This window comes from Thunnus maccoyii, chromosome 10 (assembly GCF_910596095.1).
Source record: "Thunnus maccoyii chromosome 10, fThuMac1.1, whole genome shotgun sequence".
Taxonomy (NCBI): Eukaryota; Metazoa; Chordata; class Actinopteri; order Scombriformes; family Scombridae; genus Thunnus; species Thunnus maccoyii.
The window spans coordinates 33,761,128-33,833,216 of NC_056542.1; the positions used below are offsets into that span (position 1 = coordinate 33,761,128).

The 72,089-nt window shown below is 38.6% G+C and overlaps 2 protein-coding genes and 2 long non-coding RNA genes across 6 annotated transcripts in view; 2 read left to right on the forward strand and 2 right to left on the reverse strand.

The window, feature by feature from the left end:
- Positions 1–19,094: 19,094 nt before the first annotated feature.
- LOC121906303 lies at positions 19,095–20,166 on the reverse strand. The gene is made up of 4 exons (XR_006098587.1): positions 19,910–20,166; positions 19,360–19,421; positions 19,216–19,285; positions 19,095–19,114 (listed from the first exon to the last, which is right to left on the reverse strand). It is a non-coding gene; the product is annotated as an uncharacterized LOC121906303 (long non-coding RNA).
- Positions 20,167–34,607: 14,441 nt separating this feature from the next.
- On the forward strand, positions 34,608–37,098 carry LOC121906129. Its single transcript, XR_006098544.1, has 3 exons — positions 34,608–34,768; positions 34,897–34,976; positions 36,089–37,098. It is a non-coding gene; the product is annotated as an uncharacterized LOC121906129 (long non-coding RNA).
- A 9,825-nt stretch (positions 37,099–46,923) lies between these two features.
- On the reverse strand, positions 46,924–57,271 carry LOC121904866 (alpha-N-acetylgalactosaminidase-like). 2 transcript variants are annotated; one of them, XM_042422637.1, is made up of 9 exons: positions 57,129–57,271; positions 56,093–56,252; positions 54,545–54,685; positions 53,229–53,440; positions 52,999–53,093; positions 50,837–50,998; positions 50,096–50,293; positions 49,825–49,965; positions 46,924–47,218 (listed from the first exon to the last, which is right to left on the reverse strand). In XM_042422637.1, exons 2-9 carry the CDS (start codon positions 56,248–56,250, stop codon positions 47,015–47,017), a joined length of 1,311 nt encoding a protein of 436 aa, XP_042278571.1. In that variant the 5' UTR covers positions 56,251–56,252; positions 57,129–57,271; the 3' UTR covers positions 46,924–47,014. The 2 variants fall into 2 exon arrangements, with proteins under 2 accessions (XP_042278571.1, XP_042278572.1); XM_042422638.1 differs by having other exon boundaries at positions 56,093–56,265.
- An 11,045-nt stretch (positions 57,272–68,316) lies between these two features.
- rrp15 (ribosomal RNA processing 15 homolog) overlaps positions 68,317–72,089 on the forward strand; it is a 6,801-nt gene continuing 3,028 nt past the window's right edge. Inside the window, exons 1-4 of one of the 2 annotated variants that reach the window (XM_042422677.1) lie at positions 68,317–68,423; positions 68,923–69,233; positions 70,954–71,051; positions 71,140–71,329. In XM_042422677.1, the coding sequence (XP_042278611.1) occupies positions 68,378–68,423; positions 68,923–69,233; positions 70,954–71,051; positions 71,140–71,329 (645 nt within the window). In that variant the 5' untranslated portion in view covers positions 68,317–68,377. Of the gene's footprint in view, positions 68,424–68,628; positions 68,736–68,922; positions 69,234–70,953; positions 71,052–71,139; positions 71,330–72,089 lie in introns of those variants that run through there. The other variant, XM_042422678.1, reaches the window with a different exon arrangement.

Genomic DNA, 72,089 nt, shown 5'->3' on the forward strand with positions numbered 1-72,089 from the left:
TGGCTGCTGCCCTTTATGCCAAAGACAAGAGAAGTGCAGATTACATTTCAACATTTGTCACTATCTTGTGGCAAAGCAAATGACTGAAAAACACCCGGAGCATCTGAGTGGCTCATTTGGCTGAAGCCATACTCTGTCATGGCTGAATATTTTGCTGATTTAGACAACAAATTGGAGAGGGGAATGCCAGCTGGAGTTTGTTGTGTTGGAGTACAGAAAGCGTAGCTTAGTGTTACCTAAAAGATTTCAAAGTCATGGCTGAATATTGAGCTTATTTTGACAACTCAACTCTTGCAAGATTGAGACTTCTCTTTGAACGAGACTTGGTGAGACACAATAACAAACAGATCGGATCAATCGAAAGGTAAAGAAAAACGTTTTATTTCTCTGTATGGTCCTTTCCATAATGTTGTCAGACACTTATAATAACAATCTGAGCCTGTCAGTGACAAAACCAAGCACTTTTGGTGGATATACTTTGATGGGGTGCAATTTTCCCCGTCAGATTACATTGCAGCCAGTTTAGTGGCTGCCAGCTGCAGCACTCTCGCCCAATACTGGATCAATTTCAAAAATTGTCATCCCCATTTGTCACTTAGTCAGAAAATGATGGGGGTCCAGGTTGAAAAATACCTAAGTTTCCCTTTAATACTACAGTAGGCTGAGTGCAATAAAGCAGTTTTGCATTGAGTATTACTTTTCAGCTTTGTTAACCAAGAGACTCACAACCTTGGTGACTGGCTCTGTACACCATTGTTGTTGTTCATCAATGCAACCTACCTAGACTAAACAGTTCATGTCAGACAGGAGGTTTGGGGTGTATCCTCGGTGTGTCATATTATGAAAACACTTTACAAAACATCTAAAAAAAAATATTGATAAAGACATTATAAAAGCTCATAAGCTCACAAGCTCATAAATGAGGGGTTTGAAAATATTTGAGAACTTTTAAAACAACACTATAAAAACTTGATAGGTGAAAAGTCCTCATTCATGCCTCCTAGAAATAAACTTTTAAGGTAAAAAAAATCAAAATGCTTTCTTTTTCAAAGAATTGACACCTCTGTGGCTGCACTCTCCCTTCTCAGTGCACAGAGAGTAACATTTTGTCAGAAACCTTCACTGTACTAAAATCAGTTCAAAGTAGTTTTCAAAACTACAGAAAAGATAGTTTGGAGATCACTTTACTGTTTATATTCTGAGGACTGTTTTAGTCTCAGGAATATTTTTCCTTTCATCCAGATTTGGTGATTTTACAGCTGTTCATGGGTGTAGAGTTGGGTATGGATTGTAGGGACATGTCTAACTGCAGCCCAACAACGGCAACAGTAATAAGGTCGGTGATGAATGAGCAATGGTGAATCTAATGCGGTTAGAATTTATAGTTTAAATGTTTTAAACATAACAGAATAGACAACTTCTTCAATGAACAAAACTAACATTGTATTTAAATTTCAGGTGTGAGGTGTTAGCTAATTTGCTCAGGTATGTTGTTTAATTAAAGAACTTAATTACTGTAGAGGACATTGTCTCCCAAAGTGAATTAAGACATCACATCCTTTTTAAAGAAGCACGTGTTTGTCAGTAGCAGCTGAGCTTAGATAATAAGAATGTTCTGTAATTAATGTTAACATTAATTGTCTTTCAAATTTAGTGGGAGAAATGTTTAGTATTTAACCCCATCCCTCCCCTTTTCCATCAGTGCATCAAGAGCAGTTATTATTGCATTTGTGTCAATGAAAATGATTTATAAGCTAAGTTAGCCACAGCCTGTCCAACTGATCTGTCTTTGAATGTCATGAAAATCCTGTCAGCAGCATCCTGAGCAGCACAGAGACACACAGACAGGTGAGCTGAATTCAGGAGTTGATATAAATCAACAAACTGAAAGAAGCATAAAAAGTCATATCAGAAAATACATATTCAATGAAGCCAACTTTTTGTAGTCAGGCTATTAATGTGTGTGTGTGTGTGTGTGTGTGTGTGTGTGTGTGTGTGTGTGTGTGTGTATACGTGTGCATATGTATGCATATGAAAGAGAAAAGAGAGGAAGGCCCTGTTTACACCTGGTATTAACATCAGTCTCGGATGATCCGATCACAAGTGGACAACTCTAAAACAGGTGCGAACGCACCCAAGATGCATTCAGGACAGATTGATTTCCGATCACTCAGACCACATTTGGAGATGGTCTGGGCCACATGTGACCACATTCATTTAGCAGTGTGAATGCTATGTGTCCTGAGCCACACTGACGTCATCTCACGTCCTCTGTTTTCCGGCAGACTAGGCATCAACTTGTTTGATAACAGGATAAACAAATGCTTTATTTTGTTTTACATGCGAATTAAAAATGTAATCCACCTCCCGTTTTTCCCGTTCCCCTAACCAGTTTTCCTCTTCAAATTCACAATTGTAATTAGAAATTAAACCAAAACCAGCAAATAACTTGTTTTTCGCTTGTCCGTCCAAAACAATATTTCAGAAGCTAAATGTTGCTGGATAGCTTCCTCTGTCCTGTCTAGCTGATAACTACAGTTTTTAGTTTTGCTGTGCTGCTCGATATAATGAGCTCAGGATTTATCAGGAGGATGGCTGCTTTACTCCAAACAGTTTCAGTGTATGAACCGGAATGTGTGTGTAATGGCTGATCTATATTCCGATGCGGCGCTAGAATAAATTAATAGGACGGGCATTTGATTTTCGTGAGGGGGCACAATGCATTGTATATTTGTGTATCCTGTTATCAAATAAGACCCCTGGTTCTCCTGCTGGTTAATAACGAACGAATTTGGTCTTTGCAAACGAACGAATTTGGTCTTTGCAAACGGTAATGATGTACATGCTTATTTGCATATAGAGCGCGGAAGTGAGATCCGGAAGTGAGCGAAAACAGGAAGCTGTGCATCAGGAGGGTGTCAGCAGATGGAAAACCTCACTTCTAAACAAAATGTCTGCACACAACTGCACATACTCACACAAAAGCATACACATATACAAGCATTCTTGAGAATAATTTAGTGTTTATTGTATCCATATCCAATTTTTATTTTCAATGGAATATATATAAATTGGGCAATCCAATGAATAAAACATATTCCTTAAGGTTGTATTAGATTATTGTTTTTTGTAAATTTGTTCCCATCTTCTCAGTCAATCAATCAATCAATCAATCAATTTTTATTTACATAGCACCAAATCACAACAAAAGTCACCTCGGGGCACTTTTCACATAGAGCAAGTCAAGACCGTACTCTTTAATTTACAATTCCCCCATGAGCAAGCATTTGGTGACAGCGGTAAGGAAAAACTCCTTCTTAACAGGAAGAAACCTTAAGCAGAACCTGGCTCTTGGTGGGCAGCCATCTGCTTTGACCGGTTGGGTTAAGAGAGAGAAAGAAAGAGGGAAAGGGGGAGGGGGGCAGAATAACAACAATCATAACAATAACAATAACAGCAGCAATAGCAGTAGCAATAGCCAGGGAAGGATGCCAACAGGACTGCGAAGGACCGCGAAGGCTAGGCCTGCAACCCAGGGTTTCCTGCGAGATGAGAAAGCACAAAAAACCCCAGGGAAGAAGCAAAGTTAGTGAAAGTCAAAACCATCCATACCAACTAAGTGACACATTACATTCTATTTAAAGTGCATGTTGGGGGTTACATTCTGAAGAAGTCAACAAAACCACGTTATCTGCAAAGAGCAGAGAAGTCATTCTGAGGCCCCCAAACGAGACAATCTCCTCTCCCTGGCTACATCTTAAGATTCTGTCCATGAAGATCACAAACAGAATCTCTGACAAGGGACAACCCTACACTGACTGAAAATGTGCTTGACTTACTGCTGAGAATACAGCTCTCACTCCAGTTATATAAGGACCAAATGTCCCGGTGTCCTATACTCCTGCTGCCGTCCCACAAACATCAAATGGAAGGGCAACGTCAGAGCTGCAGAACCTCACCCAGAACAATGAATGACCTCAACAATTCCCATGTCAATCTTTCAGCTTGATCTCATAGAAGAATGTGAAATGACCACAACCTCTTAACAACGCATTATGTGGTGGCAGCACGTAATGTGCTAAAGTTACGTGTCGGTACCATGGAAACAATGCCAATGGAAAGTCAATTAGGATCCTTTGTCATGATAGACACACGAATATGACCCAGAGAGGTGACTCAGTTCAAATAAGGCCTACATATGGTGACAAATTCCCATATTTTGAGGAGGTGTGTTGGGTGGATGGCTAGGTGGTTAGATGGCAAAAAGTGGACTTAGCTGCAGGAGGCTGCTGTCAACTTCCTCTTTCCAACCATGAGTGTCACGTTTCCATCCACAAATTAGGACAGTTTTTTTACAAGCTGTAACTACGATTGTTGTGGTGTTTACTGTTGCCATGACGAGAAAGGTTGCCTTACTTAAAGGAAGTAGTAACTTTAACCCACACCACGTTTCAAGTGATCATTTAAACCCAAACATTGATCTTTCCCCTAACCCTAACCAAGTGGTTTTTGTGCCTAAACCTAACCAGACCTTAAGCACAGCATTGTCACATCATAAAATATCATTATTTCTTCACAATGATTTATAACAGTTTTGGAAAGTAGACAAATGCAGCCTGATCTCATAGAAATACATGAAATGACCATGACCTCTTGACATATGTAATCTTAACACCATAACGTAATGTGGTGGTAAAAGGTCATGGTCATTTCACGTATTTTTGTAAGATCAGGTTGCAGTCTTTCCAGTATTTGTTGACATATGTTGTTCTAGCTCAGACATATTTTTCAAAAATCATCCCTAAGACACACCACTAGAGAGGCAAAAATCTGAACAGATTATATTACTAACTACTTACAATGGTATGTGTTTAAAGAGTTAAAATCTACATAAATTATCAGCACCAAAACTTTCAGCAGCCTCCTTCCAGGGCAGTGCCCTTGAAAAACCCTGATCACTGAGCTAAGTGCATGAGGCTTTGTGGGTTCTGTTTTAACAACAGGGTGATGTGGTTCACCTAACATACTCTACAGTTTGCCCTATGCTGGATAGAGGCAGATGGCTCTGACTTTGACCTACTCTCTGCTGCCAGCAGGCAGCTGACAACTTGGCCCAGTGCCACCCACAGACGGCTGCTGCTGCAACGTGCAACTGTTCATGTAGAAGCCTGACCCAAGTCAAAGAAAGACAGATAGAAGGCTGCACTGGGTGGTGGTGGTCAGAGGCCACCTATAGCTGGTCTGGTTTACGATGAGTGAGCTCTTGCTTTAAAGCCCCTAGATGTTTTTGTGTAATTTTTCATGTGATTTTAGTGTCTTTCAACTATTCTGATAACATACATTTTTGTTATGGTTAGTTTACTCTTCAGTCCTTATATAATGGAAAACTAATGCCCTACAAGGGTTGTAGTGGGGTCTGATCACTGGAAGTAGACTTGAGAGTAGGAAAAAAGTGTTGCACGCTCTGGCTCCATATGCATTTCTCTTTTATTCAGATGAATAAAGTTTCAGCCCTCAGGCCTTCTTCAAGATCAACAATCATAGCAGGACACAGGCACTGGTGTGTTATATAGGCCGCAACCTAGTAAGACATCTGATGGTGATTAGACAATCATGTTCCACCATTAGGGTGAGAAAAAAACAATCAAGAGGCCTTCAATGAATCAAAATCTTAAACAGTGACAGGAACTACAGTCAAACAATTCTCTTCTAATAACGTGACAAAAACCACTATGTTTAAATACCACATATAGAGATTTAAATTTTACATTCAAATATTTTTGGTTAAGAAAATTCAAATATGTTAAAAATACATTTATTTTGAATAGATTTCTAATAGATATGCAGAAAAAGTTCAATCTCAGCTCTGGATGAAAATATCTAATAAATAGAGATACATTACAGAAAACTCTTCAAGTCATAATTTATATTTAATCCATGAGGTGACAGGATGCAAGAATTGATCTCTGCCAGAGATCAATTCTGCCAGAGATCAATTCTGGCGAGATGGCGAGAATTAATCTCTGTCTGATATCGATAAGATGTCACAATTACATTTTCTTTCCATTGTCCTTGTCATTAGTGTTTGGCAGGAGTACAGTGTCCATTATGGGTCTCAAGAAAGTTTTGCATGCTCCTCCAGAGGCAACCTTGACTTCTACTTTCCTCACCTTCCTATCATGACTTGGGAAGGTTTTGACCACCATGCCCATGGGCCAGTGGTTCTGCTTGACATGACTGTCCTTCAAGAGCACAAGGTCCCCTTCTTGCAGATTAGGTCTCTCTGAATGCCATTTCCCGTGGCCTTGTAGGGTAGAGAGGTACTGGTTCTTCCAATGTTGCCAGAGGACATTGGAGAGATGTTGCACCTGCCTCCATTGACATTTGCACAGGTCACTTTCATTGAAATTGCCAGGAGGCATGGATAGAACTCCAACTTTCTGGGTATGGAGGGTAGTTCATGTCAGGATGAGAGGGAAGCTTGAGTCGATGGATACCAGGATGAGAGGTCACAAGTTGACAATTGCTGTTACCTCAGCCAAGAAAGTGATTAACACTTCATGAGTCAGCTGCCAGGGTGTAATGCTCATAAGCACTGACTCAAGTATACGTCTTGTCAAGCCAATCATGCGTTCCCAGCTACCTCCCATGTGTGAGGGATGAGGTGGGTTAAACACCCATGTGCATCCGTTGTAACTTAAGAACTGCTATATTGCCTGGTTGTTTCAGTGTCTTGAGTAAATACCTCTTTGCACATGCCCAAGATGTTGGTCCCACAGTCAGACCTCAACTGTACTTTTACTTTCACTGTACTTTACTTTACTGGGCTGCAGATGGAGATGAATCACCACAGAGCATTGATGAAACTTGAAGACTCCATCGATTCCATCACCTCAATGTGTATGGCCCTGGCACTCATAAGGCTAAAAATGACTGCCCACTGTTTACTGCTGATGCAGCCTCTCCGAGTTCAATGAGAAGTGACTGTCCAAGGCCTGAACACATCCACTCCAATGTAAGAGAATGGAGAGTTGGTGCTTAGATGGTCCACGGGTAGGTCAGCCATCTTCATCATGTTTCTGTTCCCCATCGGAGCTTGCAGCAGGTCACACAGCTGTGAAAGATGGCACTGATGCACTGTTTTCCACCAATGACCCATAGGCCAGCTGACCCCACCATATCCTCTGTGAAGTGGCACCCTTGATGCTGGACTTGCTGGTGGTAGTGTCGTATTAGTAGGGTCATTAGATGGCCACGGCGAGGAATAATGAGTGGATTTCTTTCATCACTTTCAAGATAAGCTTACGACAAACAACTTCCAACTCTGAGGCAACCTGCATTGTCTAAGGAGACAACCTTGTGAGCTGGTTCTGTTTAGGGATCTCTTTCCCTGTCTGGATGCATGCAGAGACTTTGGGGAGACTTTTGCCATATGTGCCAGCTTTGACAATTGCTCTTTCTCATTTGAAGGAGCTAGCTATGTAGATCAATCTTGATATAGTTCTTACAAGCGATCTCCAGGACAAGAATGACTCAAAACCTCTCGGATTCAAGGGAGTCTCTACAACATGAATGGCACAAGATGTCAGTGAAAGGCGGATCTCAGGGTCAGACTCAGAGTTAACTAGATCAAAGAATGCTTCATTATAAGCCTCATTATTTGCTGGCTTCAGTAGGAAGCCTGGTCCTTTGAACCAAACTGAAGAACTGAGAATGGAGGGAATGACAACAAATGTTCTTGTTCGTGCTTAGTTCCATGCATCATCTATTTCTCCTGCAGGCTAAATGGAAGTTTGACCACTATGGGATGAATTACACATGTCGTGTCAAGGTACAGTAGTCCTGGTATGTAGCCTTTGCTCTTGGCAGAGTCTGTCTCTAAAAGTAGGCCCCTAAGGTCACGTAGTAGATGAGGGTCCTTGTTTGAGATTCTGGGGAAATGTTCTAGCCTATCAAACATCTGGCCTATATCTAAAGTCGCAGGAGAGCCATATACTTTTGCAGCCTCTCCCACACTTTGCTCAGTCTGAAGGAAGGATTGTTGACGTGCACACTCGGAGGCGTATGGCATGTTGCAAGGATTCATCGTCTAATCCTTGCAAGGATTCATGCAAGGATTAGACTTGTTGACTAACCACTTAGTCAACAAGTCAAGCTCTTCACTAGCTGTTAAGAGTAGACCTTCAGTGGAGTTTTCAAATGAGGATTTCCATGCCCAGTAGTCGCCTGGCTTGTCACTAAACATTGTAAGTCCTCCAGTGAGCAACTCACATCTGTCTAGAAATCTGGTGAGGTCAGACATATTTGAGTTTTCTTGTGAGGGAATCTGAGGTCTAGAGCATGGTGGTGGTTCACACACCATGGAGCACTGGGATGGCTGGGGGATACCATTGTTTTTATTGTTCTTGTTAGACAGTGAGATGTAGGGTCTAATAGTAAGATCAGGCACGTCAACATCTCGCTTGAGTTGAAAAATGTGAATGTATATGGATCTCTTTACCTTTTACAATGGTAAGTATCATTACACTGACTACAACAACCACAGCGGCGGTTGCTCCCAGGGATAGGTGTTAAAGTAGCTTGGGCTGGCAATTATTGAGGAGGAGGTAAATATGAATGTACCAGATGGTCTCTCAGGTTTTTACCTCTTTTATATACCATGAGAAGCTGTTCTTTGAATATACCATTGAGTTGACCGTCAAGTATATGCCAATGTTTTGTTATTATTCCCGTTATCTGCTCTGCAGTCTTAGAATACTCTGTTGTAAATATTATACAGTCATTTGATATCATTGTAGGTTTATTTTTTAAAAGATCAGACCTAGAGCTGTCTTTTATTTTAATAATAACTCATCAACAAACACAAACTGAGAGCTCGGATCAGTGTGCAATTTTTTTCAGTCTAGTCCTCTTGTAGATGCGAGACAGCCAGAGTCAGCAAACCATCTTGAGTCACAACAGTTTTGTAAACTGCAGCAGGTCCAGAGATTGTAATGATGTCACAGTTTATGGGACTGTCATGACTCAAGGTGGCTAATATAGCCAGTTATCATCTACATTAGTGGTTCCCAAATGCTGGGTTGGGTTTTATTCTGAGTGGCACACAGACCAATTTCATTAAAAAAAAACCCAAAACAAAACCAAAAAAACCCTTTGAAATGTAGCAAGTTTCTGGAACAGTGCTTTTATTTGGAAGTTCCATTTGCCACTTCCTAGTTAGTAGCAGCTCTAAAACATGCAGCTTTATAGTACAAAAATGCCGGCTTTGTGGGTGTTGCCAGAGACAGCAAGTTTGCTCCACAACAGCTTGAACAAAACTGACATAGAATATATACAGCTGCTTTTACTTATGCTGGACACAAAAAAGGATAAAAATGAATGTTTCATACAGGGAAGTACTGGCAAGTCTTCTTTTTTATCATTTCCAGCACTGCAGCTGCAGCTTTATTACCTTGTTCTTTGTAATAGGCATGTTTACATGCTCTGCTGTAAAAACAGAGTAGTAGTAGTAGTGTAAAATTTACTACTACTAGTAGTAGTGTAAAATTTGTTTTAAATAAGACTGAATTAGTTGTTACTGCTGCTACACTGCCCTAACTGCACTCTCTTGCTGCAACTTACTTTTTATTGAGCTTTAAACCTCAGTTGTAGTTATTTTAGTTTTCATTTTGTGAAGGGGCAGCAGTGGTTAGCATTGTCCCCTGTCTATAGGGAGGTTGTGCGTTTGAATCCTGTGACAGGTGGAATGGACCGTAGAAATATACTGAACAGGTGCAAGGGAAAATCTGGACCCTGTGGTCCAAGCCGCTGGGAACCACTGATGTTACTTTTTAACTTAAAATAACCTTTCTGTGTACATTGTAGTGACTAGATTCCCATGAAGTAGACATTTTATACATCATGCAGTCCTAACTGAACCACTTAAAAGTAACCACAGCATACACATAACATTCAGCGCAGATGTACACATTTACTAAGAAAAGGTGAAAATGCAAAGATCGATCTAAGGATTTTAAGAATCCATATAGGATCATTCAAATAAAAATCACAATTAGTTGGAAAAGAAATACAGGCTAAATGGCTTAAGATAAAGTCCACACAACTCAATGACACAGCTGCATCATTGTATTGTTTCATCACTCAGATTGTCCTTACATGGATTTTATATCACTGGAACACTAATGCTCTTCTCTACCTATTCATATACAGATATTTGAGATGTGTTGATAATCTGTGGGCAAACAATTTCAGTTTATTTTTCATATCATAAAAAACTGTCCCACAACATGTATAATATTACTGACATGATACATGACAAGACAAGAGGTGAATGTGCCAAAATCCAGTAAATAAAGTGAGTGAAAACTGAGCAATAAACAGCATAGGGTTTAGTGTATCATAATTAAAAGGGCTGGATATAATGCCAACAAAATACAAAAGAGATGGAACAGTTTGGTCTTACATGAGGATTATCAGAGACCTTGATGTATTATCAAATGTAATATATAAATGATGTATTAGAGCAAGTGTGAAGAAGCTAAAGTCATTAGTCTAATAAATAAAAAATAGATTAATTAAAAAGCAAAGTATACGTAATTCTGCTGACAGTGGATGTGCAGGGAATCCTCATTTTGCTTATAAGGAGATACAGAATGACGTTACTGGCCTTTTACTGTGGGGTGCCTGTGCTTGAGTTATGTCTAGTTAAGCGTGAAACTGGGTTGTGCAACCTAATTACTTATATAATGGTTTCAAATCATTTAAAATGGTTAATTGGTCATACGTGCTGACAGTCAGGTCCTGTGTGTTAGTGTCGGTGGGTTGCCAGGTTGAGCTGCTGAGAGAGCGGAGGTCCACCAACTCAAAACATCTTTCCTCATCCAAGTATGGATTATGGGATATCAACATTATTTAAGAATTATGTCAAGAAACAAAGACCCCATCTGCATCTAATATCAATATCATGATTAATTGTCACATTTACCTCGGTAACAATTAATGAAACAGTATCTAATTAAATACACATACACAAGACTATCTGTCCTTGCAGTTGAGTCCTTATTAATGAGTAATTAACTGAGTAATATTTATTTATCATATGCAATAGTTAAGAACACTTTTAGGTAATTCTTTGCTAAAAACAGGAAATTGAAAGTAAAATATGGTTCTGTCCACAACTATCAAAGTATGTAATAATATAAATAGAACTGATAACACTTTTATGACACTTTGGCTCCCGGAGGAAAAGAAAGCTAATTTGTGCTCTTGAATTAATCATATGTGCTCTCAATTTAATATTTTGTGCACACAGATGACTTAATTAGTGCTCTCAATTTATCTTTTTTGCCTGTTCCCCTCTTGTAGAGAGCACCAAACGCATTTAGTCAGCCAGAGACGACAAAGAAGACATTCCCTGTAACGTCAGTTACATTTTCTTTGCGTTGAAACATTTTGAATGAAAAGCGGGTAAAACTTGTTTGATTAACTTCAGGTTTGTGAGCAATCCTGAGTTTTTGTGAACTGGCACACAGCAGCAAATTACAACCAATTAGTTATTTTTTTCTCCATGGCCTCCAGGCTCGGGCTGATAATGTGGCAATTCTGGCAAATGCCAGATCAGCTGGTCCACCAAGGCCAGCTGAGCAAGGCCACCAGCAATATAAGCTACCTATACTGTGAGGCAAGTGCAGGAAGTGCTGCCGTCATCCTCCCCTCACTCCATCAAGTGGATGCGTCCATCCATGCAATGTCAGAGGTCAAGTGGGAAATAATCAAATCAAGACAGAAAGAGTGGAATGTGAATCAAAAATAAAGCTAGTCTATACACATGATTAAAGGTCCCCAGAAAGTCAAAAGATGGAGTGGAAAAGGTGAGAGAGAAAAAGAAAAGAAAATCTCTTGGCTGAAATTAAAACACATTTATTCAAAATATCAATGCCACTGCCACACAAAATCCTGTTAGCGTTAGCATGCCTAGCTGCAGTGATAACATTAGTAGTCCACCACCAAATGAAGAGGAGGAGGAAAGAGTCTGGGCAGATGAGCAGGCTAATTCCAGTGGAGAGCAGGGGCAAGGAGGGGAGGTCACTGCTGGGGATGAGCGAAAGGTGTGTGACAACCTCCTGCAGGTGATACTGCTAATGTTAGCTCATGCAGTGATAGTGTTAACAGCAGAGCACCAGATCTGAAAGCATAGCTTTTCAACTTTAAAATTCATCAAGAATAGATTACCGAGCACTACATCTTGAAGCATTCATGCTCATGGCTACAGAAAAAGACATTCTTATGGCTTTGGACACTGATGGAATAATCAACAGGATGGCAGAGACGAGTGCACTGATGAGATTTCTTCTCACTGCCTAAAGCAGGGCATGCTATTCTATTCTATTCGCTGCTTAAGGCGGCTGTACTATGCTGTTTTTTTTGTTTTTTTTAAATGATATCAGCTAATTAGTTATTCTGGGTCCAGCACTCTGGGTGCAGGCATGCTGCGTGTCACACCCTGACAGTAGCAGTGAATGAACATTTAAATAGTGTTATAGCATGAAATACTGACTGTTAAGCCTGATGTGTTAATTGCATAAGATCAGCTGCAAACACAGTGTCAGATGATTAACGATAAATAGTTCTCACATTTCCAGATCATCATAGGAAGCTTTTGTCCATTGTGAAAATTAAGTTTATTATTAGTTAGTCTATTTTATTTCATGATGACAGCATTGCATTTTGTAATAAACTACATTCATGACATATGATTTTGTCATATTTGTTTTATTTGTGAAGTTAGGAATTGTAGCATAAGTGCAGTGAGAGCTGGGTTGCACATATCAACTGGCAAATGAATAAAAGTGCGCCTCTTGGGTTGCTGACTTTTCCTCTAGGCTATTTCTTGGCTATTTATGTATTACATTATAGGGGTGTGCCTGGATACAAATACATTATTCGGCAAAGCACAAATAGTAAGTTTTATATGATAATTTGTTTCATACAAATATTTTAAAAATTATTTGTTTTCAGGAAGAAAAAAAAAACATGTCAAATACCAGCACACAGGTCAGTTACATCGCTATCTCAGTCTCTCAGCTCCGCTGTTACATCTCAGCAGTTCTCAACGAGGAGAGCCACATCCACCTGCTACATGATGCACATTTCCTAATTTGGACATCACTCCCGGAGTTGGGGGTGTTCCCCAGAGATAAAGCTGAGCTACTGACACAAACGAAGTGCTCCCAAGGGACTCTCCATAACCTGTTGTTCCCCTTCTCCTTTCCACAAAGTTAGGTTGTAAAAAATAGGCAATAAATGAAAAGTGCAAAGCAATAATCACTTTTGAATTTCTTCCCTACACATTACACAGTGTGGTGTCTCTGTGTTATGGATGTATAAATATGTAGAGGTCTGTCTGCTATGAGGCGATGAGTAAAGTTTTAGCTCAGTAGTCAGTGCAGTCGTCTATGATCTGGGAGACTCCAGGTTGAGACCCAGTGTGGGGACCTCCTTCATAAGGTAGTTTATTCATGAACACTTATTGTAACACTTTAATTTTCTTAAGCTTTTAAATTAAAAGCGTAACAAAAACAAAAACAAGATTTTTAAGCCTCTCTTCACTTTTATTCAAATAAAAATAATTTTGCTACCTCAACAAATACAGATACAAATACAAATACTGGGCCCTCTGCACATCTCTATTACATTATTTTATGAAACGCTGTAAGTAGCTACACCTGTTGTTAGGGTGCCAATTTGATATCTATTGCTTAGCGTATATGTTATAAATGAGTTGATATTGCTTTATGCAACTCATAAGTATGTATGTTGGGGAAAAATGGGGCCGAAAATTGCGTTTCACATCACAAAAGTTTCAAGGGTTGCATTCTTCAGTTTTACTTAAATTCATTCATAAATTGCCCAGCCCTATTCCAGTGACCAATTACTGCAACAGATGAAAAGCATTAAGCGTTCCTACATCATGAAAGAGGGAAACTGACTCATCAATGTTATTTCAAAGATGTTGATGTTGTAGAGGTCTTGTATTTCACCAACATCTCCTACACCTCCAGCAGCCACTCCACTCCCATCTCACCCTTCACCTTGTCATGTCGGGTAACCAGTCTCCAGCTACTATCCTGACAGTCAGTCAGCCTTACACGGAACATCATGTCATGTCCACAAATTGTAGGTCCTTGGAAAAACAGCATGAGACCCTTTCATCTTGATGGTGCAGTCTCTTATGGTGAATTTGACCCCTGGCCCCAGCCCCTCCTTCCCCACGCTGTGCCTTCAGACAGAAGGTCAGCAGGATTGAAGGGGTCACAGGGTGGGGGGAGCTGCTGTATTAGTGCCAGTAAGTCAAAATAACGGGCTGGATTAGCTGCGGATGGCAAGGTCATCCTGGTTAATCTCCTGCAGGGAAGTTTTGGATCAAAAGTCAGTGATCTGGTCATCAACATTCAGTTGAGGGTAGAGCAGACAGAGGGAGAGAGCATTAGAGAGCCACACAATGCATGAGCACAAAAACAAATAGCTGCTGTGCAGCCACAGAAATGTCTGTGTCATATAAAAACCTGGGACAAGCCTCTCCATCAATCTAAGCCCTATTCAGAGGTCATCAGCCTGGACAACTGCGGCATACGGCAATACTGCACCCTGTGGGGAGGTCAAAGTGCTGTTGATGGAAAGCACATTGTTGCTGCTGCTGCACTGGTGTTGTGACAAACACAACTATAAGCTGTAAAACACAAGGGAAGAGATTTCTATCATGCCGGCATAGCTGGATTACTAACCAGGTAACTAGGCCTGACTTTTAAAGGAAACTTTACTGTCACAATCTGCTTTCAATACTTTCAATACTACTTCACTTGCAATGCAACTTGATGGCATCTCTCATTTAGACACTCCATGCCTGGTAAGCATCCACATCTTCTATTTTGAGATAACCCTGATTACATCACAAATATTTTCTCAGACTTAACAAAGTTCCTCCAGAGCCACAGAAGACATTAAGCTGTGTTCAGAGGCTGGATAATGCTCCCTGTAACTAGTAAAGTGAAAACTAGTATGAGTTTTACACATAAAGTCGGTGGACTGCCCTTTTTAAGTAGCAGGATGTATACACAGAGCACAAAGGTGGGATGCATGGGGGGGTCAAAAAGTTCATTTTTGCCCTGGGTTCCCCTTGTAGGTTAACACGGCCATGTATGAAAGATGGGCAAGTGTTTTTATCATCTTAATTTATTAAATGGGGACATATGTTATTTTGTGATTTTCTGTCATTTTTATACTGTTATTATGTTGGATGTTTATGTTAAATATGGTTAAAGTTTCAAAACTTGAGGTGAATGTATGTAGAAATTCTTCCTGAAAGTCAAAAGCCAGTGCTTCAACCTGCCCTGAACACTTATTTGGCAAAGTCACCTCTATTTCCCCATCAAACTCCATAATCTTTGTTGCTAAGATTGTTGCTAAGGTTTCTGATGAATTGAGAAGTTTCCATTTTAAGTAAAGAGTCTGAGAAAAAGGAAGTGAAATCCTACAACTATAGTTTGTTTATGTGGCCTCCTGCATTGCTAGAAGTCTGCCGAGGGGCAGCTTCTTGAAGCTGGCCAATCAGAACAGAGTGGGCTCATCAGGAGGGAGGAGCCAAAACAGCCTGTTTCACACAGAGGCTGAACTGAAGGGCTGCATGGAGGACAAGTATAAGATAAATTAGTTTTTAACTGTAAATCATGCAAAGATATTCCAGTATAGCCCCAGAAAAAAGAACTGGAAATGTGCATGATATCTCCCCTTTAAATGTGATACCTGGAAAATTCATCTTCTGTATTTGCTTCATTTTAAGGCTATCTGGTCCTCTCTCAACAATACTATGTTTCTCAAAACTATGTTCAAACAGCAAATGTGCATCAGCAAATGCAGTCCCAGATGAGTTTGCCTAACCTTAACTAGAGTGCTTTAGTAGCCTAAACTCTGTAATGCCATGGAAAATATGAACCCCCTTTAGAAACTCATAATATAATAACCTGCCAATAATGTAATAAAAATGGTGAGCGGACAATGTAATAACTTTTTTGCACATAATGTGATAAGTTATTACATTTTGTGCAAGTTGTTACATTATGAGTTTAGTGGCAACTTTGTTAAAAGTAATAACTATATATTGCAAACATACATTGTAATAACAAATAAAAATGAAATGCTGTCAGATCAAATACATACAGTATTTCATACAGAGCACCTTTTCCATCCCAACCATCACATCATGGCCAGTATGATCCACATTTCAATTGTGCCTCATGTGTTTTCAAGTATAGGGTTGTTATTAAAATGTGAACCAAATTCAATTGTTCATTTATAGGCATTTTAGGTGTTTTATGTACTGAAATAATGCACACTGTCTCAGAATCCACCTCAGAAAAAGACCAAAGCCAACCATACACATATTTATAAATACATACACATACACACACACACACACATATATATGTACAAATGTTAGAAGTTAGAATATAATTTGTATTACATTTTGATAAGGGTGTTTATATATATATATAAATACTGTCTACATTTAATGAAGTATGTTTTTGTGTCAGTTTTGTCAGTATTTGTTTATTAAAAACTGTTCAAAAGCCTTCACATTGTATGACATTTGCTTGTGTTAAGTGCATTGCTGTATATGTTGAGGTTTCTGCTAGTAATTCAACAGGGCTTTCTCATAATCACCTTGTTTTTGTAATAATAGGTTAACATGCATACATTTAGATGTTACAAAAGGAAAGAAGCCTGTTGTGAAACCTCTGCTACTATTCATCCAACAATATTTATAGATGGAATAACAGGTTGAAGATTTTGATTTCTGACAAGCATTTCGCAACATCCTGTATACATTACGTATACCTTTATAATATCTATGAATTGAAAGGCTGAACTAGATTTGCCAATATCTTGTTTATGTGTTTGGCTTTGGTCTTTTTCTGAGGTAGATTCTGAGACAGTGTGCATTATTTCAGTACATAAAAAACACCTAAAATGCACATAAAGGAACAATTTTTTGTGGTTTACATTTGAATGGCAAACCTATACTTGAAAGCACAATTCAATGTGGATCATACAGTCCATGATGTGATGTTGGGATGGAAAAGGTGCTCTGCATGAAATACTGTACATATTTGATCTGAAAGCATTTCATTCTTATTTGTTATTACAATGTATGTTGAGTTATTATTTTTAACAAAAAAGTTGCCCCTAAACTCAAAATGTAATAACTTGCACAGAATGTAATAACTTATTACATTATGCACAGAAAGTTATTATGTGTGCTCACCATTTTTATGACATTATTGGAAGATTATTACATTATCAGTTTTTATTACATATTTTATTACATTATGCACAGGTATTACATTATGAGTTTCTACAACCATCAAAGTCATGTGCACCCAACCACCTGCCTTGACCACATCTCTTTGACCTCTGTGCTGCATATGGATATATGGACTCTCTCGGCTGGAAAAAAAACATTGCCAGTGAACATAATCCAGGCAGTAATCATGTTTATTCTAAAATGCATTTGGCAAAGCAAATTAGTAGCATATGAATGTATTTCTTAGGAGTCAGCGTTGCTCTTTAGGGAGTCACTCAGTGTACACAAACACTTCCATGTATGCAATACCAGCTCTACCATCCGCTGAGTCCAGCTAAAATAACAGTAGGTTTACCTAGAGGCTACAAGAATTCCAGTAAAACAGCAGAAAGTCTTCGAAACAGCCAGATCCTATTTGTGGAAAAGCCCCCTGGTTTATTTGAACAGATGATTTTCCTTCAGGGGCTCTGAATAAACTAAGTGCAGTGTAGAGCTTTATCCTGAGTTTCGCCTGACAGTAGTTGTTGGGCAGCTGATTCTTTCACACTGGTTTAGCAATGCTCTCCTCTACCTGGCTTTATGAACAGCTGCCTAAGTTTGTTTAACTCAAAAGTAATGATGATATATATCCGATTTACTTCTGTTACTATATTCTTTGGACTATACTAGTACTAGTACTACTACTACTACTACTACTACTACTACTACTACTGTACTACTACCATACTATTGCTACTACTTTTTTGTTTTTTTGTTTTTTGTCCATCTGAGGTTTGACAGTCGTGATCAAAGGCATACGTTGAATAAAAACATATTTCATTTTTGAAGATTGTATGAAATATTATATAAAGTGGTACCAGCACATGAGTGTTGTAACACTTTTTGCTTCATGATATACATCTCAAACTTTGATACAAGCCACTCATATTATTGCAGTGAACAACAGAAAAAATATTCTTCTTCTTGCTACGTCTTCAAAACTTGCTAGACTTGTTATGTATTTATTTTATTTTATGTGTGTGTGGTATATTGTTTCATTTTTCTGAAACTCATACTCAACATTGAAAATCATTATTGATCATAGTGTACTAAATTATGAACACTGCAGCCTAGAAATCATACTACACCAGTACATTTGGAATATAAACATTGCCTACATATAAAGACATAAGGATGCAACTGCAAACTGATGTGTTAGTTGGTACATTTTTTTCAGTAAAGTGAAATTTAAAAAACAACTGTTTAATTTAATTCCTATTTTCACCTTGCCAACTTAATTTGCAGCCTTTTGATTCTGTGCTTTTTGCTCCAAGTGCATTCCAGTCCATGAATTATTTTGTGAAATATGGGTCATCTGTTAATCTTGATAAATGCTATAACTTTATTATTATTATATATTTAATATCCTGTTGTCAACTACTAGAAACTGGAACAAGAACATGAATGGTTCCATGAGGAGAATATTTTCCTCTTCATCCAGGCCATCATACAACTGTAGTTCTTTAAGGATTATGTGGTCTTTCCTGTCCATCCAAGTTACAGTGGGGAGGGAAACAGTGCTTTTAAATGTTTGCACAAATGCATATGCACCACCTTAATGCCGCTAGGGTGTCCCTGAGAGGAACATCTGCTTCCTTGAAGAAAAAGGAAAAATAAAGATTATACCACCATCAATACCACCAAAGGCATGCAAACAAAAGCCACTGTTACTATTTTACTTACAATACATTACTTGCATTTTGTTTTCAGTATTGTCTAGGAAGAAAACAGATTGTGGTCATTAAGTAATGTAAGGGAATCTCTAGGGATGTGTGTACAAGAATGCACCTTACTTTAGCTAATAGTCTACACAGTACCTGATCCTGCAGAGCTGGTGACTGATGTGACATGCTGCGACTTCTTGGAGGGAACGTCTTCAACATCATCCTGAAATACATTTGGGGGTTAAGTCTTTAAACATTGGTTTAAGACTATACCACTCATCATATGACACCTCGTACCTTCAGTGTGTTTTGTTCTCGTTGCCATTGTTGATCTTGCAACCTCCCTTCATCAGACCTTGCTGAGTGAATGACAAACATTATATTCATTCAATAATATAAACACACATTCAATACATTCAAAAAAAATATATATAAGTGATTTTAAGGATGCAAATTAAAAGGTTTTATAATATCCCCCCCCCCCCAGAATGTCATATCAGCATCCAGCTCTGCAGGAGTTTGATGTATGAATTTTGTATGTAGTGTAAAAACTGTAGGAAATATGTCCCACAATGTGTCAAGAATAATAAACAAGAAGAAATATGAGCAATAACAATAGTGCGCTTTGTTTACTGCAAGCATAGAAGTAATAAGTTTTCATTTGTTATAACAAAAATAGGATAATATACTGTGTACTGAAAAGCCAGCATCTTATCATCAAAACCCCACAGTTGTTTGAGAAACCTTACTTTGGTAGGCCCTGTGGTGTGAACAAGGTACAATTTTCAATAAAGGAATGACAGTCAAACGGTGTAGTACAGTGGAATAATTTAAAGAAATATCTAACCTGAACATCATCCACACCAAAAGTCCTCAAAGATCCAGGGAACAAGATCTGAGCAATGTTTCTGTGAACACAGTATATGAAAGTAAAGAAAAAGTACAATTCAACAGCTTTTCATACTCCAACATGCATAGCAGCTTTGAACACAGTTGAAACCAAATTACTGTGCTGTGTTGATTATTGTTACTGTGCAATAGCAACGATGAAAGTGTGTCACATTCCTGCAACTCAAGCCACACTTTATGACTGTGAACTCTGAAAGAGAGGAATAACACTTAAGTGACAACTTATAAAAGTCAAAAAACATGAACGTCAAATATATTCAATAAACACAGAAAGAAATAGTACTCTCTGTGCCTCACTGAAACATGACCTTGATGTGGTTGTTGACCATATATTGTGCAGCCCTATATGTGCAGAAGGGGCAGTGATGAAGTTGACTGCTGGTGCATTTTTCTATTTTGGGACTCTCGTCCTCCAATAACACACTAAGGTGCCTCTATAAATCAAAGAGAAAAAGCATAGACATGGTATGATATTTAGAAAGACATAAAATAAGCAACCAGCATTTAATTTCATTATTTTATATACTATGTGTAGGCTATGTGTAGACTCGCTATGTATAACTTGGATAATGGCCATTGGCTTCAAGTATAATGTTACACATTCAGAGACAGCCCAACACAACAGGGCATACACTGAAGAAACACAGAAAATCAACGATCAAATTGATTACATAACTGTATGTGTGGACCTAGGCTTACTGCTCAAGTAGGCAGTTAGCTAGCTCACATCCAAAAGGATGCTAAGCAACGCAATGCTACATCGATGTTATATAACATATAGGTTATATAACATACCACTGTACTGGTCCAACATGAATATTACAAAGTACATTATGCATAACAGTCTCCCCTACTTCCATGGTTTATATTCATATCCTTGTAGATGCTCTTTCATTTGATACTTTCGTGTTCAATTTGAACACTTGAAGCAAAGCTAGACCACATACTTTCTCATTAATCCCACAGTTGTTAGTTACTTAGCTCAACAGTTAGCTTAACAGCTAACTTATCTTAGCAGTTAGCGATGGCTTCCCTCTCTCCTTTAGCTATTCCTCTGCCTCCTTTAGTGATAATGGTACATGTAATAAATGTAGTTTATTGTTCTGACTTAGCGCATCGAAATTAAACATTTAATAGTTTTTCCACAAGATCATATTTTAGCATACCATTACATAAAGGTTCTCTATGTAGGAATCAGAAATTCCCTCTCATTAGTGACACCTGTGGCCATTAAATAAGCTGTAGTCAACATCCTGGTGCTCACGGCACAAGACTATTGCAGGTGATATTTTTTTCCTCACTTATACTTTTCATAATTACATAAAAGATTTCTAACATTGCCTTTTGCAAGGTGTTTCAACAAAGTATCTCTCACTCCCAGTCAGTCAGCTAGTAAGCTATGTTCTGCTGTTGCTCTGGAGCTTGTTTTCTGCTCCTTTGTTGAGGAAATAATGTTGTTTTAGCTGTGTGCTCAGGAGTGGGCGACTTGTCATTGTGGGGGTGTTTTGTTGTGAAATGTGTTGTGGTCGACAGAGACAGCTAGCTGTTTCATTCACTGGAGTGCTAATATCTGCAGTGTGTTTCTAGTCGGATAGCACCATTTTTATTGTGTTGTGTTATGCTGGTCATTTGTTGACTTTAGTGGGAGAGAGGCAAGGCACTCAAGAGCACGCAAAAATGTCACCGTTAGATTTTCACTGAAAATCTGGCATGGGTCCTTCACATAGAAATCAGTCCACAAGCTGTTACAGACAACTAAGAAAGCTGGGGAAAGTCTCATTTTATACGTTACATTACTACCTATTTATTCATTGGCAATAAAAAAAAAAACATGATTAATAGATGTAAATTGCTTCACAGTTCTATATACATATAGAACCTTTATAAAAAAAGAAATCACCTATCAATAGTGGGCAGTATTGTCACATCTTGTAAAATATAATCAAATCAAAAATGAATATCTCCTTAATAGATTACCACACAGCTGTGAAGGTCATAACATTCTTTATGTACTGTATTTCTATGACAAACAATATTACATGATTTACATAATGATTAGATATTTAATTCACACAAATTCAGATTTGGCTGACGATTTGCAGACACTCCATGAATGTCCTCCAAGAATGCGAGTTTATGACTCTGGTCTGTGTAGATAAGGAGAGGGGTTTTCTGTGCACGGGTGTTGAGTTGTAGGTCCTCTCCCTTGGTTTAAATGACCCCAAAGGTCATTTATGCTTTTAGTTCAGGCCATAATTTAGTTATTGATTGAAAATGGTCTCTTAGGAGGTCTGTTCAATCTCCATTTTGTCACAGTGTTTAACTTTGGTCAGTGACATGTTGTTAGATCCCCACTCGGCAAAGAGGTCAATTCAGGGGTCCAGGGGTGAGCCCTCTGTGGAATTTACTCACCTCCTCAATTTGAAATTAAAGAAGGGTTATTGTATCCATGAAATTAAAGAAAACATCATGGTGTCCTCCACCAATGTGGTTATTTGTCGCTTAGCCCCATCTGTGACCTCAACACAATCACATACATGCTGAGGTTAGAGACAGTGTTGCCAGATATACAAACACAATCATATTTGTATAATTAAGTCCTTTTGTAGAATGTACAATGATTTTAATTTGTTATAACCCTAGCCGTAACCCTTTTTTCATGATAGCTGAGCTAATTTTGGCACACAAAAATTATTCCAATCAGGTCTACCTAAATGTTACTTATCACAGACACTATGATTTGCATGAGCTGCTCTGGCGTTTTCATGCAGGAGACATTGCAGGTTTCCTTTCATAGATGAATTATCTTTTTTTAAATCTTTTTGAAACTGAGCTTTCATTTTATATTTTCTACACCTGACACAGGATGAAACAATGATGGTGAAAAGATGAAGACCAACAGGGTCATGAAGGCATACACTGACAGTCATGAATGCATCCCTCTGTGTGGCCGCCTCACTTCCCTCATCCACCTGTCCATCTCCATTCTCTGCTAATACTGTATGGTAAATTAGACACAGTGATCAATGTAGCCTTTCAAGAGAATATATTCAGTATTCAGTATCACTAATCATATGCACATGATGTAATCCATCACTGTCAATATGAGTTGACAGTGCGTGTGTGCAGGCTCCATTCATTTCTGCATCAAAGCCTCTTTGTAGCATCAGTCAGTTTTGTTTTCTGGGCAGCTGCATTTTGCCAAAGCTCCTGCAACTTACTGCAGTGACAATTGGCCCCTTCATCTGATCAGATGAGTCAGGAAGGATTGTCCCGTTTCTCCGACAACAAAGCACTTACACACAAGCCGTCAAAGCCAAATTATGTGCCCTCCCTCTACTGCAACATCAGCAAAATAGCTGCTCTATATTGGAGTCATTATCCAAACCATCTCAAGACACTGCTCCACTGTGCATGTTCCTGTCAGAGCTCTTTTGGCTGCTGACTGCTTTTTCTGGCTGCATGGTCAGTGAACTGGGACTGACACGCTTTTATCTGATCTAGTTAGATCTTCTGATGCATATCACTGATGTTGTATGCCAATCCAGCAGTGTTTGTAAGAGTTTGTTTGATGGATAAAGTTATTATATTTATTGCAAGTTGGAGCCAGGGCTGAAGCGACTATTGAAGACACAAGGCTGTGTCCTCAGTATTGTTTAATTTAAGCATTTTAACAACCTGTGGAAGAGGTAACATTCTACAATTACACACTTAACATTAGTTTAAACATTATAATTAGTTTTTCAGTTTTTTAGTCAAAATTATCAATATTTGTGACATTGTGGAAAAGGCTTTGAAACAAGGAGATTCAATTTGCGGAAAATTTAGTAGTTTAACAGTGGAATTAATAGAAAAAATATGAAGGCTGCATGGTGTTGCACAAACTCTTGACCTCAAATTAGTAAATCCTGGCTACAGCTCTGTAGCATTACTGTAGCTTATATGTTATAGTGCTAACATACTTGCTTTTACTACACATTTGCATGCACATGATGGCTACTCAACATAACCTTTACAGTAGCCATGGTTGTGTGGTTTGTCAAATTTTGTTTCCTGTTTTGTTTGTGCATTTTCTGTTTTGTTTTTTATCATCAAAAATCTCTTGCACACCTATGTAGTCTTTGTGACAGGTGCATTGGTGGAGTAGACACTTACTAAAAAGAGGAAAGGACACCCGCACACTGTCTTCACTTGCTCAGTAAAGGTATTTTAATATATACAACGTTTCGATCAACGACCTTCTTCAGGTATGCTGACGAATGGAAATAAACATCTTTATATACAAAAGGCAGGGTTATCAGAGTTGACCAATTATCACAAACATTTCATTAGTAGCAACAGGCTACACCTTGTGGCTAGGAGTGAACTCCTACAATTCACAGGGCATCCTATAACCTCAATCAGATGCAAATCTATATGCTACATCTAGAAAATATTTAAAATGCAATGGAAATATTAAAATCACATTTATCAGCTCAATAGTAATCTGAGTCGGTTTTGTTTTTTGAAATGTTGTGTTTTGCACCTCTGGGCCACAGTCTTTGTACGTGGATAATCAGGTTATCCAGAGATCCAGAGAATGTTGACCATTTGGTAAGATTTGGATGATTAGAATATTTGGATTTTTTGGTTCTTCAAAGCTGTTTTGAAGAATCTGGAACTGTTGTTATAGCAACAAATCCTTAAACCCAAGCCTGCTAAAGTGCAGTTTATTGACAATTAGCTTGATCATGACTAAGACATTTTAAGGTGAACCCCAAACATGAACTAATTTTCAGATACCAATGTCTCAATTTCTCATATTCATAATAAAATAATGCTGATATAATTATGGTTTTATATGAGAACATGCAGTTTAGTGATAAATCATTATTTATTTTTTATAACGAAGAGTTACCTACACTAATACATGATACAACTAAATAAAAGTTAAATAGAAGGCCCTAAAAATATATAGTGTGGGATACTCAGAGACATAAATTCCCTTAAAAGATTTGGACTGTTAAAGGACCTGTGGAGCCAGGACATGTGGCATTTAATTTGACATTTGAACACTAAAACTTATTAAATGATTAATTGCAGAACTCACTTTGCTGAAAGTTGTTTATGCAATCAAACATACTTTTTTTTTTTAGCTTTTAAAAGGTTTTCATGTGGGATTTAAGTGTGGAAACATCGGAAATAATGTGCAGCACAATGTAGAGCAAAATAACAGCAGTAACAAAGCAGGAACACAAATAAAATCAGACTTAAGTCCATAAATCTATTGCCCTGTGCATGCTGGAAGTGTTCCCAATACACCTACCCCATCAAAGAACCAAATTAGCTGGATGAGAATTAACCTGATTATTTTAACCTGATAATAGCATGTTAGCCTGAATTAGTCAAGCCACATTTGAAGAACAGTGCCTAGGGCCACTATACAGAACATTAGCATTACCATTCATTTCAATGAGATCAGGGGGAAAAACTGTTTCATCTTTTGCCCAAATGCAATAAGACATCATCCAGCAATGCACTGACCAATCAAATAGGTAAATTACTTTAAGTCAATTGGAATGGTTCTACAGCGTACTTCATGATTATTGAGACAAAGGATTGTCCACCGGATTACTCTCCAGAGTTGTAAAATCTTATAGTACTGTAAAATGCCGTGCAGTGTTTTGGGGAGCTCCTCCCCAGCTCCATGCTCTCATCCAAATATGGTTCTTATCACTTCTGGCTATGTCCATTTTTATACAGTCTATGCTTCAAACTCATGGATCCAATTCTCAAACTGGACTTCCTAGATTATATTTCATCTTCTCACCTGTGGCAACACGCCCCACATCAACACAGACTTGTTTTTAGAGCTACACTATTTTTGGTTTTAACTCTGAGTCCTGAGTGATGTATAGTAAAGAGTTCAGTATGTTTCAAATGAACCAGTGTGTGACATGTTGACCAAACCTGCCTCAAGGCAAGGGGTTCAGACACTGTTAGAGATGAGACAAGCACTTTGTGTGAAGTATCCTTCAGTCCTAAGAATACATGATGAGCAAGTAGTGTGTGGGGTGTTGTCATTTCTTTTGTCTTTACTTATTGGTTGTTTCAGGCTTAATCAAGGTCAAGGTGCAGTTGTGTGAGACACTGAACATATGACTGATCCAGGAGCTGCTCAGTGATGTGCTGTGAACATGCGTAACTGGGAAGCAGGTGAGATCAGTTTGCTCTTCTTGGATAAAAAAAGGTCAAATCAATCACAGCCTTTTTTTGTTTTTAGTTTGTCTCCACCTTGTCATGCTTTAGTCTGTTCACAGCGCTCCTCTTGGGTTTGTCCTCTCCCCTCAGGAACACCCTGTGACTTCCCCTGTGCAACATGAGACGTGGCAGCTGCATGACTCCTGTTTTACTGTGCAATAAAGAACTGGCTGAGGGCGGCGGGGGCTGGGCTGTATGGCATTTTCTGTCATATGCTATGCAGTGGCCCTGCAGCCCTGTGAGACCCAGGCCTGCTGTGAGGCATCTGCTGACTGACCTGCCATTGTCACTTCCTGCCAAGTTCAGGGGAATCTGTGTGATGATGTATGACGGAGTGTCTCAGGGTCTGCCAACAGATCTAAGCAGCTTGTCCCCATAAACCTTCACATATCATTACTGAGAGCATCAGGTAAGATGATGAAATATCACTGAATAGGGTTATCTGAATCTGAGACATCTGTACAGTACGTGTTCACTCACATGTAGCTGAGTTACACTGTGAGTTTCCCCTTTTCCTTTTTGACAGCAGTGCATGACTGGGCTTCAGCAGTGAGATGATCTCCACTGCATTTTCTCTGGACATGTGGAAAAAGCCTAAGATACTAATTTCATCCAATTTAATAAGTAGGTTGCTCCTTTGATTACTAAGTTCTTTTCTTGCTGGTGGTGCTTGATGGTCTTCATTGAAGTGTTTCAACTTGACAAATCCCAATTATCTAAAGTTAAACCTGCCCAACCTTTTTTTGCTCAAGTTCGGCATTTTGGATCAGGATTGGGGCATTTTGTTGCATAAAACTTTAGGCTCTGGTCTGGGTCAGGTCGCAATTTTTGCGAAACTATTAAAAAAACATGCCTATTAAAAAACAATTAAAATATTAAAACTATTAAACTATTAAAAAACAAGACAGTCCAATTTAATCTGCAAATTATTCTGCATAAATCAGAGTATTCATGTGCACACTCATTAACAGAATCAAAATCAATGGAATAAGTACTGGAACAAAATCAATTAAATAGCAATACAAGAAGTACATTTCGACCAACTACAGGTCTTGGTCAGGCAAATATTTTTCTGACGACCTAGTTGACCGAAATGTTGCCAGTGAAATTAAAGGGATCCCATAATCAACATCACGTCTCACATCACATCTACTAAAAAACAATAAGGTTTAAAAACCTTCCAATTCAACTAAATCGCTCTCTTTGTATCCAACAACTCTATGCCTATTTCGCTCTCTTCTAATTTTTTTAAGTTTAGCTCTGCAGACCTAAACCTCAGCAAGCAAACAATGTGATGTGTACTTATGACCCCTCATCATCAGTTGTCTACCGATTGTAAAACCAATTTTAAAAAACTTTTTTTTTCTCATTTAATTTAAATTGTTTAAAGAAATAATCCAGTAGTCCACAAGAAAAAAGAAAGATTAGAGAAAAGTCTGACAAAATTTGTTGCAGAAATACATGTTTTCCTGTTTTGTTAACCATCTCATGATTCCTCAGATTTGTTTTGTGACCCCTAGGTTGGGAGCCACTGATTTAATGGGGGGGGGGGGCTGTTTAAAAGGATGAAGGTTTCCTCAATCATAGTTCAATTCAGGTAAGGGTTGGGGGAGTTATTTCTGAAACTGTTGACATCAAAAATGGTACGCCCCAAGTCTACCAAAGTTTTGGGGAATCTTTATTTGCTGACGATGGCACGATCTGGGCTGACAATGGCACGATCTGGAGTTGAGGGAAAAATTTTGGTCATCTGCTCTGTCAAACTCAAAAGGCCTTGGATCAGGTTGCTCAGTGGGCAGATAAGTGGGGATTTAGGATTTCCACTTCTAAAAATAAACTCATGATCTTTGGCTTCAAGAGGAAAATTCTTCAAATTTCTGGGTATGTGGATGGATGAAAAACAAGGAAAACTCATATAGATACATTTGTAAAGGTAAGAAAGTAAATAACATTCTCCATAGTTAAGCTGGAAGTGATTGGGGTGCTGAGAGAGACACCTTGCTTATGATTTAGATAAGATCCACTTTAGATTATGGGTGTGTTGTGTTTCGGTCAGCTGTTAATTCTATTCTTAGCAAACTGGATGGGGTCCAGGGAAAGGCCCTAAGAATTTGCTGTGGAGCTCTTTGAACAATGCCTGTTCCAGCTTTACTTATTGAAATGGGGGAATCACCTTTAAGAACCAGGAGAGACAAACTGGGGCTTCACTGGGTTGGGTTAAGTGAAGTGGCCTTAAATACAGCTCTGCAGCAAAATGTCTTCTGGAGGATGTTTGGGAGTTTATATGTAAGGAGAGTTTATATGTAAGGAAAAGAAATCAAATATCTTCAAAAAACTTCTCTGACTTAACTCAGCCCTACCACTTCACACTGCTAACGAGCCAAGTTGATAGACATCTGAACAGAGGACTTTGATTGGTGCAGAGAATCCTGACATTGTCCGTTCACAGACTGTGAATGTAAACTGCGAATGGGCTGACAGAGGGATGCCTGTATATACTGTAAGTGTCATACAATTTACCAATGACTTATTCTGAGAAATATTCTAATTGCACTTTTTGTTTGGCTGTGAGATACAGCGATTTTAGGCATGTAAGCATTCAAGCACTCTGCTGCCACCTAGGGTCTACAGTCATCTAGCGCAGCCCCCTCTTTTACCGCTGCGGCAGCACCGTTGTAATGTGACGGTAAAGCAGACAAACAAAATGAGAAACATCTGTAGTAATAGGCTACTAAATAACTTCATAATCAACAACACGATCAAGCTAATGTTCACCTTTTATAGCTATTGTTCGTTATTGGCTATGTTACGTAGCCTACACTACAACCTTGCTTCTGGAATTCCTGTCCAGTCCTAAGCCGTGTTGGGCCGTGGCTACAAGTTTGGCTATCAGCAATAATAAATGATTATCAAAGATAATTGTTAATTATTAAAATCAATAAAATTATTAATAAGAATTAATAATGACGGGGCACCACCCTGGACTCAGGGAAAAAGATAGCCAATTCAGTCTCAAAGTGTACTAATCTATGAATTTGGGACTTTGATTAATAATTAATTTAATAACTATAAACAAAATCACCATATCAATAGTTAGTTACGGTTGAAGGATTTGGAGTTCTTTACAGAGCAGAGGTTGGCAAAACTCATTCTCATACATTAAAACAGACAACAGGTATATCCAAAAGCATTTATTTAACAAAAGGGTAAAAGCAACACACAATACTAATCTAGCTAAGTGTACCTATATACAAGTGTATGTGTGTGTGTGTGTGTGTGTAGGGAAGACAACAGCAAGATGGCTGCAGTCACCTGGTGACTGAGCACATGGCATGCCAACAATTTGGCTGATAAAGAGAACTACAGAGATAAAAGGCCAGACCATGTGGTGGCTTGAACCACATGTGCTGCCTGAACCAAAGTTCGCCAAACTAGGTTTTAACCTCTTAACTGTGTGGTCCTCTATTCAAGACCAATTGGTGTATACTAAAGGTGCCAGGTTAAAATGAGGCTAGTTGCATGCAAAGCCTAGTTACTGGATGTAACATGTGTTAAGCATGCTAACATTAACCTAGCGGTGTGGCTATGCAGTAACCTGACTATAGGCAACAAGGACATCACAACAACAGTTCAATGTATAACTTTAACCAAATCAATACACGTACAGTACATTGTTTGAGTTAAACATTCTTGCTTAGCCGTACTATGCTTCACTGTGTTGCTAGGCTATGCTCAGTTGTTACCAGTCCATGAAGGAAGAGATGCTTTGTGGCGTTCTGCTTTGTAGCCGGTGAATCCGTGGGTGAGTCAGGCTGAGAAGGCTTTGGCTCTGAAGCTGAAAGATGCAGGCGTTGCTGGGGAGACAGCACTCCAGTCGTGCAGAGGGCCCAGGTCATTCCTTTGTGTAGAGTTAGCAGCAAGCTAACTCCATTTCGCGGCTCATGTACTTGTTAAACTGGCCAGCAGACTTGTGTGTTAGCTGCTGGCACAAGGAAACTTAGTTTCTGAGTCTTAAGCAGGCTTTTGCGTCTTCTGCCGTAAAGAAGAAAGTGTGTGTCTGCTGTGAGCAGGCCACACAAGAGAGCAGAGAGCTGCTCCAGCAGCTGCTGGAGGTGTGAAAGACCAAGCAGCTGCTCCTGCAGCTGAAGGAGAAAGAGAGCAAGGAGCTGCTCCTGCTGCAGCTCATGGAGAAAAGAGAAAGATAAGAGAGGAATCTCTAGTTTTGATAACCTGGATCAACGGGTGGAGCTTCACACTTTGGGTGCGAACCCCCAGGGCTCAGGTTTCTTGGAGTCTTGAAACATGTGGTAAACTGTGGTCCACATGTAGTCCCAACAGCCGTGACATTACATAGTGGACAAATCAATCTGCCAAAATGGTATTGATCATTATCATATTGATTTGCAGTAGGCAGGCTTTTTAGGCAGTTTATATAGTCATTAACAGCAAAATAATAATAATAATAATAACTATATATAATGCAGGTGTTTTTGCGCATTAGTAGCCTCTAAGGTAGAGTCTAAAAAGTCCACATAGCCTAATATTTTACTGCATATTGGTAATAAAAGTTATCAGAACGTGAAATTCCCTGATATTCCAGATTAAATCATTGCATTTGTTTATAAATAAACCTGAGTTTATTTCCCTGGACATAAACTTTACGGTCTTTATGGTCAGGCACTTTAACTGTAAAAGATTTGAGAGCCCCTGAGCTAGATGAGATGCTTTTTACTCAGAATAATGCTCACCAGGTTTCACAAAAAAATTTAACATAATTAATACCTTAATTAACACAATGTATTACACAGGGTTTTTTTTACATTAGGTTTTAAAATTGCAAAGGAAAAAAGTATACAACTCAGCAGATTTCATTTGTAAAAGTGTTTTTTGTTTGTTTGTTTTGTTGGTTGTTTTTTTTGACACAGAAGTGGTAATAGCAGCATGCCCTCAAACACAGTGACTAGACATAGGTCAGAACAGTTATTACATAATAATTTTGGTTCAGTGTGTAGGCCAACCTCAACCTAGGGGCCTTAGCAGTGGGCAGTGGGTGACCTCTGCTGGCTGAGTTCCTCATAGCTAAGTATTTATAAATGTTATGAAACTAAAATATAAATTAAATAATAACTAAAATATATCACTACTACCCAAGGCTACATATCACACCAACTAGTTCACGTTATCTTAATCTGAAGTTACAGGTCGCTTACATTGGTAAAACGCTTCGTTCTCTCTAACAACCAGAGTATTATAGTTTTGTATTTTTTATTAGTTTTTATTTTTATTTCAGTTAACCAAAATGTTTTTTCACACATAGTTTGAGGTTTGAGTTTAGTTAGTTAACTATAATAACTTTGCTAAAAACGTGTTACATAGGTCTACTTTTATTTTGACGTTTTTACACTCACTTCTCCAAATGAGAAATGAAAAAAGGAATTTGCAAAAACCAAAACTGGACAGTTTTTGGAATTGTGTTTTCTTGTTTTTGTTTGGAAACAAAAAAGAAATAGACCATGTGATTTTGCTGTTCATTTTTGGTTTCAAACGAAAAAACGAATTGGCTGACTGTACACAGACCTGTTCGTTCTTCAATCTAAAAAGGAATAACAATAAAAGGAATTGCCATAAATGAAAAATGGACCAATTTTGATTGGTTTTTGGTTTTTTCATTCTGAAACCAAAAACATTTTTCTGTTTTTGGTTTTGAAACAAATAACAGATGTACGATTTTTTTGTTTGTTAATTATAAATGAATCATGGATTATCAGATAATACCTGGACCAATACAGAGCTGTTTTTTGTCTATTCAAAAATTACTAAAACAAAACTGTCTGTTTCCAATCACTAATTCCACTTCAGATACATTCTAGAGGTCCTTAGGTAGATGCACAAAAAGTTCCAGAGCATTTCACTGTGGAATTTCAGATTAAGTCCCTCCAAATATATTATATCTCATTATGCTGTCTATTTTTTTCAAAATGAAAAAAATGTGAAATGTTCTGCAACTTTTTGTGCAACTACATGGGGCCCTCTAGAATGTGTCTGAAGTGGAATTTGTGATTGGAAACTGGCAGTTTCCTTTTTACAGTATTCTAAGTAGAACAGTGTATAATACATTTGGAGGGCCTTTATTCTGAAATTCCACAGTGAAATGTTCTGGAACTTTTTATGCAGCTACCTTGGGTCCTCCAAGAAAACTAATAAAGAAGGAATGGTCATTATGTCACTGTGTAGTGCACGAATGCACATTGGTGCCACACTAGAATGCTCTCGACACAGTTAGCATAGTGGTGAATGGGCAGACTACTCCTTCATCTCTCCCCTCTCAGTTTCACGGGTTATCAACCTGGGTGATGGAGGCACCACTATTTTTGTTGCGTTGTTATTTAGCCAAGGTTTCATGTATTTTCAAGGTATTCATTTAATTTGTATATTTCAATAACTTATTTGTACGCAAGTTACGTTAATGTTGTGCCAGATTTATGCATATGTGATTGAGGTTAGTAACAGAGTAACATTATTAAATTAGCTAAACTGTGATAATACTCTAACTAAATGAACTCTGAGCCTGTTCAAGTTATGTAATGTAATCTACAGTTTTTCATATGGTGACCAGGCAGACAGCAGGACCCTAGACAAATGGGATTACATTCCAAATTCATTGTTAAAAGTTTTTCTAAAAGTTTCCGATAGCCATGAAATGTATGCATTTGATGTTTTACAGCTAAGGGTTAGTTTATAGCCTACCAATGCACAATTAATAATCAGAGGAGTTTGTAAATGTTTCATTTGAATATGTGATATTCCCATAACATTAGCTGTTATTGTCTCTGTCAATCATCGTAAAGCAGCCTTGAATCGAAATAAAAAGAAGAGAGACGGAATGAAGAAAACAGATTTTGTTAACATTATTTATCTTCTCTTTTTTTTGCCACGGTGAGCATTTTAATTTGACTTGCCGTGAGCCCTGTAAAGTATGCCTATAATCATCTTTGGATAGTAATTGGAGACCAAATAAATGCGCACATTTGGAAAAATCAGTCTGTATTCTGTGAAATGTGTTCTTTCTTTTGATAGAGGCATTTCTTCATTAAAAGTCATACAACATAGATATATTGGGTTCTAGTGTGCTTCTCCATGCATCTCCAATTGGCTTAATAGAACTTTTATAGTTGCCTGGGGGGCCTCCAGAATGTGTCTGAAGTAGAATTAGTGATTGGAAACAGAGTTTCCATTTCATGATATGCTGAATATGACACTTTGTTAATTTGTAAGAATAAAGAGAAGTCAAGGCTCTGTATATTCAAGTTACATAGTGAATTCTCACTGCCTCCTTGGTGAGCCAGTTAAATAAACAGTGTGTTTTTTCACTTCACTTTCTGAATCAAATCATAATATTATCAGTTGACTGTAAAGTAAATGAAAGCAATGGCAAAAACCGTGTTCTGTGGACAGATTATTCAATTCCTCCAAGTGGAAAAACCTCATTACTGTAATAACAAGTGTACAAGCAGAAGAAAATAATGAGGCAGCTGGCTAAACCACAGTAGCATCAGTGCAGCGTTGACCGCAAATTGGAGATTCAGCTCCACAAAGGCATGAAATGTCCTGGTAAGTCCTTGTTTCTAATGTGTTTAACTTCCAAATCCGTCAGCATGCTGGCTTGAATTGAGAAGTCATGTCTGATCAGAGTTTATTGTTGTTAGACAGCATGATCAACCTGTAAAACCACCAGCTGATAAGAGATAATGCTAATGTTAGTTAGCTAATGCTGTTGGCATCCTATTTTGTAAACGTGGTTACCATTGGACACGGCATGACTTCACTTCTGTTATCTAACGCAGGATCCTGGTGTCTAGTTACATATCTTGGTGACTTTCTGATGGCTCAGCTAAAACATTTGTAATTTTTATGCTCAGGTGGTGTTATGTAGCTGTGATATAGGGTTTTGGGAGATGCTGTAGTACTGAGTGAATACTTAGTTTAATTTGTTCCACATCACATAGTTATTAATAACTGACCTTCGCCATATTCTGCAGCATAATAGTGCATATATGACATTGCACTGTTATGGAAAATGAGTGTTACTCTCAAAAAAGGCAGGCACATATTTACAGTTTCAAGCTTTCTGTGTAACTTTGAAACCATCCTCAGGAGCATGAAGAGGTGTCAGGGAACAGTTAATAAATACCAGGTGTGCCAGCTGATTGCTCAGCAGCATCTGATGATGTCTCAACATCATGTAAACACCTTCAGTTCCTTTAATATCTCACATCTTCTTTAAATAATGTTGTGTCCAGAGGGAACACACCATTTCTTTAATGCCTGGCATGTTGGCAAAAATTGTATCCTGATGTTTGTTGTTTAGTTTAAGTCGGCTGTTTTCATGTCTAACACTTTCTTTTCAACATATTGTTTATGTTCTGAAACAGGTCCAGGGAGGCTTCGGATGCAGTCATGAACGAGAGGGAGTGAAGGACCTGAAGCTGTAGAAACCAGCCATCATCAACCAGTTTGCAATTTCACCTCATTTGGATATTTGCTCATCTAAGTCTCTGTGAGTTAACTGGACCCTCTTTTGTCATATATATATAAGGATTAGGGATGTTTTGACATGCGTTTTTGGTTTATTAAGCTCTAGCGTGGTCTTTGTTAATAAATGTCACATGTCCCTATATTTGACAGGCGCGGGACCTCCATTGGTAGGCTGATTCATAAACTACACCAGGATAACCTGGAAACAGCCAGGAGGAAACTGGCAGCTGGTAAGTAGAGAGCAGAGTAGAGTCCATCACTTAGACAGTGACACATTTAGGTTGTTTTGACACCAGCATATTTGATTTGAAATGAAACAATGACTGAAACTTAAGTGCTGACTTGGTTTTAAGTAGTTTTGTGTTCAAATCCATACTGGGTGAACATTGAAGTAACCCCCTTTTTCATGTTGCCTGCCAATTTTAAGACAATGCAGGAGGAGGACAATCCTAAATATACAGCAAATGCAGCCAGGGAGTTTTTTATGACACAGCAGTGGGATGTTGTGGACTGGCATTGTCATTCATCTGACCTCAGTCCAGCGGAGCCGTTGTGTCACTCGCCGAAAATCAGACCAAAGGCAAAAGTCCAGTTTGCAGTTCAGGTCTGGCATAGAATCACCAGGGGAGATATAAGTGTCCTCTGAGAACACAGACTTCAGTCAGTCAATGACGGAAGACAGTTTGACACCAAATATTATATATCATGGCCCATGTTTGTTTTAATTGGTCAAATGATCTTTGGCCCACTAAAGTTGGAGAACTTTATTTACTAGTAAAAACTAAAACTACAATTCCTACACTGTTTTTCTGTGGATGTAAACACCATCAAAGTAAAGAGGAAAGATTAACCTCATAGTCACTTCAGTCGTGCTAACAGTGACGGTAAAGCACACCCTCTTGTGTAATATTGATTAAGCACAGGCTGCACACTGGATTACTCATTCAGGTGAAAGATGTTTTTATTGATAATGTCAGATATGTGATGAAGTGACCAACTAATACTGGCAATCTTACCCTGACTCATGAAGATTCATTACAGTAAGATATTCTGGTAGAAGGCTAAGGCTGGCAATATTTAATTTACTGGAAGTGAAATGTGGCTAAAGACCCAAATTCAGACTTGCTTAACCCTGTCAGGGCTTCACCAGACTCAAATATACTGTCAAGAGAATTAGTGAACTTTCAAAGCCTTCGTAATGGAGCATGAGTAGCATTTTAGAAAACAAATTTAAGACAGATCACACATTATTAAATGCATCATAGATCGTACAGACGGCCTCAGGTGTTGCAAACATGCATCATTTTTTATTCTATTCTTTCTCATCTCCCCTGCCCTACAGAGGACCAACTGTCTTCCTGACCAAGAAGGGGCTAGTATAATACAACTGGCCTAATGTTTCCCATATATATGTAAAACTTTAAACCGGTTTGTCGTATAAATCAATTAATCATGTTTTACAAACCCTGTTGTGTGATCAAACATTGTTTAAACTTACAATAGTGGAAGAGTCCAGTTTCCAGTGATACATACTACTGTGTACTACTGTAATGCATGATGGATATTTGTGTAATTTAAGTCTCAGTGAGGTGTTGAAACAATTCAGTGTGTATGTATATATATCATACATACAGTACGTGATACAGTCATACAATTTGGATATTTGTTTTTCCTTGCATTGAAATAATAAATGTCCCCATCAGTCCTGACCTCACTGAGACACTCAGCTGGTTGCATCTCTGCAGTGAAATGGGATCAGCATCACTACCTCTCTCCTCACTCAACATACCACACTCTCCAGGTCATACTGGACAGGCTGTGTAACTAACACATTGCTCAAATTCACATTTCTTAGCATCTTATCACTTATTGTAATACATTTAAAATACTTTAAATCTTTTCTCTGGTAATCTACACTGAGTTGTATTTATATACAACACATGTCTGATAACACCTAAACAATATGATGACATTATATGATACAAGGAATTCTGAAAGGAATTCAATACTGAAAATTGAAGACCTAGATGTGGTTTTCATATTGTGAATGTAGCCATGTTTTATGTGCTGTGTTCAGAGGATTTGCCTTAAACTGAGACATTAGAATGTAAATTGATAACCTACAGTTCCTTTACAAGACAGTTTGAAAATGCCTCAATGTATTACTGAGTTAATTCAGTGAAAATTTCACATTACAATAAATTAATAAGTGTACTTAGTGCAAATGTATTGCATTTAATACACATCCTTTGATTTTTTGGCATTTGAATAGGCTTTTAACAATAGCAGGAGGGGACATTAAATTAACTTGATTTCATTAATTGTTGCATTTTTTGACTGACAGAATTAGACCGTGTGTACACCATCGCTGATGAATATAAATCCAATAAAACAATACTACAGTGATTTATGATGAAGAATTCATTTTGTGGGACCGGTATGAGCCACTGTACATGTTTTATGTGTGCACTGTACAAAGATTAACCATCTCTTTTAATCATCCAGTAAATTAAAAGACAGTGCTTTTGAACTCAAAAACCTTTCAAAAAAAAAAAAGGCATTGCTCTGCTGGGTCCATAATTTGTTGGATCCTTCTGATAAGTGTAGTGGAGCAGGTGGACCCGAATGCAGAGACTGCAGGCGGGAAGATGGGTGGAAAAGCTCAGGAGAGGGGAGTGAGGTGATGAAACAGGAGAACAGACAAGGAGCTGATTGGCTGGGGGAGACACAGGGAGCACAGCAGGGCTAACGAGGCTAGATGCAGGGCGGGTGTGTAGATGGGCAAAGGATGGAAAATCAGCACAGGAACACAGACAGGAAAACAACAGAAAACCCAAAACCCAGAAAACACAAAACCTCCCAATAACAAACCAGCATACCTCAACCCATCCAAAAACACACATGAACACAAACCCAAGTACACAACACCATGAGCCAAATAATCATGGAAGACAGTCACTTAAAGATACAAACCAAATCACATGAATGAGCAAAACCACATGACCCAAAGGACTGGACAACAGAAGTGCAACACAGGAAACCAAAAGAACAAAAATACAGAGTCCAAAAACCACGAGTCCATGACACTTTCATTGGAAGTGCATTTGAAGGGAATCTTTTAATAGCCAGTATGAACTGGAGGAATGATTACAGCGAGGAAAACCTCTTTCACTACTCATGTGACACCTGACTGAAAAACTGTGAACCTGTCCTTTAATCTTACTGACTTGGATATTGCTACTAAGTCCCGAGTCTAAGCGCTGAGCAGGAGTAAACAAACAATCTACATAGACCTGAAACACCTGAAGCTGATGACCTGAGTTGTTTGTCTGCCTCAGAATTACAGTTTAAATATTCTTTTGGAAACGTGGAGAGAAAAATGATTTCTAGTTTTATAATGTAAAAAAGCATAACTTTATATCTCCCTCTGAATTTCACAAATATTTTATATTTATATTCCAAATATTTTATTAAATTGAAAAACTTTCACAATGCTAGTTTTCACTGAGCCTTCCTATTTGGCGAAGTTTGAGATGTTCAAAGATGCCATGTGTCATGCATCAGACATAGTAAATCAGTCATTTTATTATTGCTTTTAAAACTGCCTCACAACACTGGTTAGCACTCCCATATTGAAGACTTACGATGCAGGATGCTTGAGGTCTTCTTCAGTGCAGCATACTTTTTGTTGAGCAGTCTAAAAAGACATTGTGGCTCTGGGCCTCTGCTGTAAATATTGCATGTGTGAGCATATACATCTAAAGGACACGTGTATGACTCTCAGCATGTTTGGTGTCTTCCTTTGTGGATTCATCCATGAGTGATGGCAGCTGGCAGAAGGGCGCTGACCCACACTGACCCCAGGCGGACCAAAAGGGGGCTGTGTGGGAAAGACGTGGGTGGACATGGACCACTTCCCTTCCAGCTCAGCAGAGTTTGGGGCCAGAGGAAACCCCCAGAGCCAGCCTGGGCCATTGAGAAGCACACCCAGCATTCACTGCTCAGCAGCCAGGGTGTGAATGATATGAAACAACAATATAAAACTTTTTAATAACACATAAATGAAATCTAACCAGTCTGTGTGTGCATGCCAGCCAATCAGAGATATGGACTGACCCTACATCTGCCATATTGTACATTGTTTAACGACACTGTCCTAGAAGAAGACTAGGTCAAACCTAGTATATGGCTGGACCATGTATGGTCAATGTGTGAAATTGTGGTCAGTTTGTTACAGGTATAGTCAGTGGTAGTGTCTATGATGTGAATTCCTGGATATTAAATGTTCATCTGCAATTTTCTATAGTGGTCCCAGTAATATTTGCTGAGATTGAATTATGCATTAAATGAGCAATGAAACCAAAATAATAAGCTAAAAGAGATTAAATATCTCTGTAAAGCTGGAAAGTTGACTTTAATGTCTAAAGTACTGATTCGAATTTTTGGAGGACTTTTTCATTTTTGATGGGGTGTGGCTTGCAGTCAGCTGGTTCAATGGGTACATGGGGAAGTGTTAGGGCTACTGAAAACATGTTCTATCTTCCACCTAATGTGCACAGAGAGAGCCTGACCCTGTATGTTGCAAGTTTGACAGGAGGATGTTCCTGTTTGTTACTCACCTGCAGCTGCAGGACTCTGGACTCTGTATCACCTACCTAATGCTGTGTCATTCTACAAGGTTGGTTGACGATGATATCAGCAGTCTGGCTGGTTGACCTCTTTTGTCTATGTCCAGACTGCTCTTCTCTTGATGAAGGCATCTCAGGTTTTATTTTAACGTAAAAGGTGGATGGAAAAGTTTCAAATTGTCACACAATTCAAAACAACAAATCTAACAAGCCACCCTTGCGGGATTGTTGTGAAAAACTCAACACTTCTAGTGTTTCTCTCCAGATGTCTCCCAGGTGTTTTGCATAAGTTGCTAATTACAAGTCAGGTCTGTCCTCCACCCTCTTCCAACCACATGCCCTGATCCACCAAACTAAAAGATCAATCACAAACATTATCGATGTGAGACTAGCATTGGTAGCAACTATAGTTCAATTGTCTTTATCAAAAAGAAAAGTTGTTAGAAATACCAGTTTAGTAAGTTTTATCATATATTGGGTTGATATCTCCATTTAATGATTTAATGAATAAGACTAGCAAGTTTCTATGTTTTTCTTATTGTCAACGGATCTCATATTTGGATCCAAACCAACAATAAACTGACCTACTTTCAAGTATTGTGTGTGTATGCAAAGTCTGATATACATTATTCCTCTGCGCTGTGGACCTCCACTGTTGTCCCAAAACTATGTCAATGAGTCACTCATCTGCACTGGGTGTCACTCATCTGCACTGGGTGACATGTTTCTTCGTCATGAAGATGGTGGTTACTTTAGTTTGTTTAGAAGCAGCTCCAAAGAGTAATAACAGCATATGTGCAAGGATGCAGTTCTCTTCACAGTAAACAATCACCATTTTTTCACACTCATTGTACTGATCAGACATTATAGATTTCTCAAAAGAATTTTAGTACAAAGTCAAGACTTTGTGATACGTAGCACATCAAGCTAGCTGAGCGTTGTCAACAGACCTGCCTCCTCATGCATGTATGATGTCTCTTCCTGAAATGAAACTACTCTCCAAAGACTGAAAATGGGATCTCTGTCATTAGCCGTTTCTAAACAAACTAGGCACAGAGGAGTAAGATATATCAGGCTTTGGATACACACACAATATTTGTTAGTAGATCAGATTATTTGAGATTTGTTAACAATAAGAAAAATATGGAAAATTGGCAGAATTATCCTTTAAGAGAAGAAAATTAGGAGCATTAAAGCTAGAAATCCCTGGAGAGATAAGGCTACATGTAAGTCATATAAATATCTTATCATTGGGTGATGACCTGAGTTGAGGACGGGTATATGTTATTGAACTTTTAATAGTAGTGTTAAAAGTAAAAAAAAAAAGGGTGTGGGGGGGTGATGCAGACAGACATTGCTTCTGTGGCATTAATGTTGTACATATTAATAACACTACTTTTAAAAGTTCAATAACATATACCCGTCTTCAACTCAGGTCACCACCCAATGTGCAATATTGGGTGGTGACCTGAAGGTTTAGATTGCAGGTAAAAGTTTACACACTGTTTTATTTATCATGACATCACTGAATGTTTCATTTTCCACTAAACCTAATTACATTTCATCTAATCCTCGGCCCTGTGAAACCACAGTATAGATTAAGAAGGCTCAGCTCTAACTTTATCTGACAAAAAGCTTAAACAAGCTTACCCAACACAATCCAAACACACTTAACCTAATAGCGCTCTGAGCTGAAGGTGGAGGCAGCAGACCTCACCATGTCTGTGATCATGTCTCAGGAGAGGAATTAGCAGTCTGAACTTCTGATTGTACTTTTCAGTCTGCACTGCCCATCGGTGGTGAGCCACTGCAACATCACGCAGTCTGAACTGTTCCCATTGTTCAGAGTTTTGAAGGTTGTAACAATTACTTAACTTTACTCATTATTAAAAGAATGTTTCAACTTTCATGGACCAGATTAAAATAATCACAACTATGCATACATAGAACTTAACAGACATTATATAAAAAGTGCATGAAACAGACAGTCCAGTTTTATCAGTTCATATACACTGGGCCTGTTTATTGGCCTAATCAGCACCAGTAGTTTAACTCAGATGGTATAGGTAATAGAGGTAAGGATAGTATACTTGTATAACGTCTTACAAAAACATTATCAATCTCTGTCTTTGGAGGATTTCTGAGTAGTGTTGTTACACTCAAAGATATCCTTTAAGCAGAAATATTGTGGCAAGATGTAGTTCAGATACTGTATTTATATATATATCATATATTCATGTTTGTCACAGATCTAAAAATAGTCTTTTTAAGAAGTACACACACAGAAAAGTAAAAACAGAGAAAAAGATATCTACCATGTATAAAACAAAAGTGGTTTGCATTTTGGTTTCCACAGTGTCTCCATGAGATGGGTGTAATAAAATACCTTATCAGGCTTTTCCAGCCACACTCCCTCCATTTCTGTGAACTGGTACACTTCCATTGATACCACCATATTGTTGTCCATTCTTCCTCAGATATAATTATCCCTCCTTCCTTTTCCCATTTTGTTTTAATATATGAAGTTGTCCTGTGTTTGGTGGTGTTGTATAAAACCTGTGTGATCATTATATATCAGCGTGGGTGGGAACTCTTCTAATCGTCTGGCCATGATGGAAGTAAATAATCTATAATCTACATTAAGAACAGATATTTGTCTAAAAGACCCACATTCCATTTTATCCTTACCTTTCATTGGTATAGCTGAGATTGCATGTCTGGGCTTTAAAAAAGGTGCAAACCACGCCTTTACTTGAAGAGTAAAGAGTTTTATGTAAACAGTGTCACGGCTCTTGTCAATCAGATGTAATTGTCTTTTTAATAGTTCAGTTCAGTGTTGGGAGTAGCTCATTTTTAAATTCCTTATACCACTCTGCCGTATAACCATCTGATCCTGGTGACTTGTTTAATTTAAACCTGCTAATTGCAGGTTTTAATTCACCTTCAATTATGTCAGCAGTCATTGCTCTGTTTTGTCTTTTGTTTAAAGTGGGTAACTCTAGGGAATTCAGGTGTCAGTTTGGGTTACGCTTCCCCCTGGAACTTTGAAATATAGAGTTTTGTAAAGCACTTCAGAAGCTTCCTGAATTTCACTTAGTGTATCTTTTTTTAATCCCTGTTGTTCTTGGATCCCTATGTCTATGAATTGCATTTTCTGCCACCTTTTTTTCAGTCTCCACGCCAAGATTTTTGTAGATTAACATCCACTCTCATAGTGTCTCTGTTTCAGAAACATTAGATTTTTCATGATTTCTTGTGTAGCCAAACTGTTAATTTTGTTCCTATTTTTTTCTAATTTCCTCAAATGTATCCTGCACCAAACGCAATCTGTGTTTTCTTTCTAGTTTCTTCAGCTTGTTTTGTAATTCCTCTAATGTTTTATTCCTTTTTTTCTTATATGAAGATATTGCTTAAAACTGCTTTTACCGTATCCCTTAGAATAGGAGATGAGACCTCTCCATTATCATTGAATTATAAGTAAAGACTAATATTTTTTTAATTTGTTCCTTAAAGTAGGGAGAAGACTTGAATTTAGTTTCCATGTGGTATTCTTTGGTTGCAGGTTAAAATCAACGGATGAATATATGGGTGCATGGTCACTTAAATCTGCTGTACTAATTCCACAGGTGTTTATTTTGTCTTTATCTTGTCCAAATGTTATGAAATAGTCTATTCTTGTATATAGGGGGTGGGGGCAGAATAGTGAGTGTCCTTCCTTCTGTTAGGGAAAAAGTCTCTCCATATGTCAATTAGACCAACATCCTCAAAAACTGTGATAACTTTCTTATGTAGGGACTTTGTTTCATGGGTTTTTCTACTGGAAATGTCTAATTTTGGTTGTAAGTGTATATTTAAATCTCCCCCACAAATCAACAAAAAGAATTTCTGTTTCTGTTATCATGATATTAGTGATTTTCTAGAAGAAACTAATATCACTTCCTTGGGGTGCATATACATTCAATAGAATAACTGAATTCCCATCCATATTCCCCTTACTAAAATATATCTACCCTCTCTATCTCCCATTTCAAATACTTTTTCAAAATTTAGCCTGCTTTAGATAAGAATAGCAACTCCTCTTCTATGTTCTGATTTGTATGAGAAGAAGAAACAGATTAGTGAAGACCATTCTCTTTAGTTTTTCATGTTCTTTATCATTTAAATGAGTTTCCTGTACACTATAAACCAAGATTATGGTTTTAATTAAACTTTTGAGTGGTTATAATTATACTTTCATGTTTTGTAAAAAAAAATGTTCTCATTACTAAATCAAATAAGTTGTTTGCAGTATTTTGCATATTTCATATAGTATATATGAAATATGTATGCTTATGTTAAGCAGAGGCACGACGTGATTTAGCCAAGAAGGACATGTTCCTGGATCAACATCCAACATTGTGTTCGTGGACCAACATTGCGATCAACCAATCACAGCCCTCTGACATCATCAGTGTGCTGCTCCTGTGCTTCTTTTAAAATTCCTTTGTACTTCTTCAGAGGTATGCTAAGTTTTCCAAATTGAAGTTAGTACAATTGAACAAAATCCACATTAAACTGAACAAAATCCTTAACTGCATGTCTTTAAGTCATATTTAATCATTATAGTCTAGTACCTACCTAGAGCTGTAGCTATATGAGCTACTGCTGGGTTAGCAAGTTAGCTTGCTAACTAGGTAGGCTATGCTATTAAGCTTGCCAACAAGCTAGAATAGCATTCACTAACATTAAAGGATAAAGATGATATAAGAACCCTAATTTTGCTTTGATCAGCAGCATCTAATTTTGGTGGTGGCTAGTTGAACCATACTTATTTATAAGAGACACTAATTTTTGCTCATTTCATATAGTTCATACTGACAATAACAAAAATATCCCGGTGGAGGTGGGATGTAGGGGATTTGTAGCCAGCACAACAGCGAAGCTCCTTAGGGAGGTCAGAGTCAGGGGACAGGCTCACAGACAAGCCATCCAAGAGCTGGCCAACACCACCGAGAGGACAAGCCATTGGCTGTGGCTGAAGAGGAGCGACACCACCTGGGCTGCTAAGGCGAACAGCCAACCACGGGACACACACCCAGGCTTGATCAACCTGTGGTGGGCCTGCCTCAGCAGAGAGTGTATTGTAATAATTGGCCGAAACACCCTGTGATGCTGAGGTACACAACTGACGATGTGTCCCACTGGTAAAGCCTTATAGCAGCCATCCTTCAAGAACTCCTGAATTAGAAGTAGTGTTAACACTAGGGATTGCAACATCTAGTCCTTTCAACGAACATTTGTCATCTTTTCTTTCTTTATTCCACTGCCTATTTATTCTTCAAGGCCCATATGAGAAGGTATGGCAGGCAGGATATTGGTAAGTTGTAGTTGGTTGGGGATGTAACTAGGAAGATAATTAATGGACCAAGAACTGAACATTACAAATCCAAAAAGGACATTCATGGGTGTTTTTCAGCACTACTTTGCAGATGGCTCTGCTGACCTGTATAGTTCAATTGGTGCTAATTCTTTTTCTTTAGATTATTGTTTTTATTTATTGTCCACTACAACCTCATGCCTCTTCACCATATTGTTATTGTCCCCTCTTTGACCCCAATAGCGCCTCAAAAACTTTGCAAGTTTAATAAAATACAACACAAAAGCCTCATGTGGTTTCATTCCCCTTTGTCACCAGTGATACAAAGGAAACGTTGAACAGGTGCTTTTTATTTTGTATTATGTAATGAGTGATTTAATAAGGGACAGGAATGTCCAGCCAGAAGCGTATGCTTAGGACTGCATATTAGTGCTCAGTTGATCTGATATAGTTAACACAGTTCATCTGTCCTTCTCAAGTTGTAGAGGTGTTTATGTGTCCAGTTGTTCATAAGGATATAGCAGGCTGTGCATTCATATTCCTTCATTTTGACATTTGAAGTGTTACCTTCCAATGTTTTGTCAACTAGTAAATTACCTTGGGACATTTAAATGTATTGTTTAATTTCTTCAGTTCCCTACAATTTTGTTGAAACAGAATGTATTTAATATAATTATCTCAAAATCAACATGGTATAATTAATCAAATTAGATGAAAAGAGATTACTTAACAAATGATTTTGTGATAAATGTTATATTTGTTATGTTTATGTGTGTTTAACTTAAAACATTTATTTTATACAACTTAGACTCCGTTTCCACGCAATTTTCTAGTAAAGTCAACTAATTCAGGATAAGAGTGTAGATATACCACATGGTCTTGTTCTTTCTTCATTTTAGACAGAATTTTACTGTGTTTTATTGGATTCAACAGCCCATTGTCATTACATGAAATGAATTTTATTTTGCCGCTAGCCATACGTATTTATCTGTCAATGTATCATTGAAATTAGCAAAATAGAACATAACAGATCTACTCTGTGAAAGCAAGAACAAAGAAACGCAGATGAACAAATAGATAAAGTGTGATTCCAAGGCTGGGATCTCTAGTAGTTGACCCTGGGCTGAGAGGAAACGTCTAGCTGTGGGGGAAAGCCTCTCCTCCTGCAGCTCCCAAAAAAATTATGACAAAGTCTGTCATTACACAGAAAAGACTTTCCTGTGTATTCCACCCATGTATATATTCTCATTTAAATGGGGAAAAAGGAATCAATGCAAAAAATATATAGAGTAACAAAAAGTTCATATTAAATGTGTATTTTTTAAGATGAATATAGCACCATCTATTTTAGGTTCTGTTTAGCTTAGCAGCACTTTTACAGTTAGTCAAAACTTCTAGCTATTATTGACCACAGCTTGTCTTCCCTGTCCCCAGAGGGTCATGGGGAGAGCACCCGCTGTGCTCTCTCGATGCCAAGCTCTGTAGTTTGGCGGATGTCCAGGATGTCCCAGAGTAACTTTTCCACAAACTCCACCACAGGCAACCACTCCGCTCCTTCAGGAACATTATATATCCTTATATTCTCCCATCAGGATCTCCCTTCTTGGTCAAGAAGTTTATCTTCTTGTTGGTTTATCACTTTTATCATCTTACTTTGCACCTTTTCAACATTTTGAATGCGGTCTTACACCTTTTCAAGTCATGTCTCTGGCTCCGCTTTCTTTTTGATTAATGTTGGTGAGCTTGAATTTCATTTTGTTTAGTTATTGTTTTGTGTCCTTGTGAAATTCGCATATCTCCTCTTAAACTTCTGTTAAACTTGCCACATTGTTTGGATTAGCGTTAGCTGCAATCTTGTGTCTGTGTAGGAGAGCTGTTCTTCGTGTTTTCTCCATTTGCTGGTTCTTTAACAGTGCTTTTTTAATTTCTTTTTTTATTGCTTTATTTTATTTATTTGTATGCTTCTTCCCCATTCTTGCCCGACACAGTTCAAGTATTATCGAGAAATTTTGTATTTGACAGCTTGAAGGGGCGAAGTAAGTGTTTTTTCCAAGGAGCTGTTATTTTAGCTGCCATTCGGGAACCGGAACCCCATGATAAATAGTTTTTTAATTCTGAAGTTTGTGAGCAGGACTGAAAGTAAATTTCTTTTACTTTTATCTTTCATTGAACTAAAAATTAAAAACTCCTGCACACTGTCTCGCTTATTGGTTTATTACATTTCTGTCAGATATTCATCAGGTATATGAAGGTCAAACATGTTAAAACTTTCTATAAAATCCCGTCATAAGACAGTATGATGCAAAGCTTTAGCTTTGTGGAATGTAAATGAGGCTTTCATGTGCTGTTGGACGAGTGTCTCAGCCTCTTCTTTGTACTGTTCTGGATAGACGTACCACATGACAACACCTGAGGGATTGATGGAGAGTGTCAACTCTGTTGTGGCATTCAACCCCTTCACTGTCGAGCCAGTAAACACATCGTAGGCCTAAAAAGGAACATGAAAGAGAATATGTAAGGCTGAAGGAGACAAGGTAATTCACATTTGATGATTTGAGTTATATTTCACCAAATAATGTGTTTAAATTGGATAAATAAGCTACTTCATGAAATGAAATACTAAGACAGCATAGTAGAGTGGCTGAGCTGGAGATAAATATCAGTTTGTCTGGTTTGTCTCTGACTGCTGTTGGATGGATTTATGACTGCTGCTGGGCATAATGTGAAATGTGAAATTTGTTATTAAATCATGCCATATATATATGATGAAGGCAGCAGGATGTATATGAAAAATAAACAAGTACCTTCCCTTTACCACACACTGAGCTTGCACATTTGATGGAGGTGACGTTACTGATGTTTGGGGACAATCAGACCTCAGAGAGGTCAAATTCTCTGTTTCTCTCTCAATACCAATCATAGATGAAGAGTATCTAAACATCTGTTGTATTCAAGCAAGTTTTACAGTACCAACAGAAGTCGTGTTATTTTCTGTAGCAGACTTCTGAAACATGTCATCAATTCAAAATTATGTTTATTAGTAATTTTCATAAAATTAGGAAAAGTTGAATGTCAAGTTGATCATGTTTTTGGAGAGATTTAAGACGGCCAGGGGTGCCCAGAACAGAAGATTAGGATTAATATACATATCATAAATTGTATTTTATACGTTTTGATTTTATTCACATTTATATTTTGTAGCTAATAGTGAGTTTTTTGTCAGTATATAATAAGTAAGTATAATAAGTGACTGTCAGTCTGTGTGTCCAGACAATGGGGAGAGTAGGCAGAATATTCATAACACACCCACATCAGGATCAACACACCCTGCTCAGCAACGTGTCAGGGCAAGACAGAGAACACACAACTCCAGTGATTACACGCAGCATTATCACCCATTACCGCCAGTTTACTGCAGTTAGACTAGCAGCCTCAGTGCTGATCTCAGTTTTCAGTCAATGTCCATGTAGGTCATGACTAAAATGATGTAGAGACCATAGACTGTAAAAAATATGGACGTAGTCACTGTGACAGCACCCATTGGTTTGCGAACTGCTGTTTTGAAGCCTCGAGGATAGCGATTTGACCATCGCCATCTTGGATTTGGCCGTCGCCATGTTTGATTTTTGGAGCCAGAAGTGACCATATTTGGACGAGAGAGTGGAGCTGACCATAGCGCTATGGTCAGCGATTTGACCATCGCCATCTTGGATTTGGCCGTCGCCATGTTTGATTTTTGGAGCCAGAAGTGACCATATTTGGACGAGAGAGTGGAGCTGACCATAGCGCTAGCTGCTAGCTTGGTTAGCACGGTGCATTTACAATCCATGGTTAACAGTGATAATGCTAATGCTAATTTTTGCTAGCGAAAAACAGGCCTAAAACCATTAAAACAAAATGTACTCACCGGAAAAACTGATCATCCGACTCATTGATGGGTCTTTTATTACAACCAAACAAGACTGAACAAGATTGTTTTTAGGCGACCACAATGTTACAACTGACTAGATGAACTGAAAACATACTGTGAAATAGCAGCAGCTACACCTATAAGCAATGGTTACATAACATAAGCAAAGCTGTGGCAGTGGTAGCGCCTTGTCAATCACAACGTAGCCACGCCCTAAAGCATACGCTGCTTTATCGCCTATTTTACTCTTAAATGGGACCATAATTTACAAAATGAATATCATGCTGTATTGAAGAAGACTTGAAACTAGCAATTGAGACCATAAACTCATTAGGAAACAGTGTACTGAGGTAATAAATCAAGAGAGAAGTAGGGTCATTTTCTCATAGACTTCCATACAATTGGACTTCCTTTTGCAGCCAGTGGAGTCGCCCCCTGATGGCTGTTAGATAGAATGCAGGTTTTTGGCACTTCTGCATTGGCTTCATTTTTCGGCCCTGGAGGTTGCTGCTTGGTAGAGACGTATTATGTCTAGACACCTGTATACTGTATGTCTATGTTCACGCATACTATGCTACCGTGTTCTGTTGTATTCTGTTATTTCATATATACACATTTATATAACATATATACATGTGTAATTTTTTCACATTATGGGGGATTATATTCATCATGTGTAAATACTAATTTAAAAATAAATATGAATTATTCATATATTATATCTACTGTGCCACTTTGATGTCTGTGTTATCATGTGATCTGATATTGAAATATCAGAATCACATGCATTATATTTATGCCCAATGGTTTTGAGTCAGGTAATGTAATCTGATTTTGTTTGATTGATTGATTATCTGTTGATGTTATGTTTCCTGTACATGTTCCTTCCTGCTTTTCTGGTCTGTTCCTGTTCTGCTGTAGAGCTAAATCTCCCTCTTGGGGATCAACAAAGTTTTCTCTTATATTTTTAGAAACTGACCAACAGTGCAACAACCAAACATATTCAAAAAAAAAAAAATCATATAGAAGCAGCTGGAGCCAGAGAATGCTTGGCATTTTTTCTTGGTAAATAACAGAAGCAATTAATTTTTCAAATTGTTGATTCATTTTGTGGACTGATTAATAAATTAATCATTTCAGTATAAATGCGAAAACACAGGGCAAGATACAGAAGGTTTACAAACCTCATAGTTGCCAGCATCATAGTTGAGTTTAGCCAGGGAGGTATGGTAGCGGTAGGGCATGTCTGTCCGTCGACTGAGGAACACAAGGGCACTGGCTGAATGAACCAGAGGCCTCCAGTACACCTCAATGTGACTCTTCTCCTGTTCAACAACACACACATTGTAAAAAGAAAAATATGAGCATGATGTTTAAAGACACAAACCCTCCTCTCACCACACTGTCAACAATGTTTTAGTGTAAATAAACTGATGTCTGAATAACGATGATAACCTGCAGCAGGCGTCTTCCCTGGATACCCATGGGGTCCTGGTTGATGGCAATGGCCACTTTGTTTTGCAGGATGGCCCGTGCGCTGTTGTCCAGGTTTCGAAGGTCATTAGACATGATGAGAGGTGCAGCCATTATAGCCCACAAAGCCATCTGAGAGCGAGCCTGGTCCAGGCTGAGACCAAAGTTTCCAATGATGAGCTGAGGAGAGATTAGAGGTATGTGAGGATTTTTCATGCAGGACTTTTACTTGCAATGGAGTATTTTTACATTGATGTATTGGTACTTTTACTTAAGTAAAAGATCTGAATACTTCTTCCACCACTGACTGCCACACAGCACTCAATCATCTCCTTGTTTTCCTCATCTACTCTAAAACACAAGACTGTTGTTTCAGATATGTCCCACATTTTTGAAAAGCAACATCTTTACATGTGAAATGTGTGGATGGAAGGTCAAAACACAGCGGAAAAGATGTGTTGTCAAATCTATGTACCTTAATGTGGCCTTGGGCAAAGCTAATGTTACACGGATAGGTTTACTTTATCCAAACTCTGTCCCGTAAGCAAGCTAGTTTTTCTTGTAAGTCGGCAGTGTAAAACCAAATGAATCAAATACAGAAATACAGTAAAGAAAACCTTAAATGTGTTGACACACTGAGATACAGCAGTTAGGGCTATGATTGTCTCTATGATCACTTGAGTGATGTCATACAGATCAATAATGAAGACAAATCCATCAGACCATGTCAGGGTCATTCCATCGTCCAGGCCCCGCAGCTGGCTGCAGATCATCCTGGTTGTTGGCGAACCATTCAATGATGCCTTGCACACTGTCCCATGAGTCCTGGATATCATCATAATTCCTCCACAGGTGACAAATATCCCCCAGCAGAGAGTAATTCACCTGGTAGAAAAAGGGAAACCGACTTGAAGCGTGCACACAAAAGTATTGTGCAAGCATAACACCAATCATTAAGTCAATAATAGTGAATCCATTTTCTTTTTCATTTCAGAGTCTACAGCCATGCTAGCAGCTCTGTGAGGCTATGCTTAGGCACAGCTGCCGTGCTTTGAGCTAAATGCTAACATTAACCTTTGAACATGCTCACAACGACATGTTAACATGTTGATTTTTAGTATAGGCACCATCTTAGTTTACATGTTAGCATGCTTACATTTGCATATGCACAAAAAAAAAAAGTACAGCTGAGGCTATGGTGACCAGATGTCCCGGTTTGTCCACAATTGTCCCAGTTTCAGGCTGGGTGTCTCGAGTCCCGACAAATATCTCTAAAACACTAAAATGTCCCAGTTTTATTACCTAGCCCAGTATAAAAACATAAACAATACACGAAATGTCTGAATTCAACACTGATTTGTCTGTACCTGTGTCAATCAATCAGTGTGTCGTTGTCAAGGCTGTTGCAGCCTATGGCGCTTGTGGCTCTCTCTGACAGAACCTGTCAGTATGCTAACAGTTAGTTATCAAGCTGGTCTTTTATACAGAGCACCAGGAGGCTTCCTCCTCCCTTTGTTAAGTACCAGGCAACAAAAATGCTACATTCTGCACACACTGCAAGAGTACATTTTCAGTCACGCATGGTGGAAACACCGATATGAAAGATCATATGAAGACGGCCAAACATAAGTGGTGGTTTCCCTGAGAGCTGAGAGCTCCAGAAAAGAAACTCTAATGAAGAAGAAAGACTGCAAAGCGTAAAGCACCTGGCAATCCTCTCTACAGCTCTTTCTTGGTTTTTGTTATTAACGAGGTGCAATTGTGATTTAATGTTTTGACGTTTTAATCTTTGTAAACTGACGACCAGCTTGTGGCATAGCATTGTCAAGATGTAAGTTAAAGTTATTTTTATGTGCCACAAAGATACACTGACAAATACCTTGGTGGATTGTGAGAGACAAAACATAATTTTTTCATCTGCTGTGTTGCTGTCCATGGTGTTGAAAGGTGTACTAAGCACTGAAATAATTGTCCCTCATCCTTATGAAAACCCCTACGTTCGTGTGTAACTGATTAATGTAGCCATAGCCTATGAATTTCATCAAATCATTCCCATTTATTATTTTTGTTCTGTTGGCTCTGTATCTCCTACCTGTATGTCATCTGGGGTTTGTGTGTGTGTTCAGCGTAGCTACGCAGGTGTGTGTACACACGCACATGGGTCAAAACTCTATTCAACTGATAGAGAGGTAGGCTGCATCAACTGAAACTCACTGATAAACTTTTTTTTTTATTCATTAGATGTGATACTAATGTGATCTAATGGTTGTATCTTGTTCTATGTCATATCAGTTCCATTCTTTGTAAATCCTGCCGATATTTGTGATCGCTAACCACAGTTTTTAATAAAATTACATTTGGAGAAATTAGGCGACCGTTAGAGTGCCGAGTTCATTGCCAAGTTAGCTTAACAACTGCTGTATTTGCGGTCCTTCTATGTTAATTGTATATGTTTTCTTCTTTCTGTCAGGGGAGCCAAGCACACACACACACACACACCACCAGCTGATGTTTTTGTTACTTTGTATGTATTTTACCAGATCACTACTAAAGCCCTGAGACCCAGCGCTGCCTCTTGTCTCTTAATTGAAATGCCAGGAACACAACACAGAACATCATAGGCGTACCCAATCCGGCTACATATGCTAGTATGTCTACAGATCTTCATCTTATCAAGTCAATTAGTCTGTAAATGAGTTCAAAAAATTGTTTCTATAAAACAAGTGAAAAACGCATTAATATAAAACCAGTTTGTGTCAAAAAGTTTCTAGCTTCAGTGCAGCAATCGCCTTAATTCAGTCTTGTTTCAGAATATTAGCACAGTTTTATCCAGGTCTCAGTGACCCAACAACTTGGTTTGACAGTGATGTAGTGATGACACTCACACTAGGTGGAAGTCCTCCCAGATAAACAGGCCAACTACAGGAGTAGGCCATAGGTCTGCCTGTAGCGTTCAAAGCCATGGACATTAAAGGATAACCTGTGCAGCACAAGGAAAACACTCCATAATCTCATGTAGCTTCTTGTAAGAAACAATTTTAGCTTTTCAATTACATCATTCTGTGCACGCAACTACAAATCACAACATGCTCTAAAGGTTAGCAGAAGCTCTTACCCAGCATTTGTTCTACAGGATTTGAGTTACACCCATCAAACTTCAGATAGTCTACCTCCCAGCTGGCAAAGGTCTGGGCATCAATCTCAATTTTATCCAGTGTGGTACCGGGAAAGCCCATACATGTGTAAGTGCCCATGTCTGCATAGATGCCAAGCTTCAGTCCACGGTCATGGATATATGACGCAAGTTTTGCAATACCCCCTGGGAACCTTGAGGAAAGTAAGCACACACTGTTTCTTTATAAGGAACAAACTAAAACATGACGCATAATATAGAGATGTTTAAGTTGGATAGGGCTAATTTACACATAAACTTTCCTTTACACTTCTCCAAGTACAGTATATCAAGATAAACAATCTGACTGTATTCGTCCTGGTTTTATGGCACCAGACACAAATCTGGGTAGGCATTAGAAGATGGCATTAATACTCCTAAAGGTGATTGCTAATCACCAACAACACCACAAGAGGAAGAACCCTTTCTGGATATCCTGTTTAGCTAGCTACATAATAACTAACCATGAAGACAATGATTCCCAGCATGGGGGTCAAGACCAATAAATCTAATGGTATGCAAGATGATTGAAGGGTGAGATGAACTCCTAAACTGATGCGGACAGTGGATGTGTATGTGGCTCTGTTTAGACTACATTATGTGTCTGCATGCACAATCGTGTTCACACAAGTTTGTCAGCACATACTGTCACAAAGACCCGCCCATTATATTAATCTTTGTGGGTTTTCTTGTGAATTACTGGATAATCTTATTCCTTCAAGGTCTCTAAATAATATTTAAATAAAACAGGGAAAAAACACTGGTTGACCTGGTCCTAATTCATAAACATATACAACTGGTGAGCATAGGTCACAAGCAGACATGGGTAAGTTTCAAGTGGTTATAAGCTAAAAAGCTTGGAAATCACTTAACACACACAGACAGATAAATTCAGTATTGTTAAAGCAGGAAGCCACTTATCCACAGCAGCGCTTACTGATGTAAATACACTTGGCTTGGAGAGACAGATGCATTTACACAGCTACTCCTCTAAAATGCTTCTCGGTTGCATTTCCACTTGTCTTTTTAATAAGCAACAGCTATCATATCTGCCTAAGAATGAAAACTGGCTGTTGAACAGCAAATTCTGTCTACTGAAATCTTTCAAAGCAAAACTGTACTTCAGGAGGTCATCAGAATAATTTCAAATATTTAACCTGAGTCACTGGTCCAGTGGCTTCAAAACAAATAATTTACAGTAATGGAAGGTGAGAGAACACAGACATGCTGAATCTGCAAAGTGAGGAAAGTAGACCTGCCTGGAAGGTTCAGGCTGCAGCCTCCCCTGCTCATCTCTCAACCTGGACATCCAGCAGTCATCTATGATTACATATTCATAGCCCAGCTCCTTCCAGCCATCCTCAGCCAGCCGGTCTGCCATGTCTCTGAACAGACCCTCACTGTGGACAGGATGGACAGAGGACAAGAATACATGAAACATGTTTTTTTTATAGTCAGATTTTTTAAACCCAACTGAAATCACATTTAGTCAACCTCTTTTCCAGTTAAAAATAATGTTGTGTTTTTTAATGCATTGTTAATAGTTAATTATTACTGTATAGTAGTTGATTATTACTGTAAATATTACAAATGCTCCTTTTGGTCTCAGCCAGCTAGAAGGGCACCGTAAACTACAAGTCATGGACAGACCGTGTGTTGTCTGCAGTGGTACTGAAGAGTAAGAACCACACAAGCATCTAACCAGACCAAAGTGACATTTGCAAGTATGTTTACGTGCCATTTTAATGTGCTTCAGCTGAGCAGCTAATTAGCTATCTAGTCTGATAACTGACATCAGAAGTCTACTTTTCCACAGCATTTGTTTGTTTGGGCCTGTCTGTACATGTATCACCACAACAATTTCTATCTACCAGAATTTCGGCCATTTCAAATTTTTAACAAACACCTTCTACATTTTAGACATGTGACTCAATTTTACAGATCTAGTACATAACAAAAACCTTAAATGCACATATTATCTTTATGGAATTATAAGATGGTTTCGTGGTTTGTTTAATTAGTTATCATAAGAAAACGACTTTGTCATCCTAAGATAATGAATCTGTATCTCAAGATAATGATCTTGAGATAGCAGGGTAGGAAAACTGAAACCACAGCAATTCAACTTGTGTGCAAGTTGCTACAGCAACATGATAAATGATATACTGAATATTGCCAGAATTAAGTGGTCATGAGTGTGACTCATTTGACATTTTGCACAATTCATGCCAATATGCCCAGATACATTTTGGGAATTCTCCAAAAATCAACATGACTGCCTACTATCATCTGGATCTAGATGAATATTAAAAACTAAATATGTGCATTTGGCTAAGGCTATCACTATTACTAAGCCTATAAATACATCTGTGTAAATATTCAACTTCCCTCAGTATCACCAAAGTAAATACAACCAAATACTTGCTCAGCAGTCATAGTGAGAATTTTGTCACATACTTTCATGTAAAACTGCTTCGACAGCAAAAAGAGGAAAAAATATAGTGTTCATTTTCAAAAGTCTTTACACCTATATTTCAAAACATTGTTCTTTATTGATCATTACATTGTAACTGGCATGGGTGTCCTGTGCATGTGCTTTGACAGAAAGCACAATTCTTTTTTCCAGCCCCTTCTGCAGCAAACAACTCTCATCATTATTGCACAACTCTGTGCAACACTGTGGTTATAGTCTCCCTCGACATTGGTGTCTACCTCAGTCCGCTGTGTTGTTAGTGATTAAGGCTTCAGTATCTTTGCCCAGAACATCCTGTGTAAACTAATTAGAGAAATTTCCCAATTGATTGTACCTGATACAGTTCTCTGGGTCATCAAAACAGTCAATATCACAACGAAAGCGTTCCCAGGCCATCCATCCCATCGGGGGAGTCCTCATCAAACCGTTATCCAGGGCCACAGTCAGTGAGGTCAGGGCCAGCAGGAGCTGAGTTACTGGTAAGGGCCCCATTTCTAAAAGAAGAAACTAGAAAAATGAAAGCTCTGTTTAACATTTACACACATACACCTAGCATACATACAGACCTTTATTCTTGTCACGGTGGTTTAAGATTTACTTGTTAGTTTTATGTTTTTGGCCAGATATTTTAAGATTTTAACATAAAGTCTGTATTTTGCAAAACTGTTGAACTGACAGTTCAACAGCTTTCAGTGTTGCATACAAACTAACAATTCAACTTCAATATTGTACTTAAGTGGTGCAAATTCCTTTAAAAAATTGCAATTATTTAAATTCCTGAAAACCAACTGACATACAGTGAACCTGGGACTTTTGAAGGCCCTAAGGCAGTTGCAGCCTTGGACACCTGCCTTATCACCTGTCATAATTTGAATAAGAGAGAACAAGTGATCATAGGTCAGGTGCATAAAAAGACTCATAACAAGCCTCAATCATGTAATTTTCCTCAGATGACGAGGAAGAGGCTTTCTGCTGCATTGTAACCCAAAAAAAATGCATGCTTGGACTTGAAGTTTGATGAGTTAAGCGAATGATCAGTTGGACAACAAAATTTGAACTCATGCATATAAAAAGCAAGACTTATATAATTAATAATTTTATAATTAATCTAAGATACAGGTAACTTAAACTGAGATATTTTACAGTGTTCAAAACATAAAAATAATCATGGGAACATACTGCTCTGCAGAGAGAGCAAAACAAATGCTGCTTGGCCACAGAAAAAAAAGAACAAGTGTTACTAAAGCAGCTCGGTGAGAAAAGGAACACTCAAGCAGCTGAGATCCTGTTCACTAAACACACACACACACACACAGCAGTACCACTGTTGTCTCTAACATTACTGAAAAACTGAAAAATGCCTCTCTCACCTGTTTACCTGAAGCTGGCCACTGATCTAAACAATCATTATTGTTATTGCAGGCACATGACTGCTTTCTCCTCTTCCTGTATTTCCCCCTGAGCAGCAAGATTTACCTCTTCCTGGTAAAATAAGCTGAGAATCACGTGACTGCTCTGTGTCACATGATCAGAAAACAGGAAACAGGTTGAAGAGGCAGAAACATGGTGCAGAGGTGATATGTTGAATTGCATATTGTTGACATTTTTATACTTTTGTAGTTTTCACTCTTTTGTTTGTGCATGTATTCAATGTTTGTGTAGTTTTTTTTCATCAGAGATTGTTTTCATTTGCTTTTTTGTAGTCAATAGACCTATAATATATCCACCTTAATAAAACATGAACCCCCAAATTGAGAGACAGTGGTTGAAAGTAACTAAGTACATTTACTCAAGTATTGTAATTAAGTACAGTTTTGAGGTACTTGTATTTTACTTGAGTATTTCCATGTGATGCTACTTTATACTTCCACTCCACTAAATTTCAGAGGGAAATATTGTACTTTCTACTCCACTACATTTATTTGACAGCTTTAGTTATTTTTCAGATGAAGATTTGACACAATGGATAATATAACAAGCTTTTAAAATACAACACATTGTCAAAGATGAAACCAGTGGTTTCCAACCTTTTTGGCTTTTGACGTCTTACAAAAAGCAGTGTGTAGTCGGGGTCACATTTTGTTTTTTCTTCTTTCCTCTCCCATTAATCATCTCACGACCCCTCAGATTTATCTGCTGACCCTTTGGAGGGGCCCGACCCCTAAGTTGAGAACCAATAGACTAAACTAGCTAACTGTATATAAAGTAGTGTAAACTAGCTCCACCTCCAGCAGCTACAACAGTAACATGCTGCTCTAACACTGATGCTTCACTATTAATAATCTAATGATGTCATATATAATAATATATCAGTCAGAGGGACCAAACCACTACTTTTACTGCAATACTTTAACTACATCAAGCTCATAATACTTATGTACTTTTACTGTAGTAGGATTTTGAATGCAGGACTTTTACTTGTAATGGAGTATTTTAACATTGCTATATTGGTAATTTTACTTAAGTGAAGGATCTGAATATTTCTTCCACCACTGCTGGGAAGAATAACATCACTGTGTTTAGAACATTTTCATAGAAATCTTTCAGTGACTCATAGACTTTCGAATATTGAAGTGATTCATTTTCTCTCTAGTAAAATGGCAGGTAGAGTACTGAGAGTTTTGTTTCCTTAGGATTTTACAGTTGAATTTCTTCATCTGGAGGTGCAGACATACAGCAGTTCACCATGAAAACAGGTTTTGCTACATTCTGTCTCATACTACATGTATTTCATCACATGTAGGTGATACTGCCATGAATGGAAATTCCATTAATCAGTTAGTGCAGGTATTTCCAAGACAAAAAAGAAGAGCACAAAAAAGTGTAGAAACAAACCCAAAAGCAGCAGGAAATGAAAATGTGGGCTGCATGTTTGTGTATGAGAGACATAAACAATATGAATTTAGCTCTATTCTCATATAAGTTTAGTCAACGTGATAGCAGCGTTTGTTCTTTGAGGGAGATCATCAGGTAGGTGCTTGGACACTGGCTGGCTCCCATGTGGGCATGTGGCTATATCCAGGTTTGCTGTCAATAAATGGAATAATAAATATTAATAAATAGAAACTACAAATTCACTTCACTCATAAAGTTGCAATAGAACATCCTACAATAAAGATTAATAGCCACTTAACATTGCTTAAAGTGATAACGGTACATTAAATTCAACATCTTGGTGTCAGTAGAATTAAGTACTAACTACTCACCCATGAAATTATTCCTTGTGCCTTGGTTTTGGCATTTTTCTCTACAGAAAAACTAAATGCAGCACATACTGTAGGTCTGGTGTTCTCTCCTGCAGAGAGCTGGTACAATTCTACTAATATAGCCTGGAGCTGCCAGCCTCCAGCAGAGATGAGGAGTGGGCTACAGAGGTCTGGTAACTTCTTTCTAACTCCAGTATGTACAGTCAAACATTTTTTTCATGTTCATGAATGATGTATTATAATACTTGATAAATTATATTTGCATAAATCAAGATTAAGAGTCAAGATTAAAACTAAACTATCTTTTCTTACTTTTCATAAAGACTTGTGTCTCTTTCATAACTTATGGAGAAAACAAATTCTAAAAGAGAGCAGAATCTGACTGCTAAGTTTGGTATACACTTCTGTCAACCCTTTGTTGTCTTTTTATTTATTTCTCCTTTTGTTGTTGTTTTTTGATCATTATTATTTTTACTGAACTTTTATTTAGCTCTGTGTGGTGCCTATAAATCTGTACACTTATTTTTCACGTATGCAGTAGCACTCCTGCAACACTTGTAAAGTAAATCTGGAGTTCCTCTTTAACTTGTCCTATCTGTATTTGTATGTTGAAAGATTACAGAAAATGATAGTGTTGACAATGTAAGACTGTTGTATATGATATTAAAATGAAAACACTTATCAATGATCATTTAATTCCCTCAATTGCAGTGCCAATTTGTCATGTAATTTATCTGTTCTTTAAATATAGATCTTTAAACGGATTTTATGAGGTTAATTCTAATGTGTCGACAGTGTTGGAACCTGATGGGTTCTCTTGGGAGAAGTGAGAGCTTTAATATGCTAGTGGCAACATGAATGGAGTGGCTGGTTGTTTAACTGATTGAACTGGTCCGTTCGTCTTGCCAAGGAATGTGAGAGAGAGTTTTCATGTGAATGTTAGAATTTGAGAATAATGTTATCTTAGTCTTGCAAGATATCAGTGTACAACTTAGGATGTATCATGGACCCACATGAGAACTGTGCTCTTATTATTGGTGGCATGTCTTTTAAATGGCGGTCCCTTTGCTGACCAAAAATAAATCAGAGAAATAAAAATATTCAAAAAAATTCAAAAATATTTATTTATGTAAAAAGGTTCTGACATTTTGTTCTCTTGTCTTGTTCTCAAGATAAGTATCTCGACAACTTATGTATACAGACATGAAATATTTTACAGCAGTACAGTTTTTGTAACACACTAAAAGTTTAACTTCTGTCCGTTTTTTACCAAGACCCTCTTTGTCCCATCTTATTCTTTTTTACAAGCTCATTCTGAAGTCTCATCAACTCTTCCACTCTGGAGCTAAATCGCCTGAATGACTGTCCCATTCAGATAAATGTTTGACCTCTGGAGTAAATAGATTTTTGACCTTTGCAGATACATGCATGGATCCTAGCTAATTAAGCCACCCAGGTTCTCAAAAATATGTGTAATTCAAATATGTAGTGTTCACAATATATGTTAAAAGACAGGCTTTGGATTTCGTGATATCTCTGTTACATTAGTTTTAGATTCTCATTCAGGCAAGAAAGATCAAATAGGTCGAAGGGGAAGGATTCAACAAATCTGAAAATAGACATGGTATAATGGACAAATTATAGCTAAATAGGAATCAGGTAAGATATGCTTTAAAGGATCAATGTGGTGTTATTCTATATTTTTCACATTGTTAACAAATGCCATGAAAAGACCAAAACCAACAATGTATTAGTCTGTCTCTCAATACTTTCTGATCTCACTGAAGGTGTAAATCTGCAAATATGCCTCAAAGATATATGGTTTCATTTTTTTAAGTCTTAGTAATGTCCTAAAATAGCTGGTCACTGTAGTTTTTAGAAAATGTTATTCAAACAGGACGAAATACTACATTTGTTGGGGACTATTTTCAGCAACGGATGAATCCATATTTGGTGTGCTAGTGAGTATTTCTGGCGGCAGGACAGTGTGTGGGATTGAATTTAAATAAACTAGCTTGTATGTTCATGGTTCATGAAGGAACATGTCACCCAGTGCAACAGTGTGACTCATTGATGTGTTTTTAATAGTTTTTGGACAACAACAGAGCTCTATGGCACAGAGGAATAAGATATATCAGGCTTTGATCCACACACAATACTTGTAAGTAGATTAATTCATTGTCAGTTTGGGTCTGCACATGAGATTTGGTGAAGAAAAACTTTAAATACCATCAGACTCATTCTTTAAAGTGTAAAGCAACTAAAAACAGGTCACTAGTACCATTGACAAACTGGCAACTCAGTGCATCAACACGAGGCCTATGGTCTAAACGTCTGTTGTGTCAGAATGGATTGGTCATAGCAAAGACGTAGGCCACAGGCAACTGCAGTCCGATGTTGACAATATGCCATTTTCCCATGCCTAATGCTCCAATAACCAACCCTGCTAAAGTACCCAAAGTGCCTGGCCATGAGGACCACCGCCCCGCCATGGCTGCCACTGCACCCACTGACACCCCTACTGCCCCCACCACCCCCAGCAGTGCTCCAGCTTTCCCTCCTTCTCCCAGCACAGGAGCTAAAGTCTCCACCCCAGCCAGTAAACCCCCCGCCACCAAAGCTGCCCCCACTATGACTTTGCTGTCTCCAGCTGCTCGCCTCACCAGTGGCCCACCCACAGTAGCCCCCAGACCCAGCTGGCACAGCTTCGCCCCAAAGAAAGCTGTGTTCAAAGCTTCCAGAGAGGATTGGTGATTCATGCGAGCACTGATGGTTTCTCTGGACTGACTCTGCCCTGCCGCTCGCATCTTCATGGCAGTTGTTACAACCACCTGTCCAGCATGTAGGGTGAGCATGGCAATGACAAATGTTGCGAGCATTCCCATGCATCCTACCAACATCCAGAACTTAAAGTCAGATGACTTCAGAAGCAAATAAGCTATGATTGCAACCAAAGCCAGAAGCACTATAAACACAGACTGGTGGCCTCCATAACCAAACACCCCAAACCCTGATGTTACAATGGCAACCACTGTCATAGGGATCCCTGAGAAAGCCAAGAAGTCCACATGTTTGACCACCACTGTGTTGATCCAGTCTTGGATGGTTCTTTGCTCCATCTGTGCCTCTTCACTCTCTGTCTTCTTCTTCTCTATTTCCTCTCTCTGCCTTCGCTCAGCAACCCACGTCGTCATGTGCTCCTTCCCGCTGGTGTTCCCTCCCTTCTCCAGTGTCAGGATCTTCTGCTCTATCTGCACAGCCACTCTCTGTCTCTGCTGCAACTCTGTAATCTCAATCTGTTCCCTCTCCCTGACCCAATCTGCAGATCCCAGCGTGCAACAGGCCTCTCCCTGCTTCCAGAGGAGCTTAAATACAAAGTGCAGGGGTGGTTTGAGCACAGTGAAAATGCCCAGTGCCCACAAAAGGCCCACCATGCCGTAATTCTTCACAATCCATTCAATAGCGACCCCAAGTGTGGCTCCGCTGAGTGTTGTCCCGAAAGCTCCAGCCAATCCTGCTGATGCCCACAAGCCAGCAGAGTCAGTGTGGGACATTCCGCAGCTCCTCGTGGCCACAAACACTGAAGCTACTGCTGCTGCCAGAATCACACCAGCTACTACAGAGGTCATCGCTGTGGTCAGTGCTGTGGTTCCAATAAGAGTCCCCAATCCCAGAGCACCCACCATCCTGACTTCCTCTATCACTGGCTTCAGTAGACCAGATGAGGTCATCACAGACAAGGTCTTGTCCACTGGGTCCTCTGTGGCTCCAAGAATGCAGCCTCCCACTGCTCCCAGTGCAAACCCTACAGCGGCCTCCAATACAGGGCTCCGAGCTCCTAAAAAAATGACAAGAACAAAACTGTTTAACCATTTAAAATGATGTTGCATGTTCTTTTGTTTAATGGTAGCCTGTACTTATTATGTCCTTAATAATATTTTTCTGTGTGTGTGTGTGTTTTACGTCATTAGCAGGAGTAGAAGAAGATGGCATTACCATGTCTGGACACTTAGACTGTGATTTTACACGCTATTACACAATCTTGGACCATGGCAATCTAGCATTTTACTACACATTGTACAAAAAATGTGTTTGACAAATAAAGATGTATTGATTTTCTTGATTTCTTGATTTGATTTTGAGTGGTTGCTCACACGATAATATATGAAATGTAAAACCCTTCAAAGACTGGATAAAGGTTGAGTCTTTAATGCATTAAATGATGCAGAATAGCAAAATTCTTATTCATTCAATTCAAATGTACTACTTAATTACTTGAATGCCTTTTGGTAGAGATTTGTGAGTGAGTAAAGTCACCACGTGTTTGTCACGCATGACATGCATTGCCTGCAGCCAGAGACTCTCAACAGACCGGTTGACCAGGTTTAACTAGCAGAGACCACGCTGCATGATTTCTATCTGTTCACATTCTGCATGTGACTCCAACACTTAATGACGTCAAACTCTGGCTGTAAGGGCTGAACAAGGGAACGAGAAACAATAGAATAAGGTAGGAATCATTTTCATGCTATTATTCTAACACCATAACATCAGTAAAAGACATAAAGGACATGAAAGCACCCAAAGCATAATGACAAAAGAAACACTTTTACACTGCTAACTGTCTTTTGTTAAGGACAATCAAAGCAAGACATTACACATCAGTCATTAACTCAGAGATAAATGTAGATGCAGATTTGGTAAGTGGGGATGTCTTTACCCAGTTTAGTCTGTCCCATATTGCTGAGATGGATAGCAAACTGAGGAATCCTCTTCCACTGAAGTTGTATCAGGCTTTCTACAGAACTGTCTCCAAAGGGACATGTGTGTCATGAAATGCAGTCCTCCTTTTTTCCTGTTTTTATGACAGCTGCCCATACAGGACACACCCACTACCAGTTTGTCCTTTCTGTATCCTCCCTCCAGGTGATCCTGTCCTAATCTCCACAATCTCTGCACCACACTGGTATTCAGTGTCACATGTGTGGCAGCATTCCTTTACTTATCTGTCTACATCCTCTCTCATTGACTCCATCCTGTCAATCACTCTCTTACACCGGTTGTGAGCAGACTGCAGAAGATACTGAGTGATTTATCTTATGAAGTGCTGTCAGAGATAGTGGTGTTTCAGTTGAAAAGGTCATGGACTACATACTCATACAGAAAGCATTCAGAGTGCACATTATTTATTTATTTTAGATTTTAATAGAAATTGTCTTCAAACTTTGCAATAATAGGAAATCATGCTTATAATTTACAGTAAGTGAGCAAAGTTTATTTATATAACACCTTTCACAGACACCGGTCACAAAGTGCTTCACAGTCAAAGAAATAAAATCTAATACAATCAAAATAAATAAAAACAAAGACACCAGATAAAATATACAAGAAGAACAGGCATAACAGACAAATTAAAACATAAAAATACCACATGCTACCCAAATGTCTGTCTGAACAGATGGCTTTTTAGCTTTTTTTTTAGCAGTATAGTGTTATTAGTAGTATAGTAATGATATTTTCGGATAATGTGCATTTCCAAGCATTCACACTTTTCCAGAGATACACAGAAATTATAATTTACTACAATATTGTCACTCTTGTCCATAAGAGTAACAAGATCTGAACTAGAAGCTGTAGTGGGAAAAATATCAATAATTAAAACAAAATCAATCAACATCACCACTAAATAAAAGAATGTTGTTTTTGCTCCATTAAAACATACATTAATCTATATTTTGAAACAAGTAAAATCCTGGTGATTATGAAAAAGTTATAAATAGACGTTATAGAAAAACAAAAGGATATAATTAGCATCCTGAGGACACATTAATTGCCTTCATTACTGCCATTAGGATTGCTATAGTAACTCCATAAAGTCCTTCAGAACCCAGAGCAGCTGTAAGGAGTCCAGCAGCCCCTAACACTGCGGTTCCCATCATCACCACACCAAGAACTGCAAAACTCAGTGCAGCCTCCAGTAACACAATCACTTCGCTTCCACTGACTTGTTCGATGGGAGTCTCTGAACTTTTCAGCAGCTCCTGGGCAAATGGCACAGCCAGAGGTACGACGATATTATTGAATGAGAATAAATCATTGTGAAGAGCCAAGAACACAACCCCAAACACCACCGCTGTACAAGACCAAAGCTGCTCTCCTGTTGACATGACGACAAGTCCCAGAGAGACCCCAGAAGCTCCAGCAAGGCCTGATATTAGTCCAAATACTCCTCCTGTACCAAAACACCACTCAATGAGACTGAGAAGAGGTATATGTTGGGCATCTACATCTAGAGTGTATAGGATCACAGCTGCAGGGACAGATATCCACAAAGACAGCGCTTCAGCTCTTTCTGCCTCCCTGAAACAAACTGACATCACTCCTAAAAGAGCACCAATCAGTCCAGTTAGCATCTCCAGCATGTACATCAAAGATTGGACTGTGTAAAAAGTTTCATTAAAAAATGGGTCTTCTTTAGAATAATTTTCAATCCCTCGTCCGAGGAGGAGTCCTGTCAAGAGTACCAGCAGAACAAAGCTGAGTGTTATGTATGTACTGGGCTTCCTGAAGGCTATTATATCAGCCAAGAAGCCCATCAGAAATCCTGTTGGGAGCAAAATCATGATGACAATAAATATTCCAAGTTTATTAGGATCAATAACCTGACCTGAGAAGACTCCAAGGTGCATTGTCATGAATGTCACAGCAAGAAAGGTCAGAATTCTTATTGGATTAGCTGCTACTTGCCGCTGTTGTTTATATATGAGGAATAAGGTGAGGCTGAGGACAAAGCCCATCACACAGAGACCTCTTACTCCCAGAGTTATCATTGTCATGGAGGTTGATCCAAGGAGTGCTCCTGCAATTCCACATCCCATAAATGCAGTTAGCCCTACACAGCCTGTCTCCAAGAAAGGTCGAGTTTGCTGCTTCATCATAGCAGCACCAGATCCCATCACTATTCCACAGGCTACAGACAGGAAGGCCAGGGAAAGTCCAAAACACCCCAAGAGAGATGACAGTCCATCCAGACCTATGACTCTAACAAGACCATGAGCTTTAGGATACCAGGTCACAGCTATCACCTCCATTGCTTTCTCTGCTGCCAGGTTCAGTGCAAAGCTTGCAGCAGTCACCTTCAGCAGCACTCCCAGTATTAACTCTGGAGACACAAAGCAACATTTTTATTGACAAATATGTAATGTTCCCTTGTGCCTACATGTATGTAGCGGTATGTACTGTACACCATGAGTACAACAAATCACACTGTAAACAGAAGAATTAAAGCGTACACTTCAGGCTGTAATCTAAATTGTTATCAACAAATCTAATCTTAGTAAGTCTCTCCATTGCCATATCCTCGCTAAATAACTTACCCATTCCGGTGGCTTTTTATTGGTCTGCACTCTACCAGTAAGCAAGTTCAAAAGTAAAACAAAAACTCAGTTGGTAAGAAGTTATGAGTAGGCTGAAAATGAAAGTGGAAGTTAAAATTTCACATATGACCAGTGTTTTAAAGGAGCCTGGCCCACAAAATATTTACCACTTAATCTCAAAGATGAACTCCTGATTTTATTATACCACCAAACTCTGCCCCCAAATCTGCTTTCTGTTTTTATGCCTCATACATCCATGACTTATAACTTAAAAAGTATCATTACATGTTACTGAGTTGTTTAATTAAAGGGATACTCCTTAGTGTTGCACTTCCAGATGGGGACCTCTCAAGAGACAGAGTGGGTAGTTAGCAGGCTGTTAAGTAGTTTTAGAGATCCTTACACATGACAACATTTTTGAGGTATGTCCTGCCTTGTGTTGACCTACAAAGCAAACATTATGCACATTTTACATCCTTTATATTAACTGTAACTTAATATGTAAATGTATTCATATGATTAGTCCCATAAGGTATATATAAGTCATATGTATAAATAGCTGATGATATTTTTGGAAAAAGCACATTTCTAAGCATTTACATTTTTCTGGAGCTATAAAGACATTTATTATCATAGTAATTATAATTGACCATGATTCTGTCACATGCAGATCATTTTTTTCAGGATAGATTTATAAATCAAACGCATAAATCAATTTGAAAAATCTTTGTAATCAGGTAAAGTGATGACTTTATTAGTGTTCATGGAACACATCAGTTGCATTCATTACTGTAATTCGGATGGCTAGCATAACTCCCAGAAGTCCTTCAGGTCCCAGACACAGCTATACAAAGCCATAGACACAGCTATACTAATGGGTAGCAGTAACTTTTTTTACAAAAAGGTCCCCAACTCTTCCCCCAATACCAGTACTGCATAATAACAAAGTCAGTTTGGTGTTGATATGATGATAAATCCCAGAGACCCCTCAGGCTTCAGCAAAGCCTGATATTAGTCCAAATTCTTCCTTTGTTCCAAGGTACCACTCAGTGAGACTGTGAAGACATGTGTCATCTATAGAATCACTGAGACAGATATCCAAAAAGATGCTTCAGCTCTTTCTGCCTCCCAGAAACAAACTGACATCACCCCTAAAAGAGCACCATACCATAGTATTAACAGAAGCCCACCTCAGGCCAAAATGTTACCATGGCTACCGATCAGACACAAAATTCAAATAAACTAAATTTTCTCCAAAATGGCAAGACATGAAACTACAGTTTTTATATAGAATAGAGAAAACACTTTAGGCTTTCAAAATATATAGCTCCTATTGGTCGTTGATATTGTTGAGAGAAAACAATCATTACAGTAGTGAAAAGGAGTTCTGTGAATCTGCACTGGATTGCTCCTCCTCAGCGACCGGATGTGTCAACAAACTGAATTTGAATTGTGAGAACCGAATGTGGAAGTGTCAAATACAGTTTCAGAGAAAACTAATTCAATTTCATAATATGACATTCAGTTTCAAGTTTATTTGAACTCAATCCTGAACTAATAAATTCAATTTCAAATTATGTGATTCATATTCATTTTTTCAAGTTCAGCAATTAAAATTCAAATATAAATTATTTAAATTCAGTCTCTAGTGACACATATTTCTGCCCATACGACGCAAAGGTGAGATTTATCATACGTGTTTTCAAACAGTGGTTCTCGGCTTTACAAGAGAAACAACTTAAAGGAAAAGAACCAACTGCTTGGGTTGGTAATGTTATGTTTGGTTAACTTCCTCATCTGTGAGAAAGAGCAACATGTGAACAGGCTCAGCAACAGCTTTTCAATAAACATCATTAATGCGTCATCTACTAAATTATTTTATGCTTATAAATATTTTTTCAAAGTGTCTTATAAAAAGAACATCGGAAATTACACATTTACAATGCATCTTGGCCGACTTCCGTTATTTAGCGGAAGTTGTGCCCGGAACGTTCACTGTAGTTGCACTTTGCGGAACTATTTCATTGTTACTCCACGATGGCAGCTGTGTTGAGGACACATGTGCAGACTTCTGCTGAATTAGGTATCGTGAATTCGTTGTTACGCCTGATAAAAAATCATTTTTTCGGCTCGGAGCTGTAAGCTAGCTGTTTCTCGCTGCATTTAATGCTGTATGAGCTAGAAACCAATGTAGCAATGTTAGCTAAGTTTTAAGTACATGTAAAAGCAACAGGAACACACTTAGCGTTCATATGGCAAAAATCGTCAGCTGTATTACATATATCAGGACTGGTTAGATATGATTACATCTTTAAAATGTGAAAACCCGTCGATTTAACCATCTTTAATTGTCGATATGCTCAGAAAAGATGACTTATAATGTTGTGTTTGCTACGTAAGTTTTCATTCCTTAAAAAGTGGTAACCTTACTTCTAACTTTTCATGTGAATTGACGTTAGTCTTTTGTCTAATGTTGGTAATACCATAGTCCTGTTGAAGCATGGCAGTGATATCAGTCCCATAATGTCAGTGTGAGACAGCAGTTGGCCCAGTGAATGAACGTGCTTCTCTGTGTGACTCAGGAGAAGACTCAGAGGACAACAGTGGGCAGAGTGACTGTGAAGGAGGGAGCAACAGTGAAATGTGGGATGATGCAGGAGAAGATGGCACAGATGGTGATGGAGGGAGTGACGGAGAGGAGGCAGAGGATGAAGATGCGGGTGAGGAGGAAGATGGTGACGACAGCAACGCCAACGCTGGATGGGCAGAGGCCATGGCCAAGATTCTGGGGAAGAAAACCCCAGAAAGCAAAACCAGCATCCTGGTGAAGAACAAAGAGCTGGACAAGATAAAGGAGAAGGAAAGAGAGGAGCAGCAGGAGAGAAAGAAACAGGTAATAAACACAGTGAAGGACTCTTGATAGTAATACCATACCTGCCAACACTCCTGATTTATGCTGGAGTCTCCCTATTTTTAACACTTTCTCCTGCTGTGCTCCCGATTGGAAATTACTCCCATTAATCCCCTGATTTTATGTTTTTTACCTTTTCATTATCACAGCCAGTTTCTGGTACTGTACAGCATGTGTACACAGCTGCTCTCTGTGCAGCCAGTCCTTCATCCTGTCCTTCATCCTGTCCTCTGCTGCTGATGTGATTCACTGCTGCAGGTGCTGCTGGTAGACAGAGGAGGGGCTGGTTTATCTCAGCCAGCAGTTCAGTTTACAAGAATTTGCCTAATGTTAAGATACATGGCAAACTCAGATAAACGCTACATACAGACAGCTTTTGCTGTGGTGCACTGTGGTTGTGTAAAACATACCAGTGGTGGATGGGACATGTCAGGCAAGGCAGTTGAAAATATTGCTTTTCTACATGTTTACTAGTACTTATTGGCTTCTACTCACAAAGGTTTTGTTGCACTTACAGTAACGAGTTCAAATTGTTCAAACATAAATGTTTGCAGATATGTAATACACTTCTTCTGAATCACTAAAATCCACCAGTAAATTTGGCACACAAGTGATCCTCAACCAGTGCAGAATTGCAACGATTAGTCGATTAACGGGGCGGCTGTGACTCAGGAGGTAGAGTGGGTCGTCCACTAATCGGAAAATCGGTGGTTCGATTCTCGGCTCCTCCAGTCCGCATGTCGATGTGTCCTTGGGCAAAATACTTAACCCCGAATTGCTCCTGATGGCTGTGCCATCTGTGTGTGAATGTGTGTGAATGGCTGAATGTGACTTGTAGTGTAAAATCGCTTTGAGTGGTCGGAAGACTAGAATGGTGCTATAAAAGTACAGTCCATTTACCATTTAACTGATTGGTTGCCAACTATTAAAGTAATGGCCAACTATTTTAATAATTGATTCATTGGTTAGTCATTTTTTACAAAGAAAATTTTCATTCCGCATTCTCTGGTTCTAGTGTCTTAAATGTGAATATTTTCTAGTTTCTTTAGTCCTCTATTACAGTCAAGTGAATATCTTTGGGTTGTGGACTGTTGGTCGCGACAAAACAAGACATTTGAGGAGAAAAAATCAACAGATGAATCAATAATGAAAATGATTGTTAGTTGCAGCCCTGAACCAGTGGTTCCCAACCTTTGTTCTTGTGATCTCTGAAAACAAAGCAGTCACAGGTAATGAGCTGTGTAGTTCATCCAAACACTGTTGGAGGCCAGAGGAAATTTTAATATATATTTTTCTTTTCCATCACCTTGTTACCCATCACATCTATCTTGGAACCCCTTGAGGAGGGTCTCGACCCGCACATTGGGAACCATGGTAGTAGAATATCCACTTCTATAACTGTGTGCTTTTCAAAATAAAGTCCCTCCTGTCAAAACCAGTGGCTGATATCAAATTTCAGGGATTCAGGGAACAAAACATTTAACAGTTACAAACATTGTAACAATCATTTTTATTCAGTCACTGTTGCTCCCCCCGTGTGTTTTGGCATTGGCTTAAAAAAATGACAAAAACTATCACTTAATTATCGAAATAGTTGCTGATTTAATTTCTGTCAATGGAGTAATCATTGCAGATCTACTGCAACATCTGGTACATCTGTTGGAGTTGAATGTGAGAATGTGCTCGTGTCTGTGTACAACAGTTTGACAAGAAAAGAGCATGGGAGATGATGTGCAGAGAGAAACCTGATCTGGTGAAGGACCGTGAGACTGAAAGAGCTCTTCAGAGAATCGCTACCAGGTATGTGTGTGTCTTTGTCCCACGAAGCTCCGTTAAACATCTAGAAACGAGTGCGATTCCTGATCCCAGTTTGTATTTCTCCGCTCAGAGGAGTGGTGCAGCTGTTCAACGCCGTGAGGAAGCACCAGAAAACAATCGATGACAAGGTGAAGGAAGTCGGAGGCTCAGAGAGGAAGAAGGCCAAGATCCTTTCCTCTGTCTCCAAGAAGGACTTCATCGACGTCCTGAGGAGGACGGAAGGAAGCAGCGGAGTCACCGTCAAGACTGAAAAGGACACCGTAAGTTCAAGAATTCTTTTTTTTTGGTTTTCGATATTAAAAATCTCATAGAATTCCACTAAAAACCTTTTCAGAGTCAGAAGGATCCACTGGAGCGTTGAGTGTACAAACAAACTACCAGCACAGCAGGGGTTCCCAATCCCCCCCCAGTCCTTTTACCAGTACCAGCCTCCGAACCAGTAGTGGAAGAATGCAACTCCACACTAACGGTCATGTGTCCAAACCAAACTATAATCCTGTGTCTGTAGATGGGCACTTTCCAGCCTTCTAATTACTCAGAAGAGAGCACAATACTAACAAACTGACCGACAATGAATGAAATAATGAGGCTTTGGACTCTGTGGCAGGTGCAACATGCATAAATACAGAAATAGCTTCAATAACCAACAGCAGAATAGAGCATCACCAAGACAGAATACTCATACATACATGGAGATGTATAAGCAATATGAACACCACAGCTGGTGCAGCCCAGTCTGCAGCAGAGGGGCAGCTTCCAGAAGCTGGCCAATCAGAACAGAGTGGGCTCATCATGAGGGGGGGATCTGTTTCAGACAGAGGCTGAACTGAGGGGCTGGTAGAAGATAAATAAGGCAACGATATTCCTGTAGAGCCCCGGAATATAAATATAGACCTGCAAATATGCATGATCCGTTAAAAAAGTGATATGATATGAGTGAAAGTTGAACAGAGAGATTCTGACGCTATAAAAATGTACAATGTAAACACACACAAAACGATCATATCATCGCAACCCATC

Excerpts from the sequence above, each read along its gene's own strand:
- LOC121904866 (XM_042422637.1), bottom strand. The coding sequence starts at position 56,250 with ATGGGGCCCTTACCAGTAACTCAGCTCCTGCTGGCCCTGACCTCACTG. Across the intron at positions 53,441-54,544 it reads CTGCAGCCTGAACCTTCCAG|GTTCCCAGGGGGTATTGCAA; the intron begins GCAGGTCTACTT and ends ACTTTCCTCAAG. Across the intron at positions 53,094-53,228 it reads TCCTGTAGAACAAATGCTGG|GTTATCCTTTAATGTCCATG; the intron begins GTAAGAGCTTCT and ends TGTGCTGCACAG.